The sequence below is a fragment of the Phocoena phocoena genome, chromosome 12 (assembly GCF_963924675.1).
Source record: "Phocoena phocoena chromosome 12, mPhoPho1.1, whole genome shotgun sequence".
NCBI lineage: Eukaryota > Metazoa > Chordata > Mammalia > Artiodactyla > Phocoenidae > Phocoena > Phocoena phocoena.
In genome coordinates, this window is record NC_089230.1 from 78,439,889 (window position 1) to 78,511,977 (window position 72,089).

The 72,089-nt window shown below is 38.8% G+C and overlaps 1 pseudogene; it reads right to left on the minus strand.

Annotated features, from left to right (window-relative positions):
- Positions 1 to 4,096: 4,096 nt before the first annotated feature.
- LOC136131909 (serine/arginine repetitive matrix protein 1 pseudogene) lies at positions 4,097 to 13,418 on the minus strand (annotated as a pseudogene).
- Between the last annotated feature and the right edge of the window lie 58,671 nt (positions 13,419 to 72,089).

Below are 72,089 nucleotides of genomic sequence, written 5' to 3' on the forward strand. Positions count from 1 at the left end.
TGTACCTTTTGTTGAGATAAAGAGAGAGAAGATTGCAATTACACTAGTTCAATGGTATTTTACCATTTGAAAGTCTAAAGTCTGATGAAAGCTGGGATTTCTCTCCAGAAATAAGCCACTGCACATAAACACATTTTATAAACACTTTTGGGTGGTGAGGTTTGGTGGCAGTGGCGGAGCTGGGGAACCGAACGTTCAGTGCTATCTCTCATTTCCTTTTCTGCTTTCTCTCAAATAGCATCACAAAAATATCTTTCCGTGAATATTGTAGTTCGGGAGCCATAATATGCAAATACTAGTCTTACCTCTTTCTTGTATAAATTGTCTGACATCCTTGCCAAATAACCCATGATAATATCTTTAAAATATTTACCATCTATTTCAGGTGATAAACGTGTCCCCAGTAAACTGAATATTTCAATATCAGTAAATAAGCAAAAGAAAACATCTCACATATGTGACCAGTTACATCAAGCATACACATCAATCTCAAAATAAACAATCATGAAATTAAAGCGCACTCACCCTTCATCTGGCTAAGTCTTATATAGTTACCTTGTGAGATATTTTTGAAAACTGAGTCATTTTTGAACAAATAAAACATATTCAAAATGTGAGGTGTAGTAAGTGCTTAGTAAATATTTGTAGAATAAATGAATGAATGTTGCCCTCGGATTCTTCATTCTGAGGGGTGTGTGTGTGTGTGTGTGTGTGTGTGTAAACAAAGCTTGCATAGCATTTCACTTGTTTTCTTAACAGTCATCTTCCTTATTCACATTTAATGTTTTTACACGTCTTTCTCTAGTAATACCACATATGCATATATGTGGTATCAAGATGTTTTGAAGTACTCAAAATACACTTATGTTTCTGCTAGGGGACAGATGCCGCTTGAGTCTATATATCCATGTAATAACTTTTATAAATTCTTCCCATCTAAACAGCCAATACTATTAATAATTTAACCTTTTCTCAGTGATTGATTTTTCACCTTTAGCAACATCAATAAATGCAAGATTTCAAGCCTCGAAGGCCTGCCTTCCAGGGTTCTCAAGTTGGGGATGACAGAATTTTTTTTTATATTAAACCACCACAGAAAAACTTTTAATGTATTTTGTCTCAATTATATGGGGTATATTTTCTGTTCTCTATCCTTTTGCAGCATGCTAAATATTCCAACTTTGGATGTGTCTTCATCTACACCTGGCAGCCCACTTTACCTTTCTAAACTACTGTGTCTGGTCTGCTTCAATTAGTAATTATGTGCAAAATTAGAGTAAATAATTAGATTCTGAATGAAGGCCTAGAATTACTTAGCTAATTGTACCTTCATTTAAAAAAACTACTTACTGCTGTTCTGTATAATTTGGAGTTGCCAGATAGCTGTGTGTGTGTGTGTGTGTGTGTGTGTGTGATATTTTACTACTTTAAGTATGGCCAAGATTGGGAAGGCACATTGTCATCTTTGGGGACATGTATTATGTACAAAGTTTACCCCTCTGCTGGTTTTTTTGCCTGTTGCTCCCATTCCCACTTCGTCTGCTCTGGTGACTGGTAGGTTTGACCAGGGAATGCACTGGAAGACAGCTGGAGAAAGGGAAAGCCAGGGTATTTCTTGCAACCCCCAGCCCTGCTTTAAGTGGAGTTTTTTTTTTTGCAGCTGCATCTCCCTTAATATTCTAGCTTCTCAGCCGCATAGCACAGGGAGATCAGCTCGGTGCTTTGTGACCGCCTGGAGGGGTGGGATAGGGAGGGTGGGAGGGAGGGAGACGCAAGAGGGAAGAGATATGGGAACATATGTATATGTATAACTGATTCACTTTGTTATAAAGCAGAAACTAACACACAACTGTAAAGCAATTATACCCCAATAAAGATGTTAAAAAAAAAAAAAAAAAATTCTAGCTTCCACTGAATATCCACTCTGTCCATGGGTCTAGCGCCTCCTAGCTTCTGGGTTCTGGAAGCACATCTCTTCTCTACATTTCCCAGACCTAGGGGTGGTACCAGTGGTATCAGCTTCCTCTTGTTGCTAATCCCTGGGTTGCCTCACCAACCCCTTTTGGCTCTACAACCCCTCCATAACCTGGGTAATCCCCTGCATTAAACTCCTTCTAGTTGAAATGCCTAGAGTGAACACCTGTGTGGACCTTCACTGCAACAACCCATCTGCTTGCTGTGCTCCTCCCCCCGCAGTCCTTGAGGAGACCACCACTTAGTGCCTGTCGAATATTAATTTGCGGGGAGAAAAGGCTTTTTAGAAAGTCTAGAGTTACTCACGATAAAAAGTACCAGCCTACTGTAACAATTTTAAAGTCAAGATAAAATCTCAGACCTTAGTGAAAAAAGTGAATGAAGGAGCTAAAATAGTTAATGTTGCAAAACAGGTTGTATTTTCAACAATGATTCTACTCAAAAACTAGTTTTTACAATAAATATTTTATAAAAATTAAATACCAGATATCCATGCATTTCCATGAGTATTAAAACAGGATAGTCTTTATATTGCTTATAAACAATTATAGGCAGAATGATAATTTCTGGTACACACTCAGGTAGTATAATCAATTTCTTACCCTCTATGTCACAGCTTTTTCTAAAAGAATGTATCTGTAAATAGGATCTTATTATTTTAACTTTTTAATACATTTTACTTGCAGCCTTGATCAGAGTTGAATTATATAATTAAGAAGTTTGAATATGTCAATATCCTTCATTAACTATTTTCAGTATACCATAGTATTTTAAATCAAGATGAAATTCTCTGTACAAATGCTGCAAACCTCAGTGAAAATTCTACAAAATAAAGAATACTTTCAATTCTAAATTTTGTTTTAAAATAACTATTTCAGCACAATTATTTTTGTAGGTAGTCTTCCTCTATTCAAAGTACCTATCTTCAACAATTGTTTTTGTCACACAAAACTTCTAGCATGTTATCACTATTTATGATTCTTTTTAAAGTATCACCAAATCTAGATGCTACAAAACTGTAAGATTTCTTGATTTTATTTAATAAGGAAGAGGATCTACATTTTTTCTAGTTAAAAATAGATGCTCTATCAAGAGTCATCCCACAATTAACATTCCAAACTGCAATTTTAGAATTTCAAAATGAAACCTTTTACACAGTCTATGCTCTCATTGTTTATCTGTTGAGGTTTTCCTGTGATTTTTTTTAATTTAGAAATTTATTCTGTTTAATCCACAAGCTTTATACAGCTTTAATTTAAAAAAACAAAACAAAAACAGTGAAAACAAGACACTATTTCAAAGTCTGGTCCCTTCCAGCTTTCCAAATACAAGAGCTCTGAAAGTTGTATGTACCAGTTGGAAGAACAAGACAAAATTATGAATGAAGCCATGACATTTTATAAAACAAAATTTTATATAACTGAAGGATGCTTCCTGGGACTAGCTAACTGTCTTTACGAAAAAAAAAAAATTAAAAAAACAGAATACAGTGAAATTCCAGTGTTCCAAATCAACTTGTTACACATCAATATAAACCCACGGTGTCCTGGCAAACAACATGCTTTCATTTTCTGTCTCATCCTAGAGCTCGAATCCTGATTCATTTCAGCAGAGACTCCACAGACAACAGGAAAGATTGTGGCATTAAAATATTCGTTTATACTTTTGTGGTAGTTCAACAGTGGTCTTATTTCTGGGCAAGCTTGCAAAAACCATACAAGTTTGGAAGCATCATAACTTAAATGGGTGCTAAGACTCAAATGAGAAAAAGGAAAAAAGAAAGAAAAAATATAAACAAAAACCTCTGGGAATAGACGGGCATTTAAAGGAACCATAAGAAGGCCAACAATATTTAAACCCCCTTTTTTAAAAAAGGGATTTTTTTTTGGCTTAAAATATTTCACTCTAAATGAATTTATGTCAGCTATCAATGAAAGAATGTCACTAATACACTGTGGACACCTTTTGCAATGTAAATCCATGCCCATTTTTTTATATGGTGAACTTCAACGTAGCAATTATTACAACAAATGTTACAGTCTAAAGCTCAAACACATTGTTAGCAATTTTGAAACTGAACTGCATACAAACCAAGAAAAATTTATATAACAAACATTCCTACCTAGGACTGTAGGGACACTTGAGCCTTCCTCATTGATCTCAGGGCCTTTTCACAAAGGTGCTTTTCATCAAGGTTATCTTCAGCCTCACTTTCAGTCTCCTTCTCTGGCTCTTCCTGTGCTGACGAGGTTGTGGGAGCAGCAATGCCTCAGGGGTTACAGGAGCTGCAGGAGCTGCAGCTACAGCCTTTTCCTTCTTGTGCTTCTTGTGCTTCTTATCCTTTTTGGGTTTCTTATCCTTCTTTGTCTTCTTTTTCTTTCCACCTTCTCGGTCTGAATTCCTTGCCAGTGATGGGCTTGGTCTTGGGCTTTTAGCCTTTTTAACCTGTACTACTGGTACCCAGTTGGTAGAGGGTGACTGACACTGGACAGGGGATGGAGGTGCTGGGGGGTTTTTAGCTGCTGGCTCAGGAGGTCCCGAGATAGATCAGGAAGATGAGACCATCCCCCTTACCAACTGAGGGCTTGGTGAGGCAGTTTTGTCTATTTGGGTTCTGGAGTCCTGGAGACTCTCCTAATGGGCCTATAACGTGGAGATGGGGACAGCCTTCTTTGGGGTGATGATGACGCTCCTTTCAAACAGCTGGAGGACTTGAGGAGGTCTGAGGAGCTCGATGCCATGGTGAGGGCAAATGTTTGTTTGGTTGCGGTGACCAGGCCTCTCGGGTAGATCGGCTCCGGGAAGACCCTTTCCTGTGCTTTGATGACAATGAAGGTGAACGTCTCTTGGTGACTGGGGAGCTTCTTCGTTTGGAAGGTGGTGAATGGGAGACCCGACAGTTTGGTGGTGGAGATGGTGATGTCCTTCGTTTAGGAGGGGGAGGGGGTGAGGCTGTTCTTCTCTTTGGAGGCGGAGAAGGAGAATATCTCCTCTGTATTGGAGAAGAGTATCTTCTTGGGAAAGGTGAGCGACCACATGGGGGAAGAGAAGGAGTCCTTTGCTGTGGTGGTGGCGTGAGACCCGCGGCAACGAGGCAGAGGAGCAGGACAAGGAGAACGTCACCTTCTGGTGGGCGGTGAGGAGGGACTTCTCATTTTACCACCTTTATATTCTTCTGATTCAGATAACTCTATTTTTCTAGGCTTGGGTGCTGGTGAAGGGGACTCTCTTTTCTCAGTACCTTTATGTTTTGTCACTTTACCTGAAGTTCTCCCTGGAGAGACAGAAACACGACATTTCCTTGTACAGTTTGACTGCTGGGGTGTCAGGGAATGACGAGTTTTTGGAGGTGGAGTTGCTGGAGGTGACGGCCTATGCCTTCGCCTTGGAGGACTTGCTGAAGGAGATAACCTACGAGTTTTCCGAGGGGGGCTGGATGTCCTCTTTGGAGGCTTCTTTGGCGGTGACTGGGAATGAGATAAAGAAGATGATGAGCTACTCCCAGACAAGGATGCCGATGAACACCTTCTTCGTCTCACTGGAAATCTACTCCTTCTATGCCTTGGTGGAGGAGGCATTCCTCTCGATGGAGTTCTTCTTCGAGAAGATGGCCGTCTCCTTGGGCTTGGCCACCTTCTAGGTGAGTATGATCTTGATCAGGATCTATGGCGCCTTCTCGGTCAAGTATGAGAAGGAGAGCGAGAACGTCTCCAGGATCTTGACTTGGAACATGACCGAGATCTTGGTCGGGTCTTCTTTTCCTTTTCCTTTTCCTTTCTGGAGTTTTTCTCTGGAGAAGGTTCTTTAGGCTCTGGTACTGGTTCAGGCTTGGGAACTTTCAGGATGTCACTAGTAGAAGTGGCCTCTTGTACTGAAGGTTCTTTTACTGTCACTGATGGCTCTGGGAGTTCTGGTTTTTTCCTTGTTCTCTGGAGCAAGGAAAGGACTCTGGCTCTTGGTTCTGTGACGGGGAGATTCAGAATGACTGCGCTTTCTCTCTCTCTCCTGACAGGGGAAGATAGTCTTCTAGGGGAAGGAGATCTGGATTTGCATCTTCTTGGGCTTTGAGACAGCTCCCTTTTTTCTCTACTGCTTTCTTTTTCTTCCTTATCCCTCTTTTCCTTGTCTTCATCTTGCTTTTCAATAGATGCCAACTTTTCTTGTGCAATCTGTCTCTGTTTTATTTCTTCTTTCTTCAGTTCTAGGAAAACAGAAGGGATTCCAGCAATGTTTTCCTGTGCACTTAAGAACAGGGGCCACAGTTCTCCCATAAATTCTGTACCACTTTTTCCATTCAAAAACCCAGTCAGGTTGATTTGCATCATTTTGGAGCCTGGATTCTTCACTTCTGTTGACTTCTAATAACATTGATATAAAATCAGCATCTTTTAAACACTTGTGAAGCTACTCCTCTGCTGATGAAACCAAACACAACAACCTATACACATGTTCATAAAAAACTGGAATGAAAAAAAGCAAAGCAAAATAGGACAACTGTCATCAGATCTAAATGAAAAGCCATGTTTAATAAACTGGCTTTTCTGCAACTGCCTGTGTTAAATGATTGCCTTTTTGCACAGTTCTTTTAAAATGAATTCTAATATTTTGAGTAGGTGCTGATTTTTTTTTTTTTTAGTGTATCTGTGTCTTCTGATTTTTAGGTGATCATAACATATCACCACAGCCCCTATGATGAATGTAAATGTTTACAGACATGCTGTACAAATTGCAAGCTGTACAAATCATCTACTTTTTTGAGATTCAGAAATGCAGCCTTAATATTTAATTAAACATGCTCTTCCATTTTCTAATTTATTGCTATCAAAAGGATATGCAGACAGCCCCTGCCTTACAATGGTCCGACTTAAAGTTTTTAGATTTTACAGTGGTGCCAATGCAATACACGTTCAGAAGAAACTACTTTGTATTTTGAACTTTGAGCTCTTCCCTGGCAGTAGGATACTATCTTGTGATGCTGGGCGGTGGCAGTGAGTATTCAGCCACGTGATCATGAGGGGAAACAATCGATTGATACATTTACAGCCATTCAGCACCCACACAACCATTCTCTTCTTCACTTTCAGTAGAGTATTCAACAAATTACATGAGATTTTTAACACTTTATCATAAAATAGGCTTTGTGTTAGATAATTTTGCCCAACTGTAGGCTAATGTAAGTGGTCTGAGCACATTGAAGGTAGGTTAGGCTAAGCTATGACATTAGGTGTAGTAAATGCATTTTCAACCTAATGATATTTTCCACTTATGGCGGCTTCGTTGGGATGTAACCCAATTGTAAGTAGAGGAGGATCTGTATTGAAAACTAAAATGTTTACCAAACAATAAAATAAATAGGTACTTGTATATTTGCACCTTATTATAAATGACAAAACCACAGTAGCAAGTATGCTCTGATTGTTCTCTTATATGTACTAAAGAATTACTTTTCAGTCTTTAATTTCTGCAATAATATTCTATACTGAAATATGTTTCATTACACCTAACCTATAATTTGGCCTCTGCCCAACTGTTTCTAACACCTTGAGAGCTGCTGACTTCAGGCATCAAACAGGCCTCAGCTCAGGTGATGGTACAATGGCTGGTCCACCAAAAAGCCAGCAAGGAGACGGGAAGATGGATTTCTCCCACCATCACCTAAGATCATCTTAGGTACATAACTAATCTTCCTTTCAGCTTCCTTACCTATAGAATGGAAGTTCTCTCTGGAGCCGGAGTGCAATAATCATTGACTAGGTAAATGCCAAGACTAAAGGACTACATACACTCAAGAACCCAGCGAGCGGAGAACAGGTTTGTGGTTGCCAAGGAAGAGCGGGGATTGGAGAGGGATGGACTGGGAGTTTGGGATTAGCTGATGCAAACTATCATAGTGATATACAGAATGGATAAACAAGTTCCTACTGTATCACAGGGAACTATATTCAATATCCTGTGATAAACCATAATGGAAAAGAATATGAGAAAGAATGTGTGTGTGTGTGTATATATATATATATGTATAACTGAATCACTTTGCTTTACAGCAGAAATTAACACAACATATGTCAATTAAAAACTAAAAATAAATAAATAACAAAGAACTGCCTGGTGAGGAAAGGAGGCTAATATTCAGAATGGATCTACAGGTACTGCAATTATATCTAATAATATGGCAAAAGCTGAATTTAGAGGAAGTTGTAAAATTTAGCTGTAGATGCATTTTTGTTGTTCTTAACAACTGTCCCTTTATTGAGCTTTCAAGTTCCTTCTAACCACCTTGAATTCCAATGAATCACTAAAATTTCAAGACAAGTTGGGAAATAAAATACGTCTAGCCTTAAAAGAAAAGTTGAAGAAGAAAGGAAAAAATAAAGAGAGTATGAAACAAAAAGAAGAAACTGGGACTAAGACAGTAAAGGAGAGATACAGAGAAGGAATGAGTGACTATCCCTCCTTAGTGTCTATCCATTAGTAGTTTGATCATAGATCCAATGTACACACAAAATTTACCTCGGATCATCCAAACATTTATCAAACAGTAGCTTCACAGATAAAATAACAAAATATTTATGATGGATGACTTTAATTCTTTTCAAGAAGAAATTATTTTCTCAGGGTTCAGGTAATTATTCATTGCAAAAATAGCAGGAGATATAAACAGTGACAGCGGACCATGAACTGAGCTCATAAAATGTAGGAAATTGGAAAGGATGATATTTTCTACATGGTCAAAATTAAAATGTATCTATTTTTCAGTAGAGCAAAAGCTTATTTACGGAACTTTGACTTGTGTGTAAAGTTTTATTGACCCTGGGACTACATTACAAAGCTGTGTCCATAAAGTGGGCAACTGAAAAAATCTTAACTGCCCACTCAAATTGGAACCAACCTCTCATTTGCAAAATCAATTCATATACAAAATATTTCAAGTAAATTTCAATAAGGAGGCATTTGTGTGTTTATTATTAATCATTTGGAAACACCCTTTACAAAATAAATGATTGCAATAAGAAAAATTTTTGAATGTCTTTAGAAATCTTAGCTGCTCTAATAATTCCCCAAATACTACATTTCTACCATATAAATTTAAAATAAAGTTTATAAAAATACAAGAACAATACTTTTGTACAAAAAAAGCACACAGACCTTAAAAACCCAGGTCATGAAGAAAACAGTACCTACCCTGATATGTGTTATCCCCAGCCCCTTGTGATGTACACTGCAAAGGCACTGTTTTGTCTTCCAGCATCTCTATATTTGTGAGGACAAATGACATTACACGTGCGAGGTGCATTGAGCTCCTAGAAAAGATCTAGCATACACATTTTATCTGCTGATCACCACTACTCTATCATTTTTTATAAAACCCTGGATTTCTCAAAACACATATTTCAGCAAAGCTGCAGTTGAAGTGTCCCATTTTATCACTTTATCTGCAAAAATATAGGTGAAAAGACAAGTACAAATTCAAATAGAAAATGCTATTTTTAAAAATATGCATGGGCTTCCCTGGTGGCGCAGTGGTTGAGAGTCCGCCTGCTGATGCAGGGGACACGGGTTCGTGCCCCGGTCCGGGAAGATCCCACATGCCGCAGGGCGGCTGGGCCCGTGAGCCATGGCCGCTGAGCCTGCGCGTTCAGACCCTGTGCTCCGCAACGGGAGAGGCCACAACAGTGAGAGGCCCGCGTACCGCAAAAAAAAAAAAAAAAGCATCATGATTCCTTTTGAGTGAATAAAAATGAAAATAATTTTTCCTTTCTTTTTTAAAAAAGTCCTTTAGTTTGTAAGCTTTGGTGATGGTAAAAACTAATTTTTGAAGGTGCCTCCACCCATTTTGATAAAAGTCAGTACCTACGTTGTGCTTGATGTTCTGCTCTCAAAGACAGAACCAATCTTTATAATAGATTTTATTATGGAGCATTTTGTGCTGTGTCATAATTAAACCATCAGATTTCTTTGCAAAAGGGGTGAAAGAAGGCACTTTTTCTACTAAAAGTTATTGAAGAGCTTACACTGACCATCACTTGAATATTATTTCCAAGATTTATTTTCCAATAAACTTGAGCATTTAAAAGCTGGAGGAATCTTAGGGAGAAAATTCTCTAGCACACATTGCACTACTCACTGCTCAGTTAGCAGCAATGATTTGGATTAATTATCAAAGTGTCGTGAGACACGGCACGCTTCACCCAATCCCAGATTATATAACGATAAGAAAAAGCCAGGACAGGCAATACAGCATAGAGACACACAGCATGGCAGAGGCCCTGTGACTACACTCCAAACATGGGTGCTCAGGAGAGGCAAGGCTGGGTGTACACAGACCACCTCACTCTAAGGAAGCCATCAGCAGTAAATTCCCTGCAGCATGTATGCACTGCTAGTCACATTGGCCCCTTAGGACATGCTCTCCTTCTCATCAATTACAGTGGTTTGGCAATTACAGCTTACTCGATAAACTATCCCTAAGATGAGGTACAGGTGCTCTGTAGATATGTACCTACGCTGTGGATCTTATATACTTGTATACAGTTCCTTGAACATGAGTCACCAAAGGATTCAATTCAGTGTCAAATTCTCAGGTGTTTCAGAGGTTTGAGGAAACATGGAAGACCATGTATTCTATATCTATATCTATATCATCTATTTCTTTCCATAGATCAAAAAAGTCATCTAAGACCCTAGGACACATTTTCTGTTTCCATTTCCAATTTTTCTCCATTCATTTTGCCCTTAACTTTCTTCAGGTGAGTGTTCATCCCCACCACTTATTTACAATGACCCACGGAAGATTCTCTTGAATTATTGGGTTGGCCAAAAAGTACCTTCAGTTTTTAAGTAAAAATAAAAGACACATTTTTGATTTTCACCAAGAACTTTATTGAACAACGTATTCAATAAAATTCAATAAACAACCCTTTTGTTCCACTACCTTCTGCCATTTTTCAGGCAACTTCATAATTCCATCTTCCCAAAACTTTTTATCTTTTTGAGCAAAGAACTGTTCCAGGTGCCTTTTACAGTCTTCCAGGCAATTGAGATTTTTTCCGTTAAGAGAATTTTGTAAAGACCGAAATAAATGGAAATCCGAAGGTGCAATGTCTGGTGAATACAGCGGATGAATCAGAACTTCCCAGCCAAGCTGTAACAGTTTTTGCCTGGTCATCAAAGAAACATGCAGTCTTGCATTATCTTGATGGAAGATTATGCGTTTTCTGTTGACTAATTCTGGAGGCTTTTCGTCAGGTGCTGCTTTCAGTTGGTCTAATTGGGAGCAGTACTTGTTGGAACTCATCTTTCGTTCTCCAAAAGGAGCTCATAATAGAGGACTCCCTTCCAATCCCACCATATACACAACATCACCTTCTTTGGATGAAGGCAGGCCTTTGGTGTATTTGGTAGTGGTTTCGCTTGCCCCACGATCTCTTCCATTCCACTTTATTGTACGGTATCCACTTTTCATCTCCCATCACAATTTGTTTTAAAAGCAGAATGTTTTCATTACGTTTAAGTAGAGAATCACATGTGGAAATAGGTCAAGAAGGTTTTTTTCACTTAACTTATGTGGAACCCAAACATCAAAGCGAGTCACATAACCAAGCTGGTGTAAATGGTTTTCAATGCTTGATTTGGATATTTTGAGTATGTCAGCTATCTCCTGTGTGGTACAGCATTGATTGTTCTCAATTAATGTCTCAATTTGATGGCTGTCAACTTCCACTGGTCTACCCGACCGTGGAGCATCGTCCAGCGAGAAATCTCCAGCACAAAACTCTACAAACCACTACTGACATGTTCGATCAGTCACAGCACCTTCTCCACACGCTGCACAAATCTTATTTTTGTATTTAAGTTGCATTTTTACTTTTCTTGAAATAATAAAGCATAATATGGCAAAAATGTTGCTTTTTTCTTCCATCTTCAATATTAAAATGGCTACACAAAGATTCACCAATTTTGATGTCTTTGTTAAATGCATGCTGATATGACAGCTGTCACATACAGTCTAACAAAATTGTTTCAAATGAAGTTAAAGACGACTAAGTGCCATTAGAGCCATCTTACGGAAAAAACTGAACGAACCTTTTGGCCAACCCAGTACAAGGCCTGAATCAAAAGACTGTAATCCAGCTGAAACGTATCAGTAGTATCAAATAATCCCTCTGCTCAAAATTTCGATTACTCACACTTTTCAATGTCTTATAAAAGGCCAGAGTCATCCTCTTAACAAGTTTGAAATCCATTTTATTCTATTTTTAATAAAAATTGCCTTTTTCGAACTGTAAAATGATTACAAGTTAATTGTAATGACTTGGGCCATAAAAAGGACACAAAGAAGAGAGTGAAAATAATCTGGACTCGAGAAAGCCATGGCAGCATTTCAGTTACGGAAGTTATAGCTGGACTATGTCTGGTGACATTATCTTTGAAATTGTATTAATGGAAAGAAGACAAAAAGTGGGATGAGCTTGGGGGGTAAGTGTTATCGCTGGCCCTGCCCATACAATTCAAAAGGGACCCCTTCCATGTCTCACTCTCTAGAGCTTGGGTATCCCTGCTCCATACCAAGTGGGCACCTTCCCAGGGCAGACATCACACGGCTGTGCTGGCGATCCAGGGGCACCCCCTCGGGAGCTTCTCAGAGAAGTGGGGGACTAGAGTGTTAGAAGGGGTTTCAAAGGTACAAGGACGCCCTGATGTTGATCCAGAGCTGTGGAAAGTGCAAAGCATGGACAAGTTGCCATTATGAGAGATAAGAGAAAATGGAGTAGAAGGAGAGTAAAGCTATGGACAAAGATGAGAAGAGGGTGCAGGTACCAGGAGGAGGAGAGGTACGATGTGCTAGAAAGAGACACAGCCTAAGAGCTGCTTCCTTCCTTAATACTTCCCGGGACTGGAGCACAAGTCCTTAGGCAGCTGTGTGACAGCCCTAATTGTCCTCGAAGTACCTTGAGTGAGGTACTTCTTCTTGCCACAAAATGGGATTCGCAATGTTTTTACATACAGTAAAGAACACAAACCTTAAGTATGGATCTAAATGAATAGTGACAAAGTGAAAAATCCTTATAAACTTTATACAAATCGTTATACAAGTGATGCCAAATCATCAGCAGCTCCCCTGAAGCTTCCCTCCTGCCATCTCCCAGCCATTACCTCCTCCCAAAGTTAACGGATATGTCTACCAAACATGTTACTTTTGCTTGTGTGGTTCTTTGGAGAGATGGAATCATACAGCGTGTGCTCTTTTCTGTCTGACTCACTCAGGATGAACCACCCAGATTCCTCCGTGCTTTAAATGTAGCAGCACTTTGTTCTTTCTCCTTGCTGTGTAGTATTCTGTTGTGTGAATATACCACAGTTTGTGCATTCTCTCCCAATTTATTAACTGTGCAGTCATCCCTCAGTTTCCAGGTTCCAGGTCGCCCACAGATACCAAACTCCATGGATACTAGAGTCCCTTATATAAATGATATATCGATAGTATTTGTGCATGACCTATGCACATCCTCCCATATACTGTAAATCATCTCTAGATTACATACACAGTAAGTCCTCTGCATACGAACATTCAAGTTGAGAACTTTCAAAGAAGGGAACATGCGTTCGCATGTCCACTCACGTAAGTTAATTCCCGTGTCTGGTGTACATTGTCACATGCGTGCACCCTCTACAAGTGGCTGTGTTTTTGTGTACATTACTGTACAGTACTGTATAGGGTACTGTATCTTTATTTCCAGTCCAGGATGTCTGGAAGCAAACATAAAAGCAGTGGTGATGTAGCTGGTACTGCTAAGAAGCATCAGGTATTGGAGGCCCAGAGAAAGGCTGAAGAGAGGCAAAAGGAAGGAGTACCTGAAGAACCAAACAGATTCACGACTCAGGAAATGGCAAGGGGGTTTTCTTTATGTGAGGAGGCACCGTTAGTTTTTGAGGCACAGGACCTGAACGTAGAACGGTACACGAAGGTTGCAGCAGCCGTTCAGAATGCAATCCAGTGCTACCGTGCCATGTATGATAAGAAAAAACGAGCTGCTACCCAGACATCACTGGATCACTTTTTCAAGAGGGTAGATAGAATTGAATCCAGCAAGGAACCAGAACCTGTGCCATCAGCGTCAGGCGTGAGTGCAATTGCAGCTTGCCCTCCGTCCGTCTCCTGTTGCTGACGATCCTTCAGCTCTACCGTCTCCCACCTCCTCTCCCTCCTCCAGTCAGTAACTCTTCTTGCCTGTTCCCTCGATGCCAGCCCCTGGATGCCGGCTGGTGTCCTGGACTACTGTACTTTTCAAGGGACTGTACTGTAAGATTAAAAATGTTTTCTTTATTTTTAGCTTGTTTTTTATGTATTATTTGTGTGAAAAGTATTATAAACCTATTACAGTACAGTACTATATAGCCAGTTGTGTTAGTTGGGTACCTAGGCTAACTTTGCTGGACTTACAAACAAATTGGACTTACGAATGCGCTCTCAGAACGGAACTGGTTCGTATGTAGGGGACTTACTGTAATATCTAATACAATGTAAATGCTACAAAAATAGTTGCCAGTGCCTGGCAAGTTCAAGTTTTTCCTTTTGGAAATTTCTGGAATTTTAAAAATTATTTTCAAACTGCTCTCGGTTGAATCCTCAGATACATTACCCGCGGATACAGCGGGCCAACTCTCTAAGGAGCCAAAGGCTTACGCCTGAACATGTTATGTTGCTCAACAGCTATTCAAACCATCCTAGCAGCCAAGTTCACGTGTCCTGTCGTTGCTACCCTTACTGTCACGGGTCCACAGCTGCTAAAATGGTGTAGGAAGGTCAGACAGTCCCTGCTTCCACAGAGCACACCCTTCCCTTCAGACCACCACTCCTCCGTGTTAGAGCACCTCTCCTGTATATCGGAGCCTGCCTGCAGAGCCTTTAAGAATATAGATCCAATAAAACCAGGAAAGATGCTGCAGACTATCTCTTCCATCTCCTCCTCTGCAGCTAAGCAACGCCGAAAAAAGAGAGAATCCTGGGCGGAAATTCTGGATCTCCTATATGTTGTGATTATCAAAAGCTCTTATTCCTTCACATGAGTTATCCAGAATTTCTTTCAGATTATTGCACAACATTATACAGCTCTACAACGAAAGGGAAATGTGTGACGATGCCTACAGTCTATACTATTGTGCTCTCCATCTGTACCATACTGGGGAAAAAAATGTCTCAAACTTGTAGGGGGAGAGCTGGCACATCCTTTACTTTCAGAGCTGGTGAAGATGTTATCCCCATTTTTTGTTACTTTTTGTTATTTTGGTGAGTTTCTAGGAGAGGGTTCGAACCTTGTTCCTCTGTCTCCATTTTTTCTGGAAGCTAAAATTCATTTTAAATTTCAGTATGTAAACCAGAATCACAGTTGAGATGGAAAATAAATAATAATAATCAAGTTATTAATAATCAGGTCACAATTTTCTTAGAACATAGTCCACAACCCTTCAGAGGAGACTGTTAAACTGTCTCTAATTTTTATATACACAAGAAAATAACAAGATAACCAAACGTAGGTCTCTTTTGCTCACTTTACCATGAAGCCCTCACCTCCTAATTAACACGTTTCTCCGTTTAGAGATCAAATTGAGATTACTCCTATTCTTGTACATTGAAAATAAAACACAGAAGGTCAACATTTTAAGCTAATTATTAAAGTAAATACACTGATGAATTGGGAGTTTTGATTTGTGGAGGGGAGTTGATGGAACAGATAAGCGAAGGTATTCAAAACCTGACAGGGAAATGGAGACCGGTTTTCCACGTCCACCACCATTGCCCCCAAAAGTGGAATAGAGGTTCAGCATGAAAGTTGGGATAAATAAAGGCAAACGTTCTTTCATATATTTTTTTTCCCAAAGCAAGAGTGGTTCAGTGTGGCCTCTCTTTCTTTCCCAAGTCTCAATAAAAATCAAATGTAAAACCAGATTAGAATTCCAAAGAAAGAATGGTTTTATAACCCACTGGAAGGGATGTAAGATTTCCTCCTCCATAAAAGTTCTAAATTAAAGAATCTCAAAGCCACGCTGCAGATAAACCTCTCCCGTAGTTTCAATGATCCATGAAGTTATCAAATAAGTTATCGGATAAGTAGAGTTTTTTATTAATGTGGTTAATGGACTAGAGAGAAATTTTTCTTCTGTGTCATACTTTGCCTCTTCAGCATACAAATCTTCAGTCCAATTTGCCTTGCTAGATACACTTAGACCGCATACATGTCTTAACTTTATAAAGTAATACAGAGAGCTTTCACACTGTTGCCTTTTTCTCCCAATTCAAAATCTTCTTATCTAAAGCTAAAAATACTCAAGGTATTTGTTCATATTTTACTGCATCCTGTACACTCCAGAAGTTTTCATTATGTAACTCTAAAATGCTGCAGTGTATATCTGTCTGGGGAGCTAGAAAAAATTATATATTTTCAACACAGTGTATGCAAACATAATGATAATCACAGGTCTGCACTGGCTTTCCAATGAAGTAATCTATAGCGATAGTAGAAATGTCTGATAACGATATCTGAAGGTCTTATCTGTTAATGCAAACTGGGCATAACCTTGGGGGGGGGGTTCTTATTTGCAGCCAGACCATTTATACTTGAAGTATTTAGTATTTAATGACTTTGCAGGACCTTTTACTGCAGTACATGTGACTTCTTTCAGAATATACACCACAGTTAGGTTTTCAATAACAACTTCATTCTAGCATTTGGGCTGCTAAGGTAAGATTTATTATTTTGTCTTCTAATTACATCGTGTGAGAATTTCTCTTTGTGAGGCGATGGCTCTCCTTTCACCTATAGTTAATATTCATGTTGCTAAATACGTGTCTTTTCTCTTACATAAGTAAATTTTAATAAATGGAGGATGCAGACAAGTTGAGCATCAAGGACCAAAGTGATGACTTATAACCTAACTCTTGACTCACCTGGATAGCAAATCACTTCACCTCCAATTTGTTCTTCCCACCCTACTTCTCAGAGAGCAAAGAATAGTCTAACTCAATGTACATTGGTTTGAAAGGCAGAAACTAATTCATGAAGATATGAAAGAACATGAATTTGAGTTTAAAATAACTATGTCCATATTTTCACGGGACAAGAAATATGAAGGTAGCACAACTAGAATGATGTGAATTGATCATTATTCTAATTCTCTTTAACACAGATGTTTATAGGATAAACCTATGGAATCAATATAAGTAAACTAGCTACAGGAAGTGTATATATTTTACAGTGGACATTTTGCATGTAGAAATGACTTGTATGTATTTAATCAGGACATTACAAGCAGGACAGAGTTAAAAGGTTAAAAACTCATAAATGCTTGTTTGCTTTTATCTCAACCACAGAAGCTGTGGGAAGAGCAATCTGTCATAAAACCTTAGCTTAATTTCAAAACGTTTTCTGAAGCAAGAAGAGATGGCAGTGTTTTGAAAGGGGAAAATAAAATTTTGAAAATTCCAGGAATAGAAATCCTCTATCTTCCAGAAGCTGTTTCCTGAGTAGACTCATGGTAGAAGCAAGAGATAGACTCCTTGCCACTCCAAGAATACTATCATGAGAACATACGAATCTGCCCTCCTACCACACAGCCCAAAGCAGAGCAGATCTGAAGTAACTAGGAAAATTCTGCAATTACTCATCTCACCTCGTCTCACTTCAGTAAAGTCCCGGGGAATGAGAACTTCTTTCTCTACTACAGAAAGTACAAATCCCATAAAATCTTGATTAGCCAGTTGGGTCATGTGACTCACCCTCGGCCAGGTTCCAGAGGGTTGTGTTGACCCTCTCCTTTCTAGAATCCATGGAGTAGGGGAAGAGCATTTCCCCAAAGGAAAGAGTGCTGTCATCTCCAGAAGATGGGCAAGAACTTCCGATCAAACCAAAACCAAGTGATGTTCTCCACATATGACAAGGGAGATATGAACACCGCTGGAAGGAAATAGAAACAAACAAGAATTTGACTGGCTTCTCATCTGCACTTACATATTTTAAATATTTAACAATTTTAGTGATTAAATTCTAAAGATAAAGAGAAGAAAATGCATTTTATAACCACTTAAGGAAGTTTTCAGAAAAAAACGAAGATGTCTTTCAGAATGCTCTTCCAGGTGAATCCAGCATTTCTCAGCCCTGGGTGGGGAGGTTTCAAAGGACAATTATTACAGAGGGCAAGCACTGGATCCATTATCAACACGAATTGTCCTTGAAGATGCCGCGTGTGATGAGTCATAGTTTAATAACTAAAGCATTGATCAGTGAGCAGTCTGGGCATGGAATGGGTAGGATATGCAGGCCATGCAGGACCAAGCCAGAACCAAAAGGGAATTCTGCTTTGTATCACATCTACCCACTAAGCCGTACCCAGATTCTAGGGCAGCTGTTTTCAAAATATTTTGTAGCTACATGCTCTACTCACTTTTTAAATTTTCAAATGAAATTTACTCAGAAGTTCAATATACATAAATAAAAGTGAAGCTCTTTGAATTGGGTGTGGAGAGGAGGGAAGCACTTTTCCACTCATCCAGCCCCAATTTCCTCCTGCACCTGCTTGGAGCTGGGGCTTCAAGGAAACCCGCTGGAAATGCACTGTCCCAGGGCACAGTCAGAGTCAGCTTAACAACAAATGAAGGAGCAGGACCTAAAGACGTTAAAATCGTTGCTCTGCTTTATGTCAACTTGCAGTCTGATGATATGATTTTAAGAGTAATTTTTAAATGTGGACCATTTCAGTAGCCACAGTTCCCTCACACACTAAACATGTCATGACAAAACAAGCAGAGAAGCAAATCGATACGGGAGACTTCAGAACAAAGCTCAGAATATCTGGAGAAATTTCTGTTCTTAACGACGGATATGTCATTATGGAAGATTTGGATGCGCCGAAGCTTAGTCCCTATAACTTACTCTTTCGAGGGACCCAGCTCTCCAGTGACGTAGCCACAGTCCAGGGCCTACAGTGATTTGGAAATCTCTGCAGAAAGAATGCCAGCAAACAGTTTAAGGAGGTTAATTAAAGAATTGGAAAGCAAATTTCCCATTTGGAAGTATCTTTGAACACAGTCACATTCTTCCCATTTGGAAGTATCTTTGCAGAATAAGATTTCAAATAGCTTTCCGGGGAAAAAAACCAACTTGTTGAATCTAAATTAAAATAGTTAGAACACACTTATCATAGTGCCATATGTCCCAGAATAACCACAGAGATTATTATTTGTACTCCTAAAAATACAGGCAGCATCTGCTTTTCTCACACGGAGACGGTTAGAGAATGAAAGTATGTAGAAAAGCAGCTTTCTTAGCCATGTGTAATTCCTACAAACCACGTAAAGTCTAGTAACTTGAAAAGGGCTTTACAAAAGCTGTTATAATGCTTCAGAATATACAAGGCAGTCATTTTAATACTCTAATAACCCTAAAGCAATTGGAGGTATCATCTAATCCACCCATTCCTTTTATTTTATTTTTATTTTTGTTTTCAATGAATGCTATCAATCCAAATTTCTGTCATTTATTATAAGATTACAGTATCCTCTTTTTATTTTATTTTATTTATTTATTTATTTGTTTATTTATTTATTTTTGGCTGTGTTGGGTCTTCGTTTCTGTGCGAGGGCTTTCTCTAGTTGCGGCAAGTGGGGGCCACTCTTCATCGCGGTGCGCGGCCCTCTCACTATCGCGGCCTCTCTTGTTGCGGAGCACAGGCTCCCGACGCGCAGGCTCAGTAGTTGTGGCTCACGGGCCTAGTTGCTCCGCGGCGTGTGGGATCTTCCCAGACCAGGGCTCGAACCCGTGTTCCCTGCATTGGCAGGCAGATTCTCAACCACTGTGCCACCAGGGAAGCCCCACCCATTCCTTTTAAAGAAAAAGTGCATGCAGTGAGGAAGCAATAAACTTTGTAAGCAGAAAATGTATTTAATCAGATCCAAGTATAAGAAAGGTTTCTCTAACTGGGAATGGAGAACAGCTTGAAGATGGGTTAACACCAGATGCAAGGAGAGCAATGAATGGGGCTGTTGTAGTATTTTCTCAGTGACAGGATTCAGAATTCAGTTCAGATCAAACCAAGATGGCAGTTGTGAGGACAGAGAAAACTTCTCTAATTCAATTGCTCTTTTAGAGGCAGAACAGATCCGATTTCACAACACACAGTAAATGGAGAATCAGACGAAGGAACTGGGATGCCTGCCGGATTTTTGGTCATGGGACTGGGTGTCCTTAGAGGGGGGGAACACAGAAGGAGTGAGACTGAATTAAAGATGATGAATTCCGTTTTTATTGTTGAATTTGGGGTTCCTGTGACTCACTCAGTGGAGAATTTTTATTCTTATATTTATCCTGTCTTATGGAACTCAGCTACATTATATGAAGTAGGGCAAGGGGAAGGAAAGATTATATAGTGAAGGCAAACAGTGATGGAAAAAGAGGGCAATTGAAAAACAAAACACTAAACCAGAAATGGAAGAGAGACACTTCTTGGTGAAATATAATTACATAATCATAATAAGTGCTGTTACTAGTTTTCTAAATTTACAAGATCAAAGAAACAAGCAGCATCTGAACTGACCGTTTGCAAAGCTTCACTGCTGGCACAGTATACATACGAGAAGTCAATGAATACACGGGTTCTCCAAGGACCTTTGGTGAGGGGGGATTTTACACAGGATCGTAGAAAGTGATGCCAGGCTGTTTACCGAGCATAGGATTGCTTGTCTGGACATGACTGGCCTTAGTGTCTACATTCACATCTTTAGGACACAGTGTACATGCAAAGTCATCCTTAAACACATTTCGGGTTGCATATTCTAAGACTTCTTGCCTGGAGCTCTTAAGCAAAGCAAGGTACAGGCTGTGAAAGACCATGGTTATTTGTCACAAAACTCTTCCTTGGTCTAATTTTTGCTCAGCAACCAACTTATGAACAGAATGCAGATAATATCAGTCTTGGGTTCAATGAACATTTTCTTCCATATAATATGTAGTATTATATGTCATAGGTAACTGTTATCAATCTTAACAAAGTAAAAATTAAAGTACAAATAGAAGCTGCAATAGGGAAGTGCCGAAAGGAATTGAGAGGTACAAATATCCATATTTTATAAACTAGAGAATAAAAATTACTGGTTATAGTTGGCAGAACAAAGTGTAAGGCCTGAGAATATTATTAATGTTACAAATGTAAGAATTTAGTAAAAAAAAAATACAACTGTGTTGGAGTGAAGGAAGATTGCTCAGTTATAAGTGGGTTAAGTCCTCATCTATCTTAACAAGAGGCTAATAGAAAATATCTAAAAATTGACAATCAAGGGAGTCCATTTTATTCACATTATTTGCTGAAATGCAGGTAATCTCCAGGGGAAAGAACTGTGAGTGGTAGTGATGGGGCAGTGAGCTATTTTTTTTTTGTTTAAGTCCTCTGACTTGTCAACCATAGGTGAGTGTTACCTTGCCAAAAGTTTAAAAATTTAAAGATATATAGAAAGGACGTATGCTATGTCACCTGAAAGATTAAAAATGACTCCCAGTTTGGCACAGTGTTTCACTACAGCCATAACCATGGCATTAATATGTGTGAACAAAGAATGTGTCAATCAGAAAAAAAAACATGTTGAATGTGCTCGTGCATGTAACGATGTAAAGAGAAGAGCAAGCCTCTACCAACAGACACAGGGAAGAGTGATTTGACTTAAATTAACTGCAAAACTTTGCCTAAGATCACATGCTCTGTTATGGTCTGAATGTTTGTATCCCCCCAAAATTCATATGTTAAAATCCTAACCCCCAAATTGATGGTATCAGGAGATGAGGCCTTAGGGAGGTGATCAGGTCATGAGGGCAGAGCCCTCATAAATGGAATTAGTGCCCTTATCAAAAAAGCCTGAGAAAGCTTCCTTGCCCCTTCCACCATGTTAGGTTACAGTGAGAAGCCAGCCCTCTCACTGTGGGCCTCACCAGAGACCAAATCTGCCAGCGCCATGGTATTGGACCTCCCAACCTCCAGAACTGTTAGAAATAAATTGTTGTTTGCAGGCCACCGAGTCTGTGGTGTTCGGCATAGTAGCCAAACAAACTAAACACGCTCCATGTTATCATTCCACACTCAGCAAGCAACCTTGTGTTTATAATCAGACTTGTCACTGCAGCAAGCCTGTAGGGAGAGAAACCTCGTCACACCATCACAAGTATTCCAGTCTGCGTAGTTTTATTTTACTCTAAATTAATACTTTGGCATTCAGAATTATATCTAAGTCTCTGGAGAACCTAGTTATTCTATGTGAACGTCTTTTAGTCTGTTAAACTCTGTGAGACTAACAGAAACCATGGCCTGGGAGACTGAGAATAAGGTTTTGGACAGCGTTTAACTCATCATGGACCTCCTGCTAGACAACCACTGGGCGTCTTCTGGGAATTCCTGGGCTTTACAACACCTGTCTTTCTGCCTTCAATGGTTTGACTAGGCCTCCCTTTGGTTAGATCAGTATACACCTTTGCTTTCCTCCAACTTCCTCGATGTCTATAAGGCTGCGAGTCATTCATTTTTGAATAATCCACACGGAATCAGTGCTCTAAGAAACAGGCAACAGTTCTTGGGTCACAATCTCAGTCCTTTGGATTTGCTCTTAAAGTTTGAGAAAAAGCTGAAGAGGAAAACATAACCAGACACAAAATCAAGTGTGGCATATCTGAGACTGGAGAAAGCGGGCCCCTCCAGGACGAACCTTTTACTCAGAAGGTCCTGTAATCAGAGGCAGATTTGCTGTGAGGCTGATGAAGCTTAACTTCAAGGCAGCTCACTTAGAGGAGGCCTAGGGGATTCCTTTGCAATGTGTTCATTTCTCTAAAACTTTCAAAAGTGAGAGACTTTAATACGACTGGTTAGGCTGCTGCCTCTTTCCTCTCGACTTCCTCTCCATCACAAATCCCCTGGAGTGAGTTGGCAATGGAGGAGCCACAGGCCTCTTAGAATCTGGCTAAGGGAAAGTTGAGGCGGGGATATACTTACTTGGGTTTAATATGTTTACATCTCACAGTTTTTTCCACATATAGTTCAATTGTTGTTGATTCACCAGGCATCACCGCAATGAATGTATATATCCAGAGATCATATCGTGATATGAACAGGCCCTATGATTCCCAGCACAGGACATCTGTAAGTAGGAAAGAAGAAATAAGGTTTGAAATGTATGGAGCCAGAAAAGTATGGGGAAAATTCTTCTAATTATCAGACATGTAACTGTAAGGGGAGTTCTCATTGACACCAACCAAACTGGAAGCTCTATTCCTTCAGGAATATTCTCAATAACACAGCATACATCAGAGCAGCAATACAAATAGTAAGTATAGCTTATTTTGTAATATCTCATGTTGAATGCATCCCAGCTCTCAGTTATGAAAAACACACTTTAATCAGCTACGGTAGAAAAACAGCTTCGTTACCTTCTGTAGTTGTTATAGTGAATATTACAAAATCATTTGTCAGAGAACAAGATAATGAAAGAGCATTAAATATATATGGGGAACAGTGAGGCAGTTCATTAATAAATGTATTAGAGTAAGTTCGCTTCTAGATTTTTAAACATTCAGAGACTATGTAAGTTTTAAGATTTTTGTGGGTTTTTTTCTTATCCTATATAAATGTTCACATTCGTATCTCACTTTGTGGTTTAAACTTTTTATTCCTTTTATTAAAGAGGCCCTCCCCCCACCGGCCCCAAATTGTATAATCTTCAGGCAAGACAAAGCTGAGCTCCAACGCTTCATGTAATATCAAACTTAAAGGAGTCTCTTAAAATACAAAGTGAAAGATAAAGGGTACTCTGTACACAAGTTATTACCAGCCCTTACATGGCATGTGCACAGAGAAGGTTGTTTCCAGGGAATAAAAAAATGTAGAAATATTCAGTTTAAATGTCTTGACAAATCATACCAACACAAGTTTCAATCAGTTGCACCTAACTTTCCCTAACTTCCTCTTCTAGGTGACCTTTTCAAAGACAGTTTGTTTATTAAAGGAAAGATGCCAAGAAAAACATCTATTTGGATGCTCTCTAAAATTCCAGACACTTTTACAAGGTAAAAAGTACCTTGTAAAAAAAACTTAAGGCATGTGGCTCATGTGAAGGCTGTCAGTGGTATTACAACAAAAGAAGTCCCATTTAGGAACAAGTGAGGTAGCTGTCCTAAATGATTTCCAAAATCATAAAAAATGAACGTGACCATCAAAGTAGAAATGGATAATAAGTTGTACTCCAATTCTGCATTTATGAAAATCAGGAAAGCACAAACTGAGATAGCTAGGAATGTTTATTCTCTCCAGGTAGAAGCCCAAATTATACAATAAAATTTAACAGCAAATATAAACATCAGGACTATAATATTAAAATGTAACAATCTTTGGCATGTCTCTGTGAAGGGCTTATCATCCAAATACAATGCAAAGAGAAAGCATAGAGGCTCCTACTGGAACAAAAAGAAAGAAGGGAGAAAAGAAAGCTAGTTCAGTCATAAGCAGAAAAGTAGGAAGTGATGGAGAGACAGGAGGCATGACGTAGTGAAAGAAGGAAGGAGGGCAGCTTAATGGAGGACCCGTGGGTGCCCAGCCATGAATTAAGTGTTTTATATCCTTGGACATCACTTAACAGTCACAAACCCTGAGTGGTAATTATCATAATAACCATTTCACAGAATAAAACATTTATGCAAAGAGAATAAAATCACTGTCTGAGGACACATAGCTGTAAGAGATGAAGCCTGAGTTCACAACCAGATCTGTCTGACTCAAGCCCACGCTCTTTTCATTCTCAAGGTCCAGATGTCATGGATGGCACTGGAAGCATAACTTCTATTTGCACATTGTTGGTTGGCTAGACTTGGTAACAACAAGAAATATACTACCGCTAACGCAGCACATATATTTAGTGCTTACTATGTGTGAGACAGAATTCTAAGCACCTGACATATATTGCTTTGTTTAACCCTAACAACTGTGTATGGAAAGTACAATACTATTAATTCCATTTGACCAAAGGGGACATTTGTAGCATGGATTTCTGCTCCCTAGGCTTCTTCTTTACCTAACCGCCACTGGATGATCTGAACTAAATGATATCAAGGGTGCCAATGAGATTCTTTATCTGTTGTGGCAATGATGGAGGGGAGGGAGGAGATTAAAACAGATCAGAAGAAGGAAGATAAATCTCCAAGAGCCATAGAGACCCTCTTTTTATATTTTCTTCTCTTTAGCATTGTAAAAGCAGTATTGATTGTAACAGAAATGCAAACTCTTCGAAGTGATTAAAGAGTACATTTCCTGCCACACCCACTGTAATCCCACTTGCAAGCAGTTAGATTGATACATAAACATACACATTAAACTAGAGCTCATGCACTTAAGTTGGCTTCATGATACATGGTGCTGTTTTATAAATAGTAGTCCATATTGTGTATGTACCATAATTCATTTAAGCAGAACTAAAAGGGTTTAAATCTATTCAAGATTCCTGTATCAACAAAAGAAATTTCCCCTATGCTTCTGTAGAAACATATCACAGGGTTCTTCTAGTTCCATCACCCTTCCCTACTCTTAGTAGATGCTCAGAGCTCTACCGTGTCAGCAGATCTCTTAACGGACCTCTACAAAACTGACTCACCAGATTAGCCGACACTCTGTTTCCCCAGTGAAATATAGCCGATGATGACTGCAGTTCACTAAGTGCTCAAAGTGGCCAAACTGCTTTCTATTGGGTCTCTTCTGCTTCCACCAGTTTCCAAGAGTCAGTTGTGTTTCTACCCAGATAAGTTTGTGCCAGTTTTACATGTTATTCTAATTATAAATTAAAGAAATATGAGTACAAATATAGCTGTTTATATGAAAGTGAAATTACATTTTTTTAACTTAATAAAGGTGAGACGCTAAAAATAAAAGTGCTATGAAATTAGATACAAAAGAAAACTATAAAAATTGGTGGGAAATTTACAAAGCTCTACCAGGATTGTGAACTCAGATTGCTTTGCATATGCCTTTAAATTTTTATTTTAGTACTGGAAATATATCTACATACTAAGGAAAAATATTGTCCTTGAAAGGACAAAGTTGATTTCTTCCCTAGTCACAGTAAAGAGCTAAAGAGGTGTGGGAATATTTGTCTACTCTACAAGGAATGCTTAAAAGGTTAACCTTATTTTAGAATATATATAACTGACACAATTTTAAAAGAGAAAGCATCACATTAGTTAATATGCACCTTATCTCCTTACCTACCTGCCAAAACATGTAAAAGGAAGTAAGTATTTAGGAAATATTATCCTTTTACTGAGTATATCTTGAAGAGTAATGAGAAAGAAATGATAGATTTTAAGCTTTAATTGAAAAAATGGAGAAACAATTAGAAAAATAAATAAATATAAATAAATGTTCAATGCAAAGATGTAAAATATATGCTGTCAAAATGTCAGTGATGCAATTTATGTGAAATGTCTTTAAAAATGTAAAGCAACATAGAAGTATAATGTATGTAGATGAGAAATGAATTCTTTTTCAGAATTGAAATAACAAAGTTTCTGTGATCTTTGTTAGAAAAAGGCTACACGCATACAAAGAAATAACAGTCTTTCTAGGGAAAAACAAATGGTTTAAGAAGGTAGAATTCATACTATAAAGGATGTTTACATCTATTTTTTTTAATTGTTTATTTATTTATTTGCACCAGATCTTAGTTGCCACGTGCGAGATCTTTAGTTGTGTTGCAGGCCCTTGCACTGGGAACATGAAGTCTTAACGCTGGACCACCAGGGAAGTCCCTACATCTATTATTTTTTTATTGGAGTAGAGTTGCTTTACAATATTGTGTTAGTTCATACTGTACTGCAAAGTGAATCAGCTATATGTATTAGACAATATAGAAACAGAATAGATTATCATGTGCAAGTGTAATTTATCCAGGAGATGTAGAGTTAGTTTAATTTTTAAAAATCAATGTAATTCTACCATATGACCCAGGAATCCCACTCCTGGGCATATACCCGGAGAAAAGTATAATTCGAAAAGATACGTGCACCCCAGTGCTCATTGCACTATTTACAATAGCCAGGACATGGAAGCAACCTAAATGTCCATCAACAGAAGAATGGATAAAAGAGATGTGGTACATGTATACAATGGAATATGACTCAGTCATAAAAAAGAACAAAATAATGCCATTTGCCACAACTTGGATGGACCTAGAGATTGTGATACTGTGTGAAGTAAGTCAGATACAGAAAGACAAATATCATATGATATCGCTTATATGTGGAATCTAAAAAAAGGGGTACAAATGAAGTTATTTACAAGAACAGAAGTAGAGTCACTGGTGTAGAAAACAAACTTATGGTTACCAGGGGATGGGTGGAGGGAGGGATAAATTGGGAGACTGGGATTGATTTATACACACTACTATATATGGTAGTAAAACTAATAGGTTACTAATAATAACCTGCTGTATAGCACAGGGAACTCTACTCAATACTGTGTAATGGCCTATATGGGAAAATAATTTCTTTTTAAAAGAGTGGATATATGTATATGTATAACTCAGTCACTTTGCTGTTCACCTGGAACTAACACAACATTGTAAATCAACTATACTCCAATAAAAATTTTTTTAAATCAAGAAAAGATGAAATAAAGCAAAGTGCCTATAATGTTTCCTCAATAAATTCCATTCTTTCTGCTTCAAAAATAAAAAAAATTAGGTAGAATTTTTCTAATAGCCATTCCAAGCTTTATAAATCTTAGGAAAAACTTAAACACATACATCCATTTGTCCTAAATCAATCCCACCAGTAACATAGCGAATAAAACAATAAGTAGCAATCCTGAATCTTAATATAAATTGTTATTTAAAATATTTAGAAAACATTTACAAATTTCATAATAATCAACACTTAATCATTTGCTTATTAGAGACAGACCCCTAAGTATAGAATATAAATTAAATAAGTTTACAGCCCAGTACCAGCCCAGCTCTTGCTGCATAGAACAGAAGCTATTCTTTTAATTGTAATTTTATAAAATACTGACTTTAACAACCCCTCCATATATTCATCAACATTCTGATCCTTAAAGGAGACAAAACAGGTGAGCAAATAAATTTAGTTTTTAACAAGGCATGTTGTCTGGACAGGTAATAAATCATTTGCGAATATAAAATTTCATTAAAAATGGATCTGGGCTTAGATAAATACGCCCAATAACATTGGCTTTTCTAGCCAACCCAGCAAGACAAAGATAAGTTATCTGATATATCAAGGTACAAATACTGGAAAGGAAGAAACAATGTTATTATTTGTAGGAAATCCTGCTGGAAGAACTGATTAATGCAACATGTTGGGGTACAATTTGACAATATGGGGAAAAAACTTACCTTTGATGCAATCATTTTAGCACAAGAAATTTACTTAAAGTAGATAACTAGAGAAGTGAGCAAATATTTGTGTGAAAGATGTATATCATAGCTTTATTTCTTTGGTCAAGAAAAAAATAGAAACACCCTTTATGGCCCAAACCATAGAATTGGTTGAATAATACCTATAAAATGAGATGAGAGATATATTATAATCAGTTATGTGGACTTAATTCATCTGAATACAAATCGGCTGGAAAAAGTCGTTGGCCATGGGTGTTGAGCACCTTCTGGTACATCCTTTCTCAGTGAGCTCAGTTACAAGTCCAACCTCCTCTGCCCTGAGGCTGTTTGGGAATCTAGACACAGGGGCAGTAAAGTAGGTCAAGGCGACCACAGCATAAGACTGCTCAGGTGGGGCTTGTTTATTGCCTACTACAAAAGATGCTGAGCCCTTAGCCCCAGGTTCCTGAGATAAGTTGCAAATTATTGCGTGTAGAGCTCTCATCCAAGCCATTGAGTTATCATGCTAACGATCCTGCTGTTTGCTGTGCCGTGAGTAATGAACTGTCTTTTCAGACTCACTGAGAATCTTAGTCTACCTTTGGCACCTCTCTTATGAGGGCTGAGGTTTTTCCTTAACCGACTCCTTGCTTCTTCATCTGCCAATTCTGTGTCACTTCACTTCTTTGTGTTCTGCTTTCTGTTCCTCAAACACAGGGCAATAATAATGCATATTTTCTAGACATATTTGAAGATTAAGTGAGATAATACATGTAAAGCACTTAGAACAGTGCCTGGCACGTAAAAGTGTCCAAAAAGTATTTAGCAATCATTATTATCAACATCATCCCCATTATCATTAGAATGACACAATATATTTAGTAAACACCAGAAGCTGTGTTATATTTGCTAAATAAAACTCTGTGCACAAATGGGGAAAATGTAAACAATTGTTGAATCTGAGTAAAGAGTACACTGAAGTTCTTTGTACTAATCTAGCAAATTACATGTAAGTTTAAAGTTAAATCAACATAAAGTTACCTAAAAATCCAGTGAGTACAATCAATACCAGTATGAATTTATCTATACACAATGCATTTATATATGTGTATGTGTGTATGTGTGTGTGTGTGTAACACACAGACATCCTATGCACACTTATAAACACACATAGAAAAAATAAATAAAATGTCTCATTGATCAAAAGCAATTGCCCTCCCCGATGTGATCTGGTTCAACTTTCTTTTTTTGCATTATCTCATTATTTTCCAAATTTCTAAATAGACGTAAATCGTGCTTAAAATAGAAAAAAAGAGCGTCTTATCAAAAAAGGAAATTAACAACTCTTTTTATGGGAAGTTTTGCATAAATAAAGGCTTCAAAATACAACTCAGCCCCTATGTCTTTATATCAATATTTAAATGAAGAAATTTAAATGAGGTATTTCAAATAATGTTCATTATTTGAGTAAGTTGGGAAATTAGGCATTCAGAAACTCATGAAGTTAACGACTGAATAAATACATTAACGTGCATGAAGTTTTGGGTTCCAACTCAGTTTGGACCCCCAGAAAGTTTACCACACCCCCCAGCCTTAAATAACCGTGGAAGTGAAGGAGCTGGTGCCTTTGAACCAACCGCCAGACTTTACTTGATCAGATGAACGCATGTTCAAGTTACATAGGGCAATTCTAATTATAAATTAACACATTGATCAGAGGAAAAGATCTGGCACTGAGTGGGAAGATCAGAATACGTGAAATTCCAGTACTGCCTGCTCAAAACAAAGGAGAATGAAAGACTCATCAGGAGTGAAGAAAAAAGAGTAAAGCCTGAGTTGGCAGAATCTCAACAATCGAATTTAGGTTCCAAAGGAATCTTTGTTGCCTGGTTCGGTTTCCTGACCCACAGCACAGATCTCAAAGGGCTCCCTGGAGTGAGGAGAAGAATCTCTTTCAGGAAAACTTTGCCAAAAGTTTGTTTTCTTCAAATGAGAAGGCTAATAAAGATGACTGTCATTCTCCCACGTAAGGCAGAAAGTGCCAATATTCACATGTTTCTGCTGAAAATTTCATATTATTCAAGAAACAATAAAAGCACACTCTAACATATGAATATATTTGACATTTTTAACCATTGGACTTTTTTCCATATTCATCTATTCTATCTACTCTTGGATATAGCAACTGAATAAATGTTTAACAGAACTTCAGAGAGCGAACTTGTTCCTAAATAAAAAAGGTTTTCATTATAAAAGTAATTCTGATAAACAAGAAAAAGCTTCCTACGTAGAGTGACAGATGAAAAAGTAAGCACTACTTTCATTCCAAATGTCCCAAAGAGAAAGCAGTATTGGGTCACAGCAAGAGAGATATATCACTATAGATGCTTTCACTACAAATGATGAAATATCAAGAGAAAAAAATGCTGCCCCAAGAATTCCTCATCTCTCATAACAATAAATGCCCAAGGAGGTGGCTCCAATGGCTACTTCAGTATCTCAGTGTAGAGAGAACTCTACATGGACCCACATTAATTGCTACTTTCCCAAGCAACACAACCCCAGACAACATCCAGAGGCTGGAAGGATCAACTTACAGTCTTGGGTTCCTTTACCAGAGGCCCCCAATATACATCCCATTACATCTCACTGACCGAGGTTTTATCTCATTTCCACACCTAATCCAATCACGGCAAAGCGGGAAGGAATTACTGTGATTGGCTTAGACATTCAACCCCTGGGGTGCCCAATAATGAGAAAAAACGGAGATTCTGCTGACAGAGAATACTTGTGGGAGAGGCACAGGGGAGTTCCGGACAGTGTAAGACAAAAGCCAGATTCTTTACCGTAATATATGATGTCGGCCCATCTTTTTAGCCCTTCAACTCCGTTCCTCTGCAAACCCTATACTCTTCCGCTGCAGCTTTACCTGCTGTTTCCTGAAGAGGCCAAACATACTCATCTCATCTTGAAAATTTGCTCCCATCCTTATATGGCATGTCTCCTCACTTTCTTCCAATTATAATTATTTTTCTCTCCCGAAGCCTCGTTCGAAAGCAGCCTCATCTTATCTCCCATAGAAGAATGCACACCTCCTTTCTCTAGCCTTCTGTAGTTTGGAACTTCTCTATCTGGTACCTTGCCTTTCTGCTTTGCATCAGTCTAACCTCACTGACTCCACTGGAATAAAAGCCTCTTCAAAACAGAAATGGTGTCATCTTCATCTTTTACACGTGACTCTGGTGCTTTCAATGTAAAAGTGATTTAATAAGCACCTGTAGAATTCGCCTAAAATGTCATCTCTTTTAGAAACGCTCCGTAAAATTCCTCAACAGGGCCCTGACTGTCATTCTCAATTTCTGTTAAGAATCTAGGAGATAGGTCACCTTGAAACTAATTTCAGAGTAAATTCAAACTAGATTGTTAAGATTTAATGGCATCTTTGGGTTGTCTATTTTTAGAGAGATACATTTACATTTTTAAAACTTCTAGAGGATTTACAGTATTACTCTACCTCACATGAATCTTCGGGATATTTCTGCTAAGAAGGACAAAAAGAGATCTTAAACAACTCATTAGATCCTGCTCTGACTCTGCCCTTTTCCATTTATCAAGTCTTATTTTTTGTCTTCTTTGTGCTTATTCTAACGATCTCTCCCCTCATTTAATAATACAACTTTCAAAATAAGGATGAATTAAATCAAATATTGCAAATTCAAAGAGATAATATAGAACAAACATTTACATCTCTCCAATCAAATGAGAATCTTATTTTAAAAGATATCCAGAAAGGAGACACCATAATCACCTTGGTAAGTCATGTTTAACATTTCCTAATCAGGAAACTTTTCTTTTGATCTGGTCTAAATCTTTTGTGCTGCATCTTGAACCCCCCTCAAACTTACTCTGTTTGTAATAGAGATAATACTAGACTCTTTGTATCTATGTTAACCATGACTAAGGATTGTTTGGGTTTTTGTCCTGGTTTGGTCACCCAGCATCTAAATATTCTGGCTTGCCTGTGGAATTCTCAAACGTACGAATCTTAACAGAAGTAGACTGTATCTATCTTTCCCCACAGAAGCAAAAAAAGTCAGATCCTCTTAACCTTAAACCCCTTCCAGATAGCATATAGGCTTGTAACATAGACTGGAACAGTGATTCAGCCACTAGTGATACAGGAGAGATTCCATCCTTGAATGGCAACAGTGGCGCTGGGGCCATCGCTGTTACCAGTGTCATGGGAGGTCTTGTAAGCTCTGGTGTCCAGTGTTCAGAAGTACCAGCAGCAGGGTCCTGTGTCATAAGACTGGCCCTGGTGGCCTGCTCTTCTTCATTCCTGCCTGTTTCCCAAGACTGTTTCTCCAGTATAATCAGAAATTCTGTGAGTTTCCGAATCTCCATTCAAACTTCTCTTATGCGTCAGTCTCTGTTACTTGCAGATAAGAACCACAGCCTGTATTTTATGTAACACTGCAAATGTCAACGCTCATATTTCTCTGGTACTTAGTCTCAAATTACTTTTTCTTTTCTTAATTTATTTATTTTTGGCTGTGTTGGGTCTCTGTTGCTCTGTGCGGGCTTTCTCTAGTTGTGGCGAGTGGGGGCTACTCTTTGCTGTGGTGCACGGGCTTCTCATTGCGGTGGCTTCTCTTGTTGTGGAGCACAGGCTCTAGGTGCACAGGCTTCAGTAGTTGTGGCGCGCGGGCTCAGTAGTTGTGGTGCACGGGCTTAGTTGCTCCGTGGCATGTGGGATCTTCGCAGACCAGGGCTTGAACCTGCGTCCCCTGCATTGGTAGGCAGATTCTTAACCACTGCACCACCAGGGAAGTCCTCAAATTACTTCTAAATCATTATTTTATTTGTATGTGAAAATTCAAAAAATTAATGTTTTTGTTCTTCATTTTGGTCATCTTTTTATTTCTGATTTATGAGTTTAGAGGAAAAAGTTGAGGATGAACTTTGTGTAACTCTTTTCTACATTCCTTTAAAGTCTGAAATTCAGAAATGGATATAGAACTCGTGTGAAGTTCTGTGAATGCTACTGATATGGTAAAGTTGCCACTGACCTTTAAACATTCCATAGAAAGCAAGCAGGTACGTGTTATCCATGCGTGAAAGGCCAATTGGTTTTCTCTTGACCAACTTTTCAACAAGGATGGCTTTACACTTCCTGAATAATAATAAATCTCAAAAATGGGCAAGACACATTATTTTGTTCTAAATATTCTATTAATACATACATCTCCGTGTGCAGGAGTTTATGTTTTTGCATACCGCATGGACAATGTGAAGTCTTTACTTTTTTTTTTTTTTTTTTTTTTTTGCGGTATGTGGGCCTCTCCCTGTTGTGGCCTCTCCCATCGCGGAGCACAGGCTCTGGACGCGCAGGCTCAGCAGCCATGGCTCACGGGCCCAGCCGCTCCGCGGCATGCGGGATTCTCCCAGACCGGGGCACGAACCCGCGTCCCCTGCATCGGCAGGTGGACTCTCAACCACTGCGCCACCAGGGAAGCCCCAGTCTTTACTTTTTGACCTTCTGACTGAAGCACCTCAAAGAGCAACAGATATCCAAGAAAATCAGTCTGTTTTGAATTCAGTGGAACCCTGGAACTTTAAAAGAGCCCAGCTGCTGCTCTCAGAATAAGAACCTTTCTGAAATGGTCAGAAATAAGAATTTCGATACATCACAATTATACGCAAATTAACATTTCATTGGTCCTATCAAAATTATATGAGAGGGCTTCCCTGGTGGCACAGTGGTTGGGAGTCCGCCTGCCGATGCAGGGGACACGGGTTCATTCCCCGGTCCGGGAGGATCCCACATGCCGCGGAGTGGCTGGGCCCGTGGGCCATGGCCGCTGGGCCTGCGCATCCGGAGCCTGTGCTCCGCAACGGGAGAGGCCACAACAGCGAGAGGCCCGCGTACTACAAAAAAAAAAAAAAAAAAAAAAAAAAAAAAAATTATATGAGAAAACAAACTCATAAATTCTGATGATAAAAAGACAGATAATTGTCCACCTGGGCTACCTCTCATGTCCGGGTGGCTCTCTCAGTGGTCATGCTGTCGCTTCTCCTCTTGCCTCCCCCATCACACCCCACCCCATCTCACCCATCTCCCCTTCGTCGCCTGCTCTGTGGCTTGAGAGACTAATTTCAGATGGCATCTCCCGGGCCCTTTTGCTGGCCAGCTTCATTCAGGCCAAGGGAAGTGATAGGCAAGTCAGAGGGCCAGAGGGGAGAGAGGTTGGTACTCTGCCCTGTTGTTCTCTGCTCTAGAAGCCAGCCTCTTAAAATATCCACTTTCCTCTATGACTACAGCTCCCACTGGGTCTCCTCTCCTCCATGGTTCTAGCTTTCATTGGACTCCAATAACTCCACTTTCCTTCCATGTCCTGTTGGCACTAAGGGTGAGGCAGACGTTTCCTTCTGCTCTCTGTGGGCACCTCACCAGCCCCTGCTCATTCTCTTGACTGTGACCCACACCTGGGTGGGTAGTCCCTTAATTAAGTCTGTCCACTTGAACCACCCGGGGTATATTCTATCAAAATCCTAACAGCTTACAGGACATAACAGCTTACGTGACGTATTTAACATAAACCAAGGCCTTTTTTTTATCATCCTTTCAGCCCAAGAACCTGTCTGGTTAGCATCCTGCATCCATTCTTTAGAGAAGGACTCATGGATGCAAAGCTCAGGAAGGCGTGATAAACTCAGAATGCTAATTTATTAAAACATAATAATAAATATTGTCAGGAGGGTTGGAAGCCTGCGTCTTCCTGCCAGCTTGCCTTTTTACTGTAGCATTTGCATGAAAACCCAACAGATAGTCAAAATATTCAAAACTGGACTTGGTTAGTCTAGATTCAGACTGAGGGTAGTTAATTATATTCCTCAAATATTTTATGATCTTGAACTAACACAGCCTGGGGCCTCTTCCATTGCCTGTATGACGTCTCCTGAGACACAATTGGCCAGGAGAGCAAGTTCTCTGAAGACTGCCTCAGGCTGCATTGCTAACGTTTATCACCCTGATTCTTTCACTGAGTTTTTAAGGCAACAATGTGTCCCCCACCTCACCCAAACCCTTTCCACATCCACAGGTCTGATAGGTACATTTCTTCTTTAGAATTTTTTTTCATTTATATAGTCAAATCATATATGATTAGGACTATTATATCTCGATAAAATGCCTTTCATGTTTTTCATAAGTATATGCTGAGAGTCTTCTCTGTGTCTGACAGATGCTGGGTTTGGGAATATACCTTGAAGAATAAATGTACTCTCTCCCCCATTATGTAGTGGTTTCTTATTTTAACTGTCAGAAAATACACCCCTATCCTTCATTCCAAGTTCTTTGGGGACACCACACAACATTCCCCAACTACTGAAAATACAATTTCCTACAAAAAGATCAAAGAAGAATCTAACCAGATAGAAGGGCAATACCAAAGGAAACCGAGAAAAATTTGGCATAACCATTTTGAGCACTCCAGATATTCTGAATTTAATGAACAACAAGAAGCTATATTTGCTAATAATTTTGTTAGGTAGTTAGACATTAGCAGCAAGGAGGGGACAGTGGTGAAAAAAAAAAAAACAAGAAGAAATCGAGTCACACACCCAGCCATCTGGGGACCCTCCCAGACATCAGTAGCAAGGAGGTGACAGTGGCGAGAAAAACAAGAAGAAATCGAGTCACACACCAGCCGTCTGGGGACTCTCCCCTGACTCCACCCAGAGTGGGCGAAACTATGGTCATGTGGTGGGCAGCTTATCCTGGTAAAGAGGGGCACAGTAACACGAAGGGACTTCCCTGGGCTACACATGCCCAGACTAGACAGGTGGGTAATCTATAGTAAACCCAAACTCATTGTACCATCATTATAATACAATCTACATATGATTTGTTTCCCCCCGCGCCCCCCGCAGTGGCGTTTCTTAGCGATTCACGGGTGAGAGCATGCGCAGCTGTAAACTCGTTCCATACCTCGGGACTGTCAATCAGATAATGATTCCGTCACTCACCCCCGCCTCCCTGAAAAATGCTCCTTAAAAGCGCCCTTAAGCCTGTACAGGAGTGCTGCTTTCAATTTGCAGAAACAGCCCGCTCTCTCCCTCTCTCTCTCTCCCTCTCTGAGAGTGTACCTATGCTTAAATAAACTTTGCTTGGGGCTTAAGCTTAACGTGGTAGTTTGCAATTCTTTGCTTACTATCATGGAACCAAGATTGCTGGGCCAGCCTTCTGTTGACCACCTCGGTTGAAGCTATTTTGTTACAACGCACGTCCACCCAGTGACAATTTGACCAAATTAAGACATTATTTTTTTGAAGTGTAGTTGATTTACAATGTTGCATTAATTTCTGCTGTACAGCAAAGTGATTCAGCTATACATATACATACATTCTTTTGCATATTCTATTCCATTATGGTTCATCTCAGGATATTGACTATAGTTCCCTGTGCTATACAGTAGGACCTTGTTATCCATTCTATATATAATAGTTCCCATCTGCTAACCCCAAACTCTCACTCCATCTCTCCCCCACCCCCGCCCCATGGCAACCACAGGTCTGTTCTCTTATGTCTGAGTCTGTTTCTGTTTCGCAGATAAGTTCATTTGTGTAAGACATTATTTTTTAACTTGTGGTCTCCCATTTAACATGTGTATGTACTGGTTGTCATTAGAAATCAGTCCATATCAAATTGTGAACTAGTAAATCCATCTTCCTCATCTCCACCTTCATCGAACCATCTACAAAGGAACCGTCCTCCTTCAGTATGCCATGCCTCGACATCCACACACACACTCAGCCAGTACTTTTGACTATTCTCTTAAAATAGTCTTTACCAGCTTACCTGCTTCTACTTTTGCTCCTCTGTAATGCTCTTCTCACTCCGCAGGAAAAATAAAAACTTTAAAATGTGAATCAGATTATGCCACTCCCTGGGTTTGAACTCCAGATCTGTCATTTTCCAGCTGTGTGACCATCAGCAGCTTCGTTTACTTTTCCGTGCCTCCGTTTCCGTTTCCTCATCTATAAAGTAGGGATATTCATAGTACTTCCCTCACAGGATTATTCTGAACATTAAGTGAGTGAATCCATGTGAAATATTTAGATAGATTCCTGACATTAGCAAGCTAGCCATTATTTTTGATTTACCAAAGTGGCTTTTCCCATATTTTCTATAACATCCTAACTGAGGCAGCTGCTAGGATATTTTATGCCTATTGCCTCCGGGAAAGAATGACATCAAGGAAATGAGGATTTTGAAACTCTTGGCAGAGGCATTTGTTTTGAAAAAATAGAAAGACATTTTGAGTTTCAAAGCTTTCAAGGCATAAAGTTTGTACTGTAAACAGATAATTTGTTATGTATGTAATGTCTCAGAGAACATTGAGAGGTGGCCCCAAGCCTTGTCCCCAACTGCTAGGCTAAGTCCAGGGAGGGAAAAACACAACTCTGGGCATATTGGGGAAATCTGAGAATAATAAGGGATCCTGTGTTCTTATCTCTGAACAGAGCCTAAGACAGTTGCAAAACCCCGGTTTTGTGAGCCCAGCGTGGTCTAGGAGTAAGGGAGGGGAAATGGCTGCCTCTAAACAGAAGAGGACTAGAAGATGTCCAAAAGCTCACCTCATCCCTAGACTACCCCAAGAGAGCAACCAAATGTGTCCTGTGTCTCCAAAAAGGACACAGACTGAGCAGGGAGTATTGGCATCTACAGAGTCCCTATGGTTGAGGTGAGGGACAAAAAGAAGCAGTCAGCATGAGTCATAACCAAGGACCAGATGGAAAAAAAGGACGTTTCAACAGAGGCCAGCATGGAGAGATGGAGCTGCTCACACCAGTCTCCCTCCCGAATCCCTTGACACATTATGAGAAACCCTCCCAGGATAACGAGCTATATTTAGTTGAAGGGGTCTCAAACATTCAGTGCAGCTGTAGAAGTTTAAAACTATCTGCATTCTTAATGCCTTTCCATTGCTCTCCAAATAAACGACAAGCTTCTTTCACCTACGAGGGCTCCATGACCAGGTTCCCGCCTCCCTCTCTAATCTTGTCTCACACATTTTTCCCCCCGTCAGAACATTCTAGCCACACTAGCCTCCCTTCTCTTTTGGGAACAGGGCAAGTCCCATCCCATATTAAAGCATTTGCAGTTGGTTGTTCCCAGTGTTCTTAAAATGTCTACATCATTCTATGCTTCTGGTATCACTGAAAATGTCTTCTCAGAGAAGCTATTTCTGACTTAAAGTGGACTTCCCCTTGTGTTCTCCATATCATCACATTAATTTCATCCATGGTACTTAACACAACCAAAATTACCTTATTTATTTACTTACTATTTATATACTTTTCTTTTTCTAATCTTTATGAGAGCTAGAACCTTTCTCTTTGGTTCTTTGCAATGTCCTCAGCATCTCGCCTAGAGCATCTATCCTAGCCTAGAACAGGTGCTCAATAAATATTTGATAAATGAGCAAGTGAATGCTTTCCTTCACCCAGTCACAGTGGGAAAGTTCACACTATAGTAATAGTGAACTTTAGAATACTGAATTTCTTTCCTTTTCATTTAAAAAATAGTGAATTTTTTCATTTTCATTTAAAAAGTATTTTTGAAAAGAAATTTTAAAGGACATTTTCTCTTCTTTTAATTTTTTTGTCATTGTGGTAAGAGTCACATAATACAGGGCTTCCCTGGTGGCGCAGTGGTTGAGAATCCGCCTGCCGATGCAGGGGACACGGGTTCGAGCCCTGGTCCGGGAAGATCCCACATGCCGCGGAGCAACTAGGCCCGTGAGCCACAGCTACTGAGCCTGCGCGTCTGGAGCCTGTGCTCTGAGACAAGAGAGGCCGCGATAGTGAGAGGGCCGCGCACCGCGATGAAGAGTGGCCCCCGCTCGCCGCAACTAGAGAAAGCCCTCGCACAGAAACGAAGACCCATAATATAAAACATACTATTTTAACCACATTTAACTGTACAGTTCAGTGGCGCTAACTACATTCACGTTGCTGTGCAACTCTCACCATCGTCCAGCTCCCACGTTCTTCACTGAAGGATATTTTCTATCCCAAATATATAAATTGCATATGTGTCCAAGGACTCCCCAAGACCATCTTCAGGTCCAACAATTCACTAGAAGTAATCAGAGAACTCAGCAAAGCCATTATACTCATGGTTAGTTTATTCCAGAAAAAAAAAAAAAAATCCACAGATTAAAAACCATCAATGAGAAAAGGCCTTTAAGGCAGCGTCCGGGAAAGGTCAAGTGCAAGCTTCTAGTTGTCCTCTCCCAGGGGAATTACGTGGACAGTGCTTAACTTTCCCAGTAAAGCTGTGTGACAGTACACAGGAACTACGGCCAGCCAGGGGAGCTCACATGAGCATGCAGGGTTTTCACTGGGGGTTAGTCATGTAGGTGTGGCTAAATGCCAAAGGTCAAGCTGATACCATGTGGCTCAAGGCCCCTGCCATATATCACATCCTTAGCACTGAGAGGATGGGCCATCAGCTGTGGCCCAAGGCTCCCAGATAAACAAAGACATTCTGTTTAGGTCTTTATTCCAAGAGCTTAGAGGTTACCTCCAGGAGCCCGGCAAATACCAAGCCTTTCTTTGGAATATGCAGGATTTGAAGCTCCCATGTGTGCCAGGTTAATTCTTTACTGCATACAACAATAGATCCTTAGTCATTAAGGCAACTGGGGATACTGAGAGCTAGACAGCACAGATGAGACCCTTTTCCAAATCCCTAAAACCAAACCTAGTAAAAGAATAATAAGAAATTACTGGCTGTGTGTGTGTGTGTGTGTGTGTGTGTGTGTGTGTGAGCATGTTAGCACAGGACGTAATGATGAACGTATCATTAGAATGACCCTGAAGGAGAAAATCTGAACATCCCTCTGAAGAATAGAACATCTTGGAATGGCTCTGAAGTTCCCGCCAGCAAGAGAATTTCCTCCATATAGAGCAAGAAGAGCTTAGATACAGCAGTCACCTATTTGAGATTTTCCCTTGAGAAGTAAATTATCCAGAGGATTCTAGAAGGCAATTGGTTAACACAAGTTCACATCTATTATTTCAATGCAGCAAGATATCTACCGAGATGGACAGAGTCCCAGGAGAGAACAAGAGTGAAGGTAGGAGGGGAGGATCGATAAAATCAATCATCTCACATAATCTTGATAGCCAGTGGGACTGCACACATCCACATTCAATCAAAAAAGGAAGGCAGGGCTTCCCTGGTGGCGCAGTGGTTGAGGGTCCGCCTGCCGATGAAGGGGACACGGGTTCGTGCCCCGGTCCGGGAGGATCCCACATGCTGCGGAGCGGCTGGACCCGTGAGCCATGGCCGCTGAGCCTGCGCGTCCGGAGCCTGTGCTCCGCAACGGGAGAGGCCACAACGGTGAGAGGCTCGCGTACCGCAAAAAAAAAAAAAAAAAATCTATAGCAAAAATAAGGAAGATATTATAATTTCTACTAAAGCCAGGGCTAAGAGAAATTAAGTATTTTACTAGAAACAGGAAGCTGATTAGTGGAAGAAAAGAAGTATAAATCTAGGAGTCCTGATTCTTTCCACTGCACCTTGACCCCTCTAGATAACTTTTTTTTGTAAACCTGGCTATCCAAAGACAATCTGAAGTTTAATTAATTTAAGTATAAGATTAAAAATCCATTTAACCAAACCTCTCAGAGAATTAATAATACTTACTATCTGTAGCATTTGGTGCTGTAAACCTCTCAGGATCTTCCCTTGGCAAACATAAACTTCTGAATAAGCACTCCATGGATAGGCGCACCAGCCCTGGTGCTCTCAGGGGGAGCAGCTCACTCTAAGGGAGTTACCACCCAGCACCCCTCTCTCTGACAGGTGTTCCTGGCATCTCTTCCCCTGAGGGTGTTCCCTCTCTCTAATGGGGGTTGCCAGCATCCCTTCCTTACAGCATGTTCCCAGGATCCCTCTCTCTGATGGGGGTTCCCAGCATCCCTCTCTCTGATGGGGGTTCCCAGCATCCCTCTCTTACATCGTGTTCTCAGGATCCCTCTCTTTGTTAAATAACTTTATTTTGATGAAGGACAAAGGTCCTGGACAAAGCAGAACGAGATAAAAAATTTCCTTATATTTTTCTCACAAACAAATTTTACTATTACATTTCACCATAAATATATTTCTAGATAGATATCTGTATATGTATAGAAAACTTTTATCAGAGAACTGAAATTCACTTATGCATTCCACATTTTAAAAGTAATTATTTTGCTTCGTCTCTTCAGAAACCGGGGTGGGAATGCTTTTAAGCACAGACAATTCAGGATCATATTTTTTAGGCTTAATTATGAATTTTTAAATTAGGCTTCATTACTCATGACCCCTTCAGACCAGACATTCAGAAACGATTCAGGAAATATCTCTCTGACTCGGGACACAGGAACCATCTTCCTAAGTGAAAACGGTTGAAGGAAACTGAAAGTTGCCAGGAATGAACTGAGCCCTTTGGCAGGATTGCTTATTACGCTGTTTCACGTACAGGATGGGCCTTTATTCCTGAGGAGAACACATTACTGTAGGCATGAATCTAAAGCCCGTCAGCTTTTTGAAGATGCCTTGAAGAAGTCAGGGAGTGAATACTTTGGGGGACTGCACAACCTCACACACTTGCAAATAGGATGCGCCTTCTGGCATCAAGTATCTAATTAGCAGATTCCTGGGCTCTCCCATGTGAAGTGGAAAACTTGCCCGAGAATGACTACTGTCTCTTTGGGCCCTGTAAATTGAAACAATGACTCTGCTTTTAAGATGACAAATCAACTTAATTTGCAGGAACAGATGGATTCACACATACATTTTATAATTCTCTTCTTTTCAGGATGCTCTGAAAGCAAACGTTTTACATACTCTGTAACCTATTTTTTTTTTGGCCACCCCACACGCCTTGCAGGATCTTAGTTCCCTGACCAGGGATAGAATCTGGGCCCGTGCAGCGAAAGCTCCGAGACCTAACCACTGGACCACCAGGGAATTCCCGTCTGTAACTTATTTTTAATCTACTTTTATCCAAGCTATAAATTAGAATAACAACCTTAAAATGAAGGATGAAATAAAAGAGACAAGTTCTAAGTTCTGTAAGCTTTTCTCTTGGTGATTTGTCACAATGTGTAGCAGAGTGTGTAAAATAACAATATTACCTTAGAGTTTCAGTATTTTGCCTACCTGTAACTTTCTACCTTAAAACTTAACCTCTGGGGAACACAGCCCCAAAACACAACTCTAAGTGGTCAAAAAGGGTAACAATTTATTTCATTTATTGACACATTCATTCTTTCAAACATCAAAAATAATTATGTTTTATACTGTAGGCCATGCACTCGGCCAGTCACTGAGAATAAAATGATTAGCAAAAAGGATCTCTACTGTCACGAAGTTTATGATCAAGTGCATAGGCTTTCCCTCTCGACCTATTTATTTTTATTTTACATACAAGTCTAACAGCCCAATATATTTAAGGGCCTCACCTATATCACAATAGAAATATCAAGTCACAAAGGGAAAAGGCTACCTGAAGAGGTAATGAGAGCAGGGAAGAGGAAGAACTAGCCAGAGAGGAGGGAGGAAACTTAATAAGATTCATTCATTCAACTGATACTTATTGAGTGTCTAGTACGTGCCAATACTGCTCCAGGAACTGGAGACAATCACTGAACAAAAAGTTGAAAAATCTCACCTGGTTCTTAGAGGGCTTACCCTCTAGTGGCAAGGAGACAAACATCGGAAGGTACACGAAGCTGAGGAGATTTAGTATCAGGTAAAGATGTGCAAATAATAATATGATAGTAATGGCTGCTAAGCATTTTCTAACACCACATACCAGATACTGTTCCAAGCATTTCCCTATAAAAATTCATTGAATCCGTACGACACTCTTCTGAGATGTGAACCATTACATATACCCATTTAACAGAAGAGGAAATGGAGGCATTTCTACAGAGATGAACTTCTGCAGAAGCGCACATACAACAAATGTGTGGTTGCCCTGGTTGAAGCAGCAGTGAGTAGCCTGTTCACAACGCACCTCCACCTCACACTCCTAGTTGCCCTTGGAGATTCTTCAGAAAATGGGAGACCCCTAGGTTCTGCAGAAAATAATTTGAAAATCACTGACTTCTGAAAGCTCATTTCTTATGAGGCTGAATAGGTGATATAGCACCTGCTCATTCTATCCTAAAGAGCTACTGGGTCCTTTCATCTTTTCCCTTCATCTTCCTATGAACTGAGAAGTTGAAAGAAAGGTATACCCATTTTATAAATGGACTTAAAGAGGCACAAAGAAGTCGTGGCTAGCACTGTTTTTACCAGCTACTATGAGACTCATTGGCTCATAGAACTGGAAAAGTTCTTCTATTCTTTCCTCCGAGTACCAACAGGACCTAACTCCTCTATTTAGATAAAAACAGATACTCTAGAGAAGGTCATCACACAAACATTCCAGTAATGTTTTTCACTTGGGAGTTTTAACCTTTACCAGTATTTATTGAATATTTATTGTATGAACCTCTCACAAAATTAGAAGTTGAGACCACACAGAGGCCTATGGTCTGTAATAATGAGGTTAAAATATAGTTGAGGAAAAAGAATATAGATGCTATTTTTGATATATTTTATATCCAAAGCAGGGTGTCTGTGTGTAGGGGTAAACTGATGGGTCAATGGATGAATAGATGAAAAACAGAAGGAAGGATGTACAGATGGATGCATGGAAGGAAGGATGCATGAAAGGATGGCTAGATGGATGGGTGGATGGATGGGTAGATGCATGAAAGGATGGACAGATGGGTGGGTAGAGAAGAATGGATGAGTGGATGGGTCACAGGTTGATTAATAGATGGAGTGAAGGTGAAAGGATACTTACAGATAGACAAACTGACTACTAAATAAATAGTAAAGATATAAGTGCTGCTTACGCACAAATAATCATAGTTATCACTGAGGCTGATTAAATGGTGTTTACTATTAAGTGTTTAAGAATGCAAGAAAACAGGTTATGAACAATTTAGAAAAGTTTTTGTTTGTCTAATGGTAAAAGAATGATTTCTTAAATGTCTCTAGAATAATCATCAAAGAAAATCATTACTCATAAATCCAACTTCAATAAATAATTACTTAAGAAAGTGGGTTGAAGTTGAGTCTTTAAAAATAGATACCTTGGAAAAGTGGAAAGGAAGACATTCCCAACAGGAAGAAGGAAGTAATGCAGAGGAGGGAATATAGCATGTTCATAGGCAAGAAATAAATCCGTGTGTATGATGTGGAAGTTACGTACTGGGAACAGGTGAGAGATGAGGTTGGCAGAGAAGCAGGCACCAGAATACGGAGCACCTCACACACTGGACGTGGTGTTTATTTCTCCCCCAGATACTAAGGAGACCCTGCAGGCTCGGGGATTTGTTTGGTTGATTGATTTTTAAAAGTAATATATGCCAACTGCTGTCTTGGGAAAATTACTCCATATGATAAAGATTAATGAAGGGAGAGAAAGTCTACATTTGCTAACGAAGACCACACCAGCTCTTCTGCTCAAATATCCCTTTGGAAACGTCTTCAGTGACCAAGCAACATGAGATAGGCTCATCCCAATATGTACCCCACTAACTCTCAATCTTTTCCCTTTGCTTTATTTACCTCTATAGCACTTATGTTTATCTGATATAAACATCTATACTTAATTTTTACTTGTTTATTTTCTGTTTCCCACTAGAATATATGCTTCAAGAGGGCAGGAAATTGAATTTGCTCACTGATTTATTTCTAGTGTAAAGGATAGCGCCTGGCATTCAGGAAACATTTGTTTCAGAAAGAATGAGTTTAACCAATAAGGAGTCATTTATCAAAAATCCACAAATCTGTATATTCATTTATAGTGCATGTATTAATTTATAAATCATCAAATGTTCTCTTAGAAACTACACCCCTTAATTATTTAGCATATCTTTGAAATATGAATATTTATGGATTGGCTCACAAAGCACCTGAGTAGAATCATTAAATAGCCGACAAGTGTCTGTGGTAACAAGTTGTTGAACTGACAGAAAACTCACTTTAGCTCTTTTACCTGATTCAGTGCTGCCTTAGATTCTAGAGGAAAATGTAAATTAAAACTTAAGTGCAGCAACTAAAAATTGTGTTTTCAAGACGTAATTAATTAAATGTGGAATTATATTTATAATACAATATTGTTTATGATACAAAATAGGAAACTGTTATGATACAAAATGAAACAACAGACACAAGACACCTGCTTATGCAGTATGATCTCTATTTTAGTGTGAAACAAATACATATGTATGTGTCTGTGCATGTGTGTGTATGTAATAAATAGTAAGAAAAAATAACTAAAAATACATCAAGCCATGACTTATCTCTGGGTATTTTATTTTGGATATTTCCTTTCTTCTTTAGAATTGTATGAGTTATAAAATTTGTATAAAAACATATTGCATTAATAATACTTTTTAAATGAGACAAAACTATTTTAAGTGAGAAAAAATTCAAAGCAAGTTACATAATGTCATATTTTGACAAAATATACAAAGCTAAGCTAATTATAGAATATGAAATTCAGTAATTAATCATTTTAAACATCTTTGCCATCAAAAGTATTAAGAAATAACAGAGGATTATATAAACAAGCAATGACCTTTAAATCCACAAAACTCAAATCTCAGACCTGGGAAGGAAAAGAAGGATCACAGAATCTGGATTGTAAATCGGCAGAAAGCTAAAGGAAAAGAGCCAGACAATGGCTTCTCTCTTAGAGCTAGCAAGATTTGGATGAACTTTGTATTAAATGCAAACTTACCTCTGAGTCTGCCTCATCTAGGTTTCCCACATAGAAGAACAAATTTGCTGGCAGAGACAGAGGTAATAAATCAAAAGTCCATCCAACTCATTTAAAATTGGTCTTTTGGTTCTGGTATATTATGGAAATATTCTTCCTCAAGAACTTGCAGAGATCGAGTACTGTTTGTCCTCATCCCACATCCCTCCTTCCTCCAGAATCCAGGTGGCAGTTTTTGGTCCAGGATTCTAAATGAGTTGTAGAGCTGCCAACATCATTCCCCCAAAAAACAAAACATTAAGGGCAAAAGCAATACATTGCAAAGCTAATCATTTTACATTTGGAATCAAAGATTATATTTGACTTCCTCAACATTAATAACTCTAGAAATTCTGGACCAAGAGATAGGGTATGAAAAGCAGCAAGGTAATCTTGCTGACATACTATGAACTTTCAGCTGGTGCTTCACCAAAACCCCTTTTCAAAGATCATTTGTTAAAACGAACACACATACAGAAACAAAAATCTTTTCTTCTGAAGGTTAAAGAATATGCACTTTAAGAGCATTCTATCTCATGGCTCACGTTTGGGAACGATCCATCTGTATCTACAACTCTCCTATCCTCTGTGCACTCTCCACTCAGCTTCTCCAATCTTCATATTGCAGCGGGGATAATATGTTAATTCACGACCAGATCTATTGTCCTTTAACAGAAAGGAACTTTTGAATCATCCTTCCCCGGCCACTTAAAGTACAGTCAGCCCAGATCAAAACACTGTTTTGGCTGTGACTCTATCTTTGTACCTAGAAATTACCCTCAAATGCCAACATGTCAAAAATTTAAATATTCTGGCCACACATTCAATTTTTATTGTAGAGAAGGATCACATCAGATTCTGGCCAAATATAATACTCAGGAAGAACCAATGTTCCAAGGGGAGTGGCTTTAGACATCAGGTTTACTCACTGGTATTAGTTTCACGACACGTTTCCTGGAGTGCCACTGCATTCACCTGGATTAGTAAACATCAAATCCCAGACCATCTAAACTCACACTGAAATTAATGACATCCCTATGGGCATTATTTTTATCATTCTATGAGCAAACAAGTATAATACAGCAAAAAATAAAGCCATTGTAGTCCGTCAAATTGAAGAACAGTTTGGCTTACTAAGGCACTGGCTCTGGCTTCCAATAACAAATCCAATTTAGCCCAGTCTCTCGTGGCTAGTCATGTAATTGAGCATAATTTGTCACAATTGGCCATTCTGACTAGAGAACCATTTAGGATTGAACTAGTATAAACATTGAAAACCTCTTGTCACATTCCGGTTAAAAATAGAAAAGACGTGGGCTTCCCTGGTGGCGCAGCGGTTGAGAGTCCGCCTGCCGATGCAGGGGAAACGGGTTCGTGCCCCGATCCGGGAAGATCCCACATGCAGCAGAGCGGCTGGGCCCGTGAGCCATGGCCGCTGAGCCTGCGCTCCGCAACGGGAGAGGCTGCAACAGTGAGAGGCCCGCGTACCGCAAAAAAAAAAAAAGAAAAAAAAATTAGAGAAGACGTAACATGGCAATCTGCCCTACTCCAAGAAGAATCTACTAAACTATAACATTTTTCCCTGTTTCCTTATTTACACTGAATATTCCTATTGCCAAAACAGTACTATTTGCATAAGTTCTGATCCCTGTTCATAGAGGTAATATTCACATTTAACTCTTCAGTGTCACGTGGCCTGAAATTCAGCACTTATGTAGCATCTTTCATCTGAAGATTTCTTCCGAAGTGCTTGAAATAAAAATTTTGACAAGTTGATTGTCTTCACATCGATGCCATTTGACTACATAAATCTCTTGACTCTGACATTTCGAAATGTACTAAACAGAATACAGTTTCCCTCGGTATGTGCAGAGGGATTGGTTCCAGACCCCTTCAGATGCCAAAATCCAGGCACCACTCAAGTCCTTTATATAAAATGGCCATTTTATTTACATATAACCTATGCACACCCTCCCATATACTTTAAATCATCTCTAGATTACTTATAATACCTAATACAATGCCAATGCTATGTAAATAGTTGCCTGCATGTGGCAAAGTCAAGTTTTGCTTTTGGAACTTTCTGGAATTTTTTAAAATATTTCCCATCCTCAGTTGGTTGAATCCACAGATACAGAACCCGAGGATATGGAAGGCCAGCTGTATATGAAAATGAAGGATGAAAACACCCATGTATTTCTTGATCAGAGAAAAAATACATCATGACATTTACTGTAAAGGCATTATACAGTTAATGGAGTTAACTAAAATAAAAGCAACAAGGAAAAAACAACAGTAAGACTTCAGACATAGTTTTTCCCAATCATCATGGCTGAGGACATCGTAACACTGTGACATTCTGTACTGGAACAACCTCTTGGAATACATGACTTGATAATATACAGGTAACAATAACAGTAATAATAATGGTAATAATAATAATAACAATGTGTTAGCATTCTCTAGTTTTACCTATGTGCCAGGCCCTATAGAAAGTGCTTTGCAAACATTCAATTTATAAACAAAACCCTATCCACAACCCCACAAGGCTGGTGCTATTATTTTTTAGTTTGATTGATGAGATTGGGGTTTACGGAGAGAACTTACAAGAATGCAAATCCAGGTCTCTCTGATTCGAAACCTTAAGCTCCTAAGCATTAGATATTCTATTTTAAAATGTTAAGGAATAATCATTTAGGAAATCTTTGCATGTAAATTAAAAGAATTTTAAATTATTTAAATTGAAAAAGATTTTTATGATTTTTTTATCAAAGTATAGTTAATTTACAATGTGTGTTAGTTTCAAGGGTACAGCAAAGTGATTGAGTTATACATATATATATTCTCTTTCAGATTCTTTCTCATTATATGTTATTACAAGATATTGAGTATAGTTCCCTGTGCTATACAGTAGGTCCTTGTTGTTTATCTATATTATATATAGTAGTGTGTATATGTTAATCCCAAACTCCTAATTTCTCTGTCCCCTCTACCCCGATCCTCTTTGGTAACCATTAGTTTGTTTTCTATGTCTGTGAATCTGTTTGTTTTGTAAATAAGTTAAGTTGTGTCATTTTTTATATTCCATATATAAGTGACATCATATGATACTTGTCTTTCTCTTTCTGACTTAGTTCACTTAGTATGATAATTTCCAGGTACATCCATGTTGCTGCAGATGACATTATTTCATTCTTTTTTATGGCTGAGTAATATTTCATTTCATATATGTATCTTCTTCATCCATTAATCTATCAAACGGACACTCAGATTGCTTCCATGTCTTGGCTATTGTAAATAGTGCTGCTATGAACATTGGGGCCCACATATCTTTCTGAATTAGAGTTTTCTCTGGATATATGCCAATGAGTGAGATTGCAGTATCATATGGTAACTCTATATTTAGTTTTCTAAGGACCCTCCATACTGTTCTCCATGGTGGCTGTATCAATACACATTCACACCAACAGTGAAGGAGGGGTCTTTTTTTCTCCACATTTTCTCCATCATTTATATTTGTAGACTTTTTAACAATGGCCATTCTGATGGATGTGAGGTGATGCTTCATTGTAGTTTTGATTATAAAATTATAAAAGATTTTAAATTTAAATTTTTAAGTTTTTGCATACACCCTTAACTAAAAAATTCATATTATTTTTTCAAAAGGTATATATAGTACTTTTTTATTTCTCTCGTTGAATGAAACTTCTAAAGTGGATTCTTCTCCTTGAGGATTTCTTCACTTCTTCCCTTGTTTACACCTGGTAGTGGAAAGAGAACAGTGTCGAGAATGCAAAGGCTTGAGCTTTAGTCCCAACTACTAACAAGCTGTATAACTTTGGGGAAGTCACTCCACTTCCTGGAAATAGTCTTTACGTTTGCAGGAAGAGAAGGTTGGACTAAAGATCTTTTTGTTTCTTTCACATTTCTAAGATTTTATGTTTTCAAGGATATTTAGCTACTTATTTTTCTTTATATTTTATTTGTGTGTGATGCTCCTTAGGTTTTTTGATGATGTGATCAATATACAAACCTGCACTATTTTTTGACTGTTCTGTATTAAATATGTATGAGTAGATGTATTCACTGACTCTATTCTTGCCATGGCTTTGCCTCATTGATACAGAGACCAGGGTTTGGTCAGTGTGGCAGAGAATGTTATTGTGATTTTTGCTGATTTAAATAAATTATGATTCAGATTCCCGAACTTTTAGCTCACATCCATTTCAATTTCATATAATGGAAACTCCAAAACGTAGTGCCTTATAGACGTTTATTCCTGTATCACATAAAAACAAGTCCAAAAAAAAAACAAGTTTTGCCATCCAGATATAGCAATTCCAAGTAGCACAAAGAATCCAGGCCAGCCTCCTATCCAGGCTCTACCACGCTCTAATTGTGATGAGCAGAGGAAAACATTCACTCTCCGAGACTTTCTACCTTCTGAAAGAGAAGCTTTTTCATTTTTAAAAATAATGTTTTCTGGTAAACTTGTACTTAGGTCTAGAGACTTGGTTGGAGTCAAGAAAACTTTTCTGGCAAAAAAATTTCAAAGGCGATTTTGCGTATTTCATATTAAATCATATCAGGAGGCACCTAATGTCAGGTTGTTCCTTATTAGTGAGGAGGAAAACAAAATATTCCAGCTATCTGATTTTTTAAATTAAAAAGCCTTAGAATCACCCAATAACTTCTATTAGCATGTAATTGGCCACCTCTAGCTATGAGGAAGATGAGAAACATGGTACTTTAGCTGAGCACATTCTTCCCTGGAAAAGTCAGGAATCTGTTACTACTTTATTTTATTACTATATATATATTTTTAATTTATTTTGGCTGTGCTGGGTCTTTGTTGCTGCACGTGGGCTTTCTCTAGTTGCGGCGAGCGGGGACTACTCGTCATTGCTGTGTGCGGGCTTCTCATTGCGGTGGCTTCTCTTGTTGTGGAGCACGAGCTGTAGGCACGTGGGCTCGGTAGTTGTGGCTCGTGGGCTCTAGAGCGCAGGCTCAGTAGGTGTGGCGCACGGGCTTAGTTGCTCCGCAGCATGTGGGATCTTCCCGGACTAGGGCTCGAACCCATGTCCCCTGCATTGGCAGGCTGATTCTTAACCACTGAGCCACCAGGGAAGCCCGGGAATCTGTTACTATTTTAAAAGATGAAAATGGTCACTGAGTAGGTAGCTAGAAGCCTCAAATATACTGGTAAACACTGGGGTTACAGAAAACAGAAGCACTGGTAACAGTGACTAAATGTTCAATAGTTATTCTTCCTCAGGTCTGTTAGACAAAATATTTTCTGTTTAATTAGGTGTATATCACAAGCCTGATGCTTCATATCTTTTTTCAGCAAATCATCTTAAGAAACTATAATGATAATATTCTTTTAATTCTTATTATATTTGTCAAAATTAATGGGCTACTATTAACCCACACAGTGTATTCAAAGTACCATATATTTGATGTAAAATTTGAAATCTATCTATCCCAAAATACAAAACACCTATATAATGACCTTAAATAAAATGAAACAAAATATTTAGGGTGCTATTGTTTCTAGAAATATAATCTGACCCACCACTTTAATTTGGTTTAATAACTTTGTGCTTTAAGAATGAAGAAATAAACCTTAAAAATCTGTAAGAAAAAACTTTTAATGAATGACCTTCAGACTGTATTTATTAGAACTGGATCAAATCAGAACTGAAAGTTCCAGATCAATCCTGTCTGCCTAATACCCCATTTGTGTGTTTGTTTCAACAAAGAGTAGAATTTTCAATAAAAATCATAGCTCCTCTTATTCATTACAGCATAAACTGGAAGAAAAGTTTCAAACCTCAGAAACTGCTCCTAATTAGGCAGGGCCAGATTCCAACTGAAATTAGTATTCTAAGTTTTCACTTGGTACAGCTGCTTCTCATTTAAAAATAGACCACAGATAATCTTTCACATCTTCTATATAATCTCCAAACAACCAATGAAAAGAAAAATCAGGAACTCAGATTTATAATCATGATGTATATACATTTGCTTTCCAGACTGTTTTCTCACTACATTTTTAATTCTTATCTGATAGCATGATCAGAATATTCTACAGATAGTCCATATTTACCATGCTTTCTTTATTTCACTCCTAAAATACTAAGCAGAGAATTAAAAACACATATTTAAAGTTATCTAAATAAAAACTTTGTATATTATTTTTTTTAATTTTCAACCAAATATTTCAGCTTAATTCACCCCTAAGTGCATAGATCAAATAAAATGCTTATATTGCCTAATTATGAAAAGATTTCTTAATTAATATATGGTACATTTTAATAGCACATAATATTTATTTCAACTGAATATTAATTAAATACCTAATATCAATTTAGGGCTGAGAATACACAACTATATATAATATGCAATCTCTGCACAGTCTATTAAAGGACATAGCTATGTATCAACAATTAAATACTATTTGATAGCTCTATTTGATAGAATTGTTATCTAATACAAACATCCTCACTATATAGGGTCTTCACCCATGAAACAAAAAGTGACCCAGAGTTTCCATCCAGTGTAAGTTGTCTTAAAAGACTTGGTTTTTGAAATTGCACTGAAAGGTATAAAAAAGTCCTGCAATATAGCAAAGTGCAAGGAAATTTGTCACTTTACTGTATCTATCCTTCCAAATTCTTCAATCTGAAAAGTTTATATATGTCAGTGGTCTCAAGACAATAAAGAAAACTTCTATCTCTTTTATATTCCATTCCAGCAAGACAGAAATTTATATTCTCTTCTTCTAAAATGTGCTTTTAATTTAAAAGGTAAAGTATTACATCCCTTTACAATGAACATCCAAAAGAATGTGCTTCAATGATTCTTTTTTTAAACGATTTCACCCACACTGATGCAGAACGCCATCCCAGCACACCTCATCACACTGCACTTATGAGCGCAATTTTCCATAATAATGGCATCAACTGCTGATAGCTAAGGAAGAGGACAACCAGCGCTCCCCAGGCTGCAAATAAAACTTAAAACTTTCATTACGTGTTTTTTTCCTTGAAAATTAAAGGATTTCTTTTAAGCCTTAAGATCAATAATGAGATGTCAATTTTCAGAGCTTCCTGGATCTAATGAGAGAGAGATCAGTGTTCCTGCTAGAGTAGGTGAATTCTCATCACACCACAGCGAGTTCTATGAATTGAGCTATTACGGTTTGATTCCTTTCATCTGAAGCTTAAACATCATTGGGCATGGAAACATAGTTCACACTTTGTTTTTCTGGTTGACAAAAGGGAAGATTGACTGCTATCACGTTACACCAATAGAATTTACAATAACTACCAACAGTGGTACTCATGGGACCAGAGACAGGGAGCTTTCATACCTGGTTGGGGAGGGGGGAGCATGGTACCTTCTAGAAGCCAGTGACCCAGCTCAGCAGGTGCCACTCGACACTCATTCTCCTTCCGTTCACGATGCTGTTCCCTCACACACATACATGACTTTCTCATCTTCACCCTAGAGCTAACACTAACAATTTCCTTGGGAATTCTCAGGAAAGAAAAATCTACCATTTATTAAGCAATACCTTTTCTGGCAAGCACTACGCATTAGGTCTTCATATACAGTATTTCATTGAAACTGAACGACACTACATTGAAAAGATGGGGAATCTGAGCTTCAGTGTGACAAGCCAAGAATTCCAACCCAAATCTGTCCAGAGCCAAAGCCTGTTCTCTGTCCGTCCTCTGGCACTGGATGTATAAGGATACTTGAGACCACCGTCAACCACTTATAAGAGCAGTAGACGCAGCAAGGGTGCTTCCCTTTTACCATCGTAGAATGGAACTGGTCATGTTAGCTCTTCTCACTGAACTTACCAGACTGTACACTTAAAGTGATTCAAACATGCCTAATCTCTCCCATACTCGGCTTAGAAACGGAAACCTGTGATGACCCTTCATTACTACAGAGCTACCAGAAGCATGTATGAAATGTTCGGATTTGAAGCACTTTTGCAAAAAAGACACAATACTTTGTCTAAGTCAGGGCTATCTAAATCCTTACCAGATGAATAAACGAAAGTGTAATATATGTTATCAACTGACAGGCATAAGGGCTTTCCTGGAACTATGTTTTGCAATAATTCTGCACTTCTCTCCTTGTAACAATGTCTTTGAGAGCCAGCAGTGGTAGAGCATAAATAATTTTGAAATGTGGGTAATGGAGGAAAATCTGTAATGCATTTCAAAGAAATACATGAGTTTGAATCTGTCAGAAAATGAATCCAACAAGCTGTAATACTATGTGAGAACAGAAAGTACTCAGGTTTTATTTGCGCAAGGTGAGTTGAAGACTATCCATGAATAACCTCATATTATACTAGTTGAACAGACTTTACTTTTGAACATATTTGGTTCCTGTGATTTTCAAGTAGTGAAAACCAATGAAAATCATCTACTCAAAGAACAAAAAATAGTTTGTCAATTATTTATAGCAAACAGAGCTCCAATGAAGAATGACCCCTTCTTCATGTGTATGTGGTCTCACTCAGCCACTTCATAGCACTTTGCACAAGGTAAGTTACAGGTTAAAAAAAAAAAGTTTGTCACACCATGCTCTTGAGTGGGCATTGTGGGGAAATTATTGCAAAACCTATGACAGACCATCTGCAAAAGCAGTTTGGAGCCTGTAAAATTTGCTCTGAATATTACTACCATCATTACTGTCCTAGGAACTTGGTGATAAAATATTTTGACTTCTGGCAAAGAGGTCAGAAAAGGAAAACCAGATCCAACATCACAGGAGAACTGTGGCCTTTGAGAAACAAATAAAGCTGAAACTTTTATCATCTGTGCATGGCCAAAAGAGCCGATTTTTTTTTTTAAGCCAAGGCTTTGGATCAAAGCGAACATTTGAGTCAGTTTCACAAATGGGTGGGACCTAAAATAGTGGCCTCAAGTGAAAATCAGTCTCATTATCTATGTGAAGGTGAGTCCTGTTCTCCATCCACTGCAAACCCAGGGCTCAGTGCTACAGCCAAAACCAGCCCAGCTCCCCCAAACAAGGCTGTTTGTATGTCTGAAGGGCAAAGAATGAATCAGATGATGTCCATAAAAATGGATTTTGAAAAACTACTATATTGGTCTACCCTTTTTATTTCAAGGGATAAATGCTTTAGAATGCTTTCTTTTCAAATGCATCCAGGACCCTGTACATAAATTCTTTGAGCTTCCAAGCAGAGACAAATCATTTCCTGGAACAATTTGTGGGCAAGTTGTTTACTGGAATTCAACCTGCAACTCACATTTCCAGCTTCATGCTCCACTGAATGGCAGCTGAAAATATTATATTATGCCAGTGTGTGTTCGTAAGTGATGTTTTGGGGAAGAAGTATGTGATGTTAGAAAAGGCAGAGACTGCTGAGATATTTTCAGAATCAGTGTCATAAGTACCAAAGGTTTATTGAAGGTCTTGGTTTCCTTTCTTCTGGCTGAGGTTTTCTATAGGACAATAAGACAACAAAAATCCTGAGCTGTGTTGAAGAATACGCAGAGAGGCATTTTCGGGAAGGGGGATCCAAATAAATTGGGCATTTGAAAGTTACGGAGAAACGTGAACTGTTCAAGATGACACAGAACAGGGATGGCAATGTAGGAAGGAAATCTTTGCTAATTATCAGTTGTGCCTCAGTTGGTGTTTTGTCTCAAACGATGCAAGTATTTACCAACCTCTAGATGGTAGAAAAGTAATATATCTGGGAGCTTTTCTTACAATAAAAACAAGATGTTAACAGCTACAACAAGTTTAGTAACTAGAACGTGCTACACGGTGTCAGGCACTCAGCATATATATACCCTTAATTAATAGTCTATTCTCAAAATTACTCTGTGAGAGAGGCATTTGTACTCCCATTTTAACTCATGATGGATTGAGAGACAAGAATAAGTAACTTGTCAAAGATCTTGTATGAGAGAGACAAGATTCAAAGCAGAATCTTTTCTCACTCAAAAACTATGGTTAGTCCATTATGCTCCATGGCCTAAAAATAAATATTTCAAGAGTTAACACCAGATGAAAATCAGCAAATACAGGAATAAGGCCAGTTTGCTGGATTGATATTTGCTAAATACTGCTTTTTATTAAAGCCTCTTTTTTAAAAAAAAAAGTTTTTGAAACTTTCAGTACTTTTGCAAGTGAGCTTTCACTCTACCCGCCCCAAAACCTAGGAGAATTAAATTAATGTGTTTAAGTTGAGTCACTGTGCTAAAAGGTGTCATTATTCTGTCCTTTTTTTTTTTTTACATCTTTATTGGAGTATAATTGCTTTACAATGGTGTGTTAGTTTCTGCTTTATAACAAAGTGAATCAGTTATACATATACATATGTTCCCATATCTCTTCCCTCTTGCGTCTCCCTCCCTCCCACCCTCCCTATCCCACCCCTCCAGGCGGTCACAAAGCACGGAGTTGATCTCCCTGTGCTATGCAGCTGCTTCCCACTAGCTATTTACCTTACGTTTGGTAGTGTATATATATCCATGCCTCTCTCTCACTTTGTCACAGCTCACCCTTCCCCCTCCCCATATCGTCAAGTCCGTTCTCCAGTAGGTCTGTGTCTTTATTCCTGTCTTACCCCTAGGTTCTTCATGACATTTTTTCTTCTTAAATTCCATATATATGTGTTAGCATACGGTAATTGTCTTTCTCTTTCTCACTTACTTCACTCTGTATGACAGACTCTAGGTCTATCCACCTCATTACAAATAGCTCAATTTCGTTTCTTTTTATGGCTGAGTGTCCTTTTGTGTCTAAATAATCCTCCTGAAGGGTTGCCCAAGGATCTCAGCCACATTCCTGCTAACAGACTCTCCTGTCCCATAGCACTGCAACACCAGGAAACCATATGGCAGTTAGGGGTAGAAAACGGGTTAGGTTAATTCCAGACCTAAGAAAGGATTACCTTCCTTGAAGCTCACCTGTGAGGGAGCCTGCTGTATTTATAGATGACATTTGTCAAAATGGGCAACTGCTTATATGAGTTACGGACTCAGTTGCTGAATGAAAAGGGATATCTCCCATTTTCATGATCACTGCTGAAACTTAACATACTCACATGTTAGAGATGTAATACATCTCTTAGGCAGTCTCTGATTGCCCCTTTGAAAGATAGCAAAGGAAGGCAAGAGACAATGCTTCTCTCATACCCAGTGACAGGGGAGTATGTGCAGGGAACTCTTGCTTACAGAAGAAAAAATATGTTCATTTTAGAAAATTTATAAATTCACTGAAATATAAAATAACTCAACAAAGGACCTATTTTGGTCCATTTCTTCACCATCATTTTGAGGACTTACCCACTTCCTTTAAAGTCTTTATTATTTGAATATGTATTCTTTAATTAGAATCATTCTGAATGTATCTATCATGATTTTATTTTTAGGTAATACTCCATTGTGGGGATTTTAACACTTCATTAAATATTAAATATCTATGATATTATACCACGCATATTAACATAACTCACTTAATCATTCCCTTGTTCTTAGGCATTATTTCCCCTATTCAAACAGAATGATAATAAGCATTTTCATATAAATCTTTGATACATCCCTGATTATTTCCTTAGAGTATGTTCTGAGGTCATGGAAGTGAAATTAATAGGTCAACGGGTGTATTATTTAAATAAGTCTGACACGTACTGACAAAATGATTTCCTGAAAAGTTGTACCCAGTTATATTTATCAATTGTCATTTCGTGACGTCCTTATCAAATTTGGAGCCTTTGAAAGTGAAGCTTTCCCCAAGAGGTAAGGCATTCCTGGAACAAATTAATTTCTACATACTGTACTCATTAGCTTCATGAATGAAAAAGTCACAAATATTTATGCCATCACGCAACTCAAAGGCAGGTTCTGTCTCTCTGTGCGCAGTATTTTCCAGCACAACGCTTACCATATTGTTAAGTGTTTAATAAATATTTGTTAAAAGTAATGAATGAATGATCTAATGTTGCCAAACTTGAACTTGGATATGCCAGCCAATGTGTGTCTTACAAAGCACTCTAACCAAAACGTATCTCATTAGATTGTCACAAGTACCTAGTGGGGAGATACTATGACTCCAGTTTTAGAGATGAGAAAAGTGATGGTCATTCAAGTTCCAGGATTTGCTTAAAGTCATAACTAGTACATGGTAACACTGAACCCTGTCCCGGAGCGTACACTTGGTTTCTGGTGGTTTCTTCTATGCCACAGCCAAGGATGACAGGCCAAAGGGATTCATGAATGAAAAGAGTACTCAATACCAACTAAGTGAAACCCGAACAATCACCCAATATGATGAGTTTTCTAGAAAACACTCTGGATAATAAGACACTTGCTTCTTACTTTTAAATAAGTATAATGTATTTAACAAACTTAGTTTCATGTTTGTAAGAAGTGCAAATGAGTATTAAACCTAGGTATAGTCCTCAGTTTTTTATGGGAATAACAATGGTTATTGTAATGTTATTGAGATAGTAAAAAGAGTTACCATCTATTGAGGACCAAGTAATAAATACTATGTCATTAAAGCCTGCCAAACACTATATGATTTAAGCGTCACTCTCATTCTTGCATGGAAAGGTAAGTTACCAAGTCCGTATCATACATCAGTAGTTCTCACACTCTAGTGTGTGCCAGTATCACCTGGAGGGCTTGTTAGAAAATAGATTGCTGGATTCTGCTCTGCATGTTTCTGATTCAGGAAGTCTGGGCTGGGGCCAGAGTATGTGTGTGACTCAGGTTCCCTGGTGATGCAGCAGGTCCAGGGATGCCACTTTGAGACCCATTGACTTTCCTCCAATAAATGGCAGAGCTAGGAACTGAACTTGGCCTGACTTCAAAAGTCATGCATGTTACTAGTAGATTCTAAGGGAAGACTTCGAATTAAAATGTTCTCCATCTTAACTTGGCCTTTGAGACTTGTATATAAATTAAGAAAAGAAGGGTTAAGAAATTCACGTTTGAATCCTAAGAAATAGAATTAAACTGAATTAATCAACTCTCAATGAGAATTAAATTAGCCACCACCCGCTCACTTTACCTCTCCTATTTCATGCAACAATATTTTAAAGCTAAAAGTAACCTGAGATCTCATTTGGTTGAATTCTTTCATTCTACAGATGACTGAGTTGAAGCCCACGAAGTTTAAGTTCTTAAGATGCTTCAGTGGTCCCTCTACTATACCAGTAAAATACACACACTTCAAGGAAGTTTAAACTCTTCTCTCCTCCACCACACCGTAGAGTTTACCACTTCCTTCTCTGCTGCGATTGCTTATCTTTTTTTTTTATTTTTTTATTTTTTTTTATTTTTGCGGTACGCGGGCCTCTCACTGCTGTGGCCTCTCCCGTTGCACAGCACAGGCTCTGGGCGCGCAGGCTCAGCGGCCATGGCTCACGGGCCCAGCCGCTCCACAGCACGTGGGATCTTCCCGGACCGGGGCACGAACCCGTGTCCCCAGCATCGGCAGGCGGACTCTCAACCACTGCGCCATCAGGGAAGCCCCTTATCTTTTTTAAAAGATTTTTTAATTGAAGTATAGTTGATTTATAATATCATGTAAGTATCAGGTGTACAGCACAGTGATTCAGTTATATACATATATATGTATATATATTCTTTTTCAGATGCTTTTCCCTTATAGGTTATTACATAATATTGAGTATAGTTCCCTGTGCTATAAAGCAGGTCCTTGTTGGTTTTTTATTTTATGTATAGTAGTATGTATATGTTAATCCCAATTGCTTCTTATCTTGTTATAAGTGCAACAGAAGTCTTTATGCAATTGATATTATCACCCATATTTTAACTTACTGGTTTATATTTTTGTCTCCTCTTCTGGACTAGAATCACCTGAAAACCAAGTATTACATTTACATACCCTCTGTAGAAAATGCTTGTTGAATTAAATAAAATTGAATGGGATATCATTTTGTTTTCCTCTTTACTGCTATAGCCATTTCTCCCACCATGCTTAGCTTGCTTCTAAAATGCAATCACTAGTAAATACTTTTAACCACTTTTAGTGTTACTTAAAAGGTCATTAAGTAATTTAATAAAATAATAAATTAATAATAATTAAAGTAATCAATAATTAAAATTAATAAGTACTGATTAAATAATTTAACTAATATATGACATTAAATAATTTAAAAGCATTATTTTTATGATGAGTGTTCTCCATGATATTTAAGGTATCAAAAAGCCTTTTACATACATACAATATGTGTGTGTACATATAGATGTATAAGTACATATCATTAAAGTCTTTTACATCTCTTCTCCTTCAAATATGTCCATCTCCCACTTTCTAGGGAACATGATTAAAAATCAGTCCATTTGGTTAATGGAAAAAAAATAAATTATTTGGAGAAAGTACAGTGACAGAGGTATGGCAGGCATAACTTCAAGTTCTTAATTATGATCTTTGACTCCTTTAGTCTAATTCAAAAGAAATAATGACTTAGATCACGCAGATTAGACAAAGGGGATTCACCCAACTATTGCAGTGAAATCAGCAGAAAAGAAAACCCTATTGATGCTTCTTTCTGAATTAATGCAAAAGCTAATATTAAAGCACACAGTGGGAGAGTGGAGGAATGGCTAAATCACAGGTCTCTGACATTCCCGACATCTTTTGTATAATATGGTGTCATACCTAATCCTTTCTTAAAAATGTCTGGACCAGAGGAGTTTTACAACCCGTATGTTCACTGCTATCCAAGAGCTGATATTAAGATATATAACACCATCCCTTAGAGAAGGGGTGCATTTCAATAATAATAGAAATGCAACAATAATGATAGAAACGGCAACCCTTTAGAGGGCAGTTTTCACATGGCAAGCACTTTGCAAACATTTTCTAAATCCAGCCATGGAAAAAATCCTGAAAGGCAGACATAAGCGTAACCATGTTACAAATGCAAAAAGAGGCTCAGAGAGTTGAGGTGATCCATTTGTGGTCACAAAACTGGGTGTGAGTCTAGACTGTTTGATTCCAAACCATGCTATTCATTTAAACTGTTACTTACTCCATTAGAAGTACAGAGACATCTATATTTCAGTGGAAAGAGGATACTTCAGAGAGGTGTACCATGCACACCTCTCTAGGATGTTCTTTTATTTTTAACATCTTTATTAGAGTATAATTGCTTTACAATGGTGTGTTAGCTTCTGTTTTATAACAAGGTGAATCAGCTATACATAAACATATATCCCTATATCTCCTCCCTGTTGCGTCTCCGTCCCACCCTCCCTATCCCACCTCTCCAGGTGGTCACAAGCACTGAGCTGATCTCCCTGTGCTATGCGGCTGCTTCCCACTAGCTATCTATTTTACATTTGGTAGTGTATATATGTCCATGCCACTCTCTCACATCATCCCAGCTTACTCTTACACTTCCCCATGCTCAAGTCCATTCTCTACATGTGCGTCTTCATTCCTGTCCTGCCCCTAGGATCTTCAGAACCTTTTTTTTTTTTAGATCCCATACATATGTGTTAGCATACGGTATTTGTTTTTCTCTTTCTGACTTACTTCACTCTGTATGACAGTTTCTAGGTCCATCCACCTCGCTACAAATAACTCAATTTCATTTCTTTTTATGGCTGAGTAATATGCCATTGTATATATGTGCCACATCTTCTTTATCCATTCATCTGTCAATGGACACTTAGGTTGCTTCCATGTCCTGGCTATTGTAAATAGAGCTGTAATGAACATTGTGGTACATGACTCTTTTTGAATTATGGTTTTCTCAGGGCATGTGCCCAGTAGTGGAATTGCTGGGTGGTATGGTAATTCTATTTTTAGTTTTGTAAGGAGCCTCCATACTGTTCTCCATAGTGGCTGTATCAATTTACATACCCACCAACAGTGCAACAGGGTTCCCTTTTCTCCACACACTCTCCAGCATTTATTGTTTCTAGATTTTTTTAATGATGGCCATTCTGACTGATGTGAGGTGATACCTCATTGTAGTTTTGATTTGCATTTCTCTTATAATTAGTGACGTTGAGCATTCTTTCATGTGTTTGTTGGCAATTTGTATATCTTCTTTGGGGAAATGTCTATTTAGGTCTTCTGCCCATTTTAGGATTGGGTTGTTTGTTTTTTTGATATTGAGTTGCATGAGCTCCTTGTATATTTTGGAGATTAATCCTTTGTCACTTGCTTCATTTGCAAATATTTTCTCCCATTCTGAGGGCTGTCTTTTCATCTTGTTTATGGTTTCTTTGCTGTGCAAACTTTTAAGTTTCATTAGGCCTATTTGTTTGTTTTTATTTCCATTTCTCTAGGAGGTGGGTCAGAAAGGATCTTGCCGTGATTTATGTCATAGAGTGTTCTGCCTGTGTTTTCCTCTATGAGTTTTATAGTGCCTGGCCTTACATTTAGGTCTTTAATCCATTTGGAGTTTATTTTTGTGTATGGTGTTTATTTTTGTGTATGGTGTTAGGGAGTATTCTAATTTCATTCTTTAATATGTAGCTGTCCAGTTTTCCCAGCACCACTTATTGAAGAGGCTCTTTTCTCCATTGTATATCCTTGCCTCTTTTATCAAAGATAAGTTGACCATATGTGTGTGGGTTTACCTCTGGGCTTTCTATCCTGTTCCATTGATCTATCTTTCTGTTTTTGTGTCAGTACCATACTGTCTTGATTACTGTAGCTTTGTAGTATAGTCTGAAGTCTGGGAGCCTTATTCCTCCAGCTCCATTTTTCTTTCTCAACAGTGCTTTGGCTATTCGGGGTCTTTTGTGTTTCCATACAAATTGTGAAATTTTTTCTTCTAGTTCTGTGAAAAATGCCAGTGGTAGTTTGATAGGGATTGCATTGAATCTGTAGATTGCTTTGGGTAGTAGAGTCATTTTCACAATGTTGATTCTTCCAATCCAAGAACATGGTATATCTCTCCAACTGTTTGTATCATCTTTAATTTCTTTCATCAGCGTCTTAAAGTTTTCTGCATACAGGTCTTTTGTCTCCTTAGGTAGGTTTATTCCTAGGTATTTTATTCTTTTTGTTGCCATGGTAAATGGGAGTGTTTTCTTAGTTTCTCTTTCAGATTTTTCATCATTAGTGTATAGGAATGTCAGAGATTTCTGTGCATTAATTTTGTATCCTGCTACTTTGCCAAATTCACTGATTAGCTCTAGTAGTTTTCTGGTAGCACCTTTAGGATTTTCTATGTATACCAGCATGTCATCTGCAAACAGTGACAGTTTTACTTCTTTTCCGATTTGAATTCCTTCTATTTCTTTTTCTTCTATGATTGCTGCGACTAAAACTTCCAAAACTATGTTGAATAATAGTGGTAAGAGTAGACAACCTTGTCTTGTTCCTGATCTTACTGGAAATGGTTTCAGTTTTTCAACAATGAGAATGATGTTGCCTGTGGGTTTGTCATATATGGCCTTTATTATGTTGAGGTAAGTTCCGTCCATGCCTACTTTCTGGAGGGTTTTTATCATAAATGGGTGTTGAATTTTGTCAAAAGCTTTGTCTGCAGCTATTGAGGTGAGCATATGGTTTTTATCCTTCAATTTGTTAATACGGTGTATCACATTGATTGATTTGCATATATTGAAGAATGCTTGCATTCCTGGGATAAACCCCACTTGATCATGGTGTATGATCCTTATAATGTGCTGCTGGATTCTGTTTGCTAGTATTTTGCTGAGGATTTTTGCATCTATGCTCATCAGTGTTATTGGCCTGTAGTTTTCTTTTTTTGTGACATCTTTGTCTGGTTTTGGTATCAGGATGATGGTGGCCTCATAGAGTGAGTTTGGGAGTGTTCCTCTCTCTGCTATATTTTGGAAGAGTTTGAGAAGGATAGGTGTTAGCTCTTCCCTAAATGTTTGATAGTATTCACCTGTGAAGCCATCTGGTCCTGGATTTTGTTTGTTGAAAGACTTTTTTTTTTTTGCAGTACATAGGCCTCTCACTATTGTGGCCTCTCCCGTTGCAAAGCACAGACTCCGGACATGCAGGCTCAGCGGCCACGGCTCATGGACCCAGCTGTTCTGCAGCATGTGGGACCTTCCTGGCCCGGGGCATGAACCCCTGTCCCCTGCATCAGTAGTTGGACTCTCAACCACTGCGCCACCAGGGAAGCCCTGTTGGAAGATTTTTAATCACAGTTTCAATTTCAGTGCTTGTGATTGGTCCATTTATATTTTCTATTTCTTCCTGGTTCAGTCTCAGAAGGTTGGCTTTTCTAAGAATTTGTCCGTTTATCCCAATTTGTCCATTTTATTGGCATATATTTGCTTGCAGTAATCTCTTATGATCCTTTGTATTTCTGCAGTGTCAGTTGTTACTTCTCCTTTTTCTTTTCTAATTCTTCTGATTTGAGTCTTCTCCCATCTTTTTCTTGATGATTCTGGCTAATGGTTGATCAATTTTGTTTATCTTCTCAAAGAACCAGCTTTTAGTTTTATTGATCTTTGCTATCATTTCCTTCATTTCTTTTTCATTTATTTCTGATCTGATATTTATGATTTCTTTCCTTCTGCTAACTTTGAGGTTTTTTGTTCTTCTTTCTCTAATTGTTTTAGGTATAAGGTTAGGTTGTTTATTTGAAATGTTTCTTGTTTCTTGAGGTAGGATTGTATTGCTATAAACGTCCCTCTTAGAACTTCTTTTGCTGCATCCCATAGGTTTCGGGTTGTCATGTTTTCATTCTCGTTTGTTTCTAGGTACTTTTTGATTTCCTCTTTGATTGCTTCAGTGATCTCTTGGTTATTTAGTACTGTATTGTTTAGCCTCCATGTGTTTGTATTTTTTACAGATTTTTTTTCCTGCAATTGATAGCTAGTGTCATAGCATTGTGGTCAGAAAAGATACTTGATACAATTTCAATTTTCTTAAATTTACCAAGGCTTGATTTGTAGCCCAAGATATGATCTATCCTGGAGAATGTTCCATGAGCACTTGAGAAGAAAGTGTATTCTGTTGTTTTTGGATGGAATGTCCTATAAATATCAATTAAGTCCTTCTTTTTAAGTGTATCATTTAAAGTTTGTGTTTCCTTATTTAAATTCATTTTGGATAATCTGTCCACTGGTGAAAGTGGAGTGTTAAAGTCCCCTACTATTATTGTGTTATTGTCAATTTCCACTTTTATGGCTGTTAGCATTTGCCTTATGTATTGAGGTGCTCCTATGTTGGGTACATAAATATTTACAATTGTTATATCTTCTTCTTCAGCTGATTCCTTGATCATTCTGGAGTGTCCTTTTTTGTCTCTTTAATAGTCTTTATTTTAAAGTCTATTTTGTCTGATATGAGAAATGCTATACCAGCTTTCTTTTGATTTCCATTTGCATGGAATATCTTCTTCTATCCCCTCATTTTCAGTCTGTATGTGTCCCTAGGTCTGAAGTGAGTCTTTTGTAGACACCACATATGTGGGTCTTATTTTTGTATCCATTCAGCCAGTCTGTCTTTTCGTTTAAGCATGTAATCCATTTATATTTAAGATAGTTACCAATATGTACGTTCATATTACCATTTTCTTAATCGTTTTAGGTTTGTTATTGTAGGTCTTTTCCTTCTCTTGTGTTTCCTGCCTAGAGAAATTCCTTTGGCATTTGTTGTAAAGCTGGTATGGTGGTGCTGAATTCTCTTAACTTTTGCTTGTCTGTGTTTTAATTTCTCCATCTAATCTGAATGAGATCCTTGCTGGGTATAGTAATCTTGGTTGTAGGTTTTTCCCTTTCATCACTTTAAATATGTCCTGCCACTCCCTTCTGGCTTGCAGAGTTTCTGCTGAAAGATCAGCTGTTAACCTTATAGGAATTCCCTTGTATGTTATTTGTTGCTTTTCCCTTGCTGCTTTTAATATTTTTTCCTTGTATTTAATTTTTGATAGTTTGATTAATATGTGTCTTGGCGTGTTTCTCCTTGGATTTATCCTCTATGGGACTCTCTGCACTTCCTGGACTGGACTATTTCCTTTCCCATATTAGGGAAGTTTTCAACTATAATCTCTTCAAATATTTTCTCAGTCCCTTTCTTTTTCTCTTCCTCTTCTGGGACCCCTATAATTCAAATGTTGGTGTGTTTAATGTTGTCCCAGAGGTCTGTGAGACTCTCCTCAATTCTTTTCCTTCTTTTTTTTTATACTGCTCTGTGGTAGTTATTTACGCTATTTTATCCTCCAGGTCAATTATCCGTTCTTCTGCCTCAGTTATTCTGCTATTGATTCCTTTTAGAGAACTTTTAATTTCATTTATTGTGTTGTTCATCACTGTTTGTTTGCTCTTTAGTTCTTCTAGGTCCTTGTTAAATGTTTCTTGTATTTTCTCCATTTTATTTCCAAGATTTTGGATCATCTTTACTATCATTACTCTGAATTCTTTTTTAGGTAGCCTGCCTGTTTCCTCTTCATTTGTTTGGTCTGGTGAATTTTTACCTTGCTCCTTCATCTGCTGTGTGTTTCGCTGTCTCCTCATTTTGCTTAACTTACTATATTTGGGGTCTCCTTTTCGCAGGCTACAGGTTCGTAGTTCCCATTGTTTTTTTTTGTCTGCTCCCAGTGGGTAGGGCTGGTTCAGTGGGTTGTGTAGGCTTCCTGGTGGAAGGGACTGGTGCCTGTGTTCTGGTGGATGAGGCCGGAACTTGTCTTTCTGGCGGGCAGGACCGTGTCCGGTGGTGTGTTATGGGGTGTCTGTGATCTTAGTATGATTTTAGACAGCCTCTCTGCTAACAGGTGGGGTTGTGTTCCTTTCTTGCTAGTTGTTTGGCATAGGGTGTCCAGCACTGTAGCTTGCTGGTTATTGAGTGGTGCTGGGTCTTAGCATTGAGATGGAGATCTCTGGGAGAGCTTTCGCCATTTGATGTTACTTGGGGCTGGGAGGTCTCTGGTTGAACCAGTGTCCTGAACTCAGCTCTCCCACCTCAGAGGCTCAGGCCTGACACCCAGCCAGAGCACCAAGACCCTGTCAGCAACCTGGCTCAGAAGAAAAGGGAGGAAAAAAAAGAAAGACAGAAAAAATAAAATAAAATAAAGTTATTAAAATAAAAAAAAATTTAATATTATTAAAAGTAAAAATATAAAAAAGGAAAGAAAGAAGAGAGCCACTAAACCAAAAAACAAATCCACCAATGATAACAAGTGCTAAAAAGTATACTAAAAAAAAAAAGAAACAAAAAACAGACAGAACTCTAAGACAATTGGTAAAAGCAAAGTTATACAGACAAAATCATACAAAGAAGCATACACATACACACTCACAAAAAGAGAAAAAGGAAAAAAAGATATATTTAAAAAATAAATAAAGGAAGAGAGCAACCAAATCAGTAAACAAATCTACCAATGATTATAAGCTCTAAATACTAGACTAAAGTAAACATAAAACCAGAAACAAATTAGGTGCAGAAAGCAAACCCCAAGTCTACAGTTGCTCCCATAGGCCACCTTCTCAATTTGGGATGATTCGTTGCCTATTCATGTATTCCACAGATGCTGGGTACATCAAGTTGATTGTGGAGATTTAAGCCGCTGCTCCTGAGGCTGCTGGGAGAGATTTCCCTTTCTCTTCTTTGTTTGCATAGCTCCTGGGGTTCAGCTTTGGATTTGGCCCTGCCTCTGCATGTAGGTCTCCTGAGGGCGTCTGTTCCTGCCCAGACAGGACGGGGTTAAAGCAGCGGCTGATAAGGGGGCTCTGGCTCACTCAGGACGGGGGGAGGGAGGGGCATGGAATGCGGGGCAAACCTGCGGCGGCAGAGGTGGTGTGACATTGCAACAGCCTGAGGCATGCCGTGTGTTCTCCCGGGGAAGTTGTTCCTGGATCCCGGGACCCTGGCAGTGGCTGGCTGCACAGCCTCCTGGGAGGGGAGGTGTGGATAGTGACCTGTGCTTGCACACAGGCTTCTTGGTGGTTGCAGCAGCAGCCTTAGCATTTCATGACCATCTGTGGTGTCTACGCTGATAGCCGGCGGCTAACGCCCATCTCTGGAGCTCATTTAGGTGGTGCTCTGAATCCCCTCTCCTCACGTACCCTGAAACAGTGGTCTCTTCCTTCTTAAGCCGGTCCAGGCTTTTCCCTGACTCCCCTCCCGGCTAGCCGTGGCACACTAGCCCCCTTCAGGCTGTGTTCACGCAGCCAATCCCAGTCCTCTCCCTGGGATCCGACCTCCGAAGCCCGAGCCTCAGCTCCCAGCCCCGCCCGCCCCGGTGGGTGAGCAGACAAGCCTCTCGGGCTGGTGAGTGCCGTTCGGCACCGACCCTCTGTGCGGGAACCTCTCCGCTTTGCCCTCTGCACCCCTGTTGCTGCGCTCTCCTCCGTGGCGCCAAACCTCCCCCCCTCCGCCACCCGCAGTCTCCGCCCGCGAAGGGGCTTCCTAGTGTGTGGAAACCTTTCCTCCTTCACAGCTCCCTCCCACTGGTGCAGGTCCCGTCCCTATTCTTTTGTCTCTGTTTATCCTTTTTTTCTTTTGCTCTACTCAGGTACGTGGGGAGTTTCTTGCCTTTTGGAAAGTCTGAGGTCTTCTTCCAGTGTTCAGTAGGTGTTCTGTAGGAGTTGTTCCACATGTAGATGTATTTTTTATGTATGTGTGGGGAGGAAGGTGATCTCCATGTCTTACTCCTCTGGCATCTTGAAGGTCCCTCTTCTTATTAGTTTTTGTAAGTTGTTTTTTTCTAGGTTATCCATTTCATCAAAATACATTGTCACTAAGTTGTTCACAATATCCTCTTATCATTTTACTGTGTGTTGGATCGGTAGCAATGAGCATTCCTAACAGTTATTTGTGCATTCTTTATTTTTTCTGACCAAGTCTCTCAGAGAATTTATTAACTATGGTTGGCGCTCCTTATGGTTTATATGTTTTCTATATCCATAATTTCTGCTCCTAAATCTAATTTTCTTCTTTCTATTCTCTTTGGAGTCTTGTCATGGATGCTATGCTCATTGATTTTTTTCTAGCTTTTTAAAAACTTCTAATATATGCATTTTAAGGCCATAAATTTCCCTCTAAGTTTAGCTTTACTGGTATGCCACAAATTTTTGTATAAAGTGGTTTCATTATCATTCAGGTCAACGTATTTCTAATCCCCAGTGTATTTTTTCTTTGATCCATGGGTTTTTTATACGTGTATCTCTTATTTCAAAGCACATCGTGATATTATAGTTATCTTTTTTGCTATTAACTTCTCATCTAAATGCATTATGGTAAAACATCATATTCTGTGTGTCTTCAATCCTTTCAAATGTGTTGAGACTTACTTTATGGCACAAAATATGATCAATTTTTGTCACTCTTCCATGTGTTCTCGTAAAGAATGCATATTCTGCAGTTTGAAAGGAGCACAGTTATACATATATTTATTAGGTCACGGATGGTTGCTAATGGTGTTATTCAAGTCTTCTCTACCCAATCACTGGGCCCTAGCCCATGAGACTCCTGAAAGCTCCACTCTCAGCCACCCAGCCAGAGTTGACAAATGCCCCCATCAAGGAGGGAGTGGTTGAGGGCAGCAAAGTTAAACAGTACGTTCACTGCCCAAAGTCCATGTTTTCCTCCATCCTGGCCCCATAATCCTTCACTCTCTTGTTAGCACTCTGATAACTTCCAGTAGATTTTGTGTGTGTCCAGATGTTTTAGCTAAATTCAGTGAGATATTTTATTTGAAATGCTAGTCTGCCCTCACCAAGAACACACCCCGTTTGTTCTCTCTCTTCCCCTGGAATGTGAGGTCTATAAGACCAATGACTGTATCGCTGTTGTGACTCCAGTGCTTAGAAGGATGCATAGAGTAGGTGCCTAATAAGTATATGTTGAATGAACGATGAAATACATACTTCCACTACAACACGACAACTGATTCTTCTTGGCTCAGCAACTTTCCAAACACTTTTTTCCAGAAAGAAAGCCTTTCAGAGGCCCAACTTTTTGGCTGGCTACTGCAGATCTTTAAGCTCTACATCTAGAATAATTGGATAGTTACCCTTTCTAATCATGTCTGTAAAAGCCCCAGGAGTGTTTAACGCGTTGGCCATTATAAAATGCTTTATCATCTTCAAATTAAAGTTAGAAAGTACCAAGTGATGTGCTTGATTAAAAGAACTTTAATTCCACACGGGCTTAAGATTAATGTGATGGCACAAAAAGGAGAAGCAATAGGGACTCTCCACGTGAGAAAATAACATTAATTATTGTGTTTGGGTTGACAAGTCTTTCATCTGATAAATTCTGGGAGTGCGAAGACATCTGAAATGTCTGTTTATTCCCAGTTATTTCCCCAGGGAGTTTTAAAAGATTTCTCCAAGCAAGATAACTTTTGCCTTCATTTAAAACACAGTTCAGGTATTAATATACAAAGAAAAAAACAGAGATGGCATAAACTTATTCAAGGTCATAAAAATAAGTCATTAACTTTTGAACCCATGGCCTTATCTCTCGACTGGGTTCTGGGCCATTATATAAATGGTCGAGTTTTAAATTGTTAGAAGGACATTTGAAAGACCAATAAAAATCAAAGAAGATTCTAACTTTGAAAAACAAGTGAAATAAGATTTGTAGGTAAGTGGGTATCAACCTCCTGGGAAATCTAGAAATGAATCATCTCAAAAGTTGTTCACACTTGTTCAAGCCTTGTTCTTCTATTGCTTTCCTTCTATCCCCTTCTAGGAGTTAAAAGGACAGGCTAAGGGGTGAGGGGCATCTACTCTGCTCTCTATGGACAGCCCCACTGCTGACTGACCTAGTGCCACGAAAGCCCCTCATCTCGGCCAGTGATTAGTGGTTTGAGGATCCCTAAAATTGGATGTCTACAGTTGGGTATTCAAAGATGGCAAGGCATTTTACATGTCCAATGAATTACAAACTTCACTGGCTTTGATTAGATCAGAAAAGGTTAACTGTCCAGAAATCCTAGATGAAGAGCTAAAAGAGGTGAAGTAGCCAGCCAAAAAGTGTAGTCTTCAAGGATCTAGATCCCCAAAGCTGGATCTCATGCAGGCTGCTCAGCTGAGCTAACTTAAGAGGGTGGATATATTCTATTCACTGTGAACCTCCTGGCACATATTAGGAGTATCACAGTGGCAAGTGGCAAGTTCTAGAAAGCCTGGCTCATTTAACCCAAATAATTAAAGTATATTGGTGCCTGGTAACAATCAGTGGACTTTGTTATTAGTATTATCATTATGAACTCAAGAATTTTGTGTATTTGATACTTTGCAATCCATTGCAGTCATTAATGCTTTTTCAATTTAAAATGCCATCATGATGGACCTAGAGATTATCATACTAAGTGGAGTAAGTCAGAAAGAGAAAGACAAATAGTATGTGATATCACTTATATGTGGAATCTAAAATATGACACAGATGAACTTATCTATGAAACAGAAACAGACTCATAGACATAGAGAACAGACTTGTGGTTGCTAAGGTCGGGGGGTCAGGGACTGGATGTCTGGGACTAGCAGATGCAAACTATTATATATAGGATGGATAAAGAACAAGGTCTTATTGTATAGCATGGGGAACTATATTCAATATCTTATAATAAACCATAATGGAAAAGAATATGAAAAAGAATACATATGTGTGTATGTGTGTGTCTAACTGAACCACTTTGCTATACACCAGAAACTAACACAACATTGTAAATCCTGTTTACTCCACATACTTGCCAACACGTGACACTTGAAACTTGGACAGTATTCTTTATCTTCTCAATTTTAGCTATTCTGTGAGGTGTTCAGCAGGAATGTATTGGAGTTAATTTGCATTTTCCTGCTACCTAATGAAGTTGGGCACATTTTCCTATGTTTGTTTCCCAT